General features: G+C 45.2%; 1 protein-coding gene and 1 long non-coding RNA gene across 6 annotated transcripts; one reads left to right on the top strand and one right to left on the bottom strand.

Moving 5' to 3' along the window:
- Positions 1-39,792: 39,792 nt before the first annotated feature.
- Positions 39,793-41,701, bottom strand: LOC137149869 (uncharacterized). The gene is made up of 2 exons (XR_010918854.1): positions 41,355-41,701; positions 39,793-39,947 (listed from the first exon to the last, which is right to left on the bottom strand). It is a non-coding gene; the product is annotated as an uncharacterized lncRNA (long non-coding RNA).
- Positions 41,702-43,555: 1,854 nt separating this feature from the next.
- Positions 43,556-58,599, top strand: CMTR2 (cap methyltransferase 2). 5 transcript variants are annotated; one of them, XM_067543486.1, is made up of 3 exons: positions 43,564-43,582; positions 48,297-48,446; positions 51,451-58,599. In XM_067543486.1, exons 2-3 carry the CDS (start codon positions 48,420-48,422, stop codon positions 53,767-53,769), a joined length of 2,346 nt encoding a protein of 781 aa, XP_067399587.1. In that variant the 5' UTR covers positions 43,564-43,582; positions 48,297-48,419; the 3' UTR covers positions 53,770-58,599. The 5 variants fall into 5 exon arrangements, with proteins under 5 accessions (XP_067399589.1, XP_067399587.1, XP_067399586.1 ...); XM_067543485.1 differs by lacking the exon at positions 43,564-43,582 and adding an exon at positions 47,568-47,815; XM_067543488.1 differs by lacking the exon at positions 48,297-48,446 and having other exon boundaries at positions 43,556-43,582.
- The last annotated feature ends 13,202 nt before the right edge of the window (positions 58,600-71,801 follow it).

The raw sequence follows: 71,801 nt of genomic DNA, 5'->3' as shown, positions 1-71,801 counted from the left end.
TGCATTTTCATGTTAGGTCACCTGGATAGCTTGCTGTTGCTTCTCTTTAGGATAGTGGCATTGCAAGAAGGTCTCTGCTGTTTTCCTCTTAGTTTAACTGCACTGCCTTGACTTCTTCTTGGGCACACTGAGCATCACTTGACCCTGTTGGCCCTGCCAGCTGTCTCATTTGTCAGAGTAGAGTCCTGCTAGCTCAGAGGTTGCTGAAGGATGCAAAAAATCACACTGACCTCTTGTACAGGGACTCTGCATTATTGCTGGCAGCATGGAGCCAACACACCCCCACACCTTCAAATGCACCAACTCAGCAGCCCCAAAGCACAAAAGTGGCCTAAAGGCCTCTCCTGAGCTGTGCCTCCAGACAGACGCAGCCCAGGTGTTCCATGGGGCTCAGGGCAAGCTCAGGCTCAGATTCACCAAGGAGGGCTCCCAAACACAAGCTGTGGAGGTGACACTGGCCAAGAGTGAAGAGATGATCGACTTCCAGAGATGCATTCCCAAAGGAGCAGCAGGGGGCTCCAGAGGGACAAAGGAATAGTAATTCACTCCCTCCCTCCCCCCCGTGTTCCTTCTATGGGAGGTGGATGGAAATATCCTGGGGAGCAAAAGTACAGAAACGTGGCCCCCACATTCCATGTCTTTCTCAGGAGAAGGGCAGAGAGGGTCCATGAGACTGGAGCACAGCAACAAGGAGGCACCCACCTTCCCAGGAGAACCGCGAGAGCTGGCGCATGGTCCTGTGGCTCTGGGAGGGGAGGGCTGGCACCTGCAGTGCAGTAGCATGACACCCACCTCTCACCTGTTTCTTTCCTTGATGAGATGTAAATAAGGCCAGAGAGTGGCCTGTCTGCTCTCCTCCCATGGAGGTTGCATATGTTCCCTTTCTGAGGACAGCTAAACTAGCATGTCTCAGGTAGCATGCCATGGGGGAGAGAGGCCTCCGGCCAATTTCTCAGTGACCAGGGAGACATCCCATCAAGAGAACTCTGACCATCAGAACAGCAAAGCATGGTAACCAGAGGGAAGACAGGGGGGGAATGTGTGCATGCACAAGGCATAAAGCTGTCCCCTAGGAGGATGGTGAGTCTGAGCAGATCCATTTGGATAGGGTGCTTGCTAGTCCTTACATAAGTGTTGCTGCTAACTTGCTGTGAAGAGCTCACTGTTAGAATTCTTGAGACCATCTGATTGCATTTGCCCTATGTAAGAAGGTTTTGTGGCCTTCCCGGGAGTCTGGACCCAAGGGAGGGCCCCAACGGCCTGGCTGGGCTGAGCCAGGCATAGCAGATAAGTCTGCCCGACAACAGACGGGCCGGGCTGTGATAGCACTGCCCGGCCAGCCCCATCAGCTACTGTGGGGTGGAGCCCTGACAGGAAGGACAGTATAAAGGACAGGCCCCAGAGCTCAGTCTGGGAGAGATTGTTGCTGGAGGTAGATGTGATGCCCTGGTGGTTGAGGCCTAGGCTGCAGCAGAGACTCTGACCACTCCTGGACCAGCCCGGGCCTGGAGACTAGGTAGGGCCTTCATGTAGCTGGAGCAGGCAACCCTGCTAGAGAGACTGGGCTGAACTACCAGAACCCTGGGGCTGGATTGAGCCCCTGAGCAACTGGGGTGGAAGATACCCTCTGAGGCCAGATGGGACCTGGAAGAGCTGCTGGCTGCTGAGCCCCCAGAGTCTGGACAGGAGCTGGATGAGCTGCCTGAGGCCGAGCCACTCCCTGAGCCCTGTGACCTAAAGGAGCTGCCCCCCACAGAGAAACTCCCTGCATTGCTGCCTATGGATGAGGAGGGCCTGGTGGGCCTACCCCAGATGGGGGGGCCACGGTGACCCTGAGGAGTCAGGTACCAGGGGATATGGGGAGGAAGTGGCCCAGGGACAGCCATAGACAGGGGCTGGGACGGGGCAAACCCCCGTCGGCGTGTTGTGGCGGGAGCCCTGCCAACTGAGCGGCAACGCCTTTGCCACTACTAGGGCCCTGGGCTGGGACGCAGTGGAGACGGGTTGGCCTGCGTCCCCCTTCCCTTGCCCCCCCAGGAGAGCAGCCTCCTCCTGACCGCTCCCGAGAGCAGACCCACTGCTCGCCCGCCCTGCCTGAGGGCCGGGACAATAAACTGCTTGCTCGCCCTGTCTAAGGGTTAGAGCAATAGACTGCTGGCTCGCCCGCCCTGTCTGAGAGCCGGGGTGATAGACTGTTTGCTGGACCACCCTGCTGGAGGACTGGGCTAAGCCCCATCAGAGAGCTAACTGTTCCCCCCCCCCTTTTTTTTTTGGAAGGCGCTGTGGCCTCTCCCAAAGTCTGGACCTGAGGGAGGGCCCCAGCGGCCAGGCCAGAGAGAGCGGCCTTGTAACACCCTGCAAGAACAAACAGATGAATCGAATTCTGATTCCAATGGAAAATCTGGATTTCAGAGTACCCTAGTCAGGTGAACCTTCCCCTTGGAAGCTCTGCACCCAAGTGTCTTTAGGACAAATTGCTCCCATCTCAGAGCTAGGAGGGCCTTTCACTTGTCTAGCAGATAGCTCAGCCAACCCCTGCCTTACAGAAGTGGGATTTAACTCTGTCAACTATCTCCTGCAGTGAGTATAAAGCACAGAGGTGGGCAGGAAGCTCTGCTTTCAGGTCTGCTACTTGGAAACTCAACCAATTTCAGCAACTTCCCAATTATGTCTCGAAGCAGCCCTGTAACTGAATGCTCCCTTGGACGGCATTGCCACAGAGACTATAAACATAGGACTGGCCCTATCAGAACTGACTAATGGTCCTTTCAGCCAATTGGCCTGTGTCTGAGGACAGTCAGCCCTAGATGCTCCAGGGGAACTCTCCTGAAACCCTTCTGCTGCAGATAGTTGTGCAATATTAGCCAGTGACAGGGATCTCTTCCTGACCCCAGGGATCATCAGTTTATTCTCACGATCAGGATTAACAGCCCTTCTCATTTTTATATTAGGCTGAATTGCAGATGCTGTTCATATAAGAGTTGAATCTTTTCTGAGTCCTGCTGTAGCTTCTGTAGCATCCTGAGGCAATGAGTTGTACAGATTAGACAACTAAATAAATATTTCCTTTTTTATCCATTGCCTTTTAATTTCAGTCATCACCTGCTTGTTCTTTCTTTAGGGGACAAGCTCTCAACTGGCCTTTGTACCACTCATCCTTTGATACCTCTGTACTGCCTCATTATTTTCTCCTCCAAACTAAGGCCCTGATTCTGCAAACACTTAGGCATGTGTTTGACTGGAAGCATGTGAATAGTTTCAGATGAGTGAAATTAACCATGCATGTAATTGTTTCTGGGAGCAGACAGCTGATCTTGCAAGCTACTCCCTGCAGCTAGACCCCTGCACTCCAAAAGAGCCTTGTTGAAGTCTCCACGCAGACTCACGGATCTGTCTGCATGGAGCAGCTTGCTAGGCCTATGGAGTAGTTTGGATGACATAAGCAAGCAGTATATAGGAGTATAGTGAAGTCTTTATTCAAGCAGCTTTCAAAATTATACAACTCTCTGCTATCTTGGCAATGTCCTCTCCTTGCTATCCCTTCCAAAATCTCCCTGGCAGGTGTCTTTGCATTTAACAATGTTTTGCATTTTTTTCAATTAGTATTAAATCCTAATGAAGTCCTAGGCCATGTCTATACTGATGGCGGCAAATTTGCCGCCTCCAGATCGATGTTTCTAGTTGATGCTGGTAAACCACCCCCTCAAGTAGCATAACGCTGCATCAACGGGAACAGCGCAGTGTAGACAGTGCGCAGAAGGGAAGCAGAGCAGTCAACGTGAGTTACGCAAGCTACTCTGCGTAGTTTGCATAACTCCCATCGACTGCTGTTGAATCTCCAGGTAAGAGTAGACCAGGGCCTAGAGGCTGATTCTCCTTTCCTAAATGAGAAGTAGCCCCTCTGAAGTCAGCGTAACTAAATTGTTATGAATGAGAGGAAGAGCAGACCTCTAACAGCCAGCTCCAATGGGAGTTAGTTTCCTAAATACCTTTGAGGGTCTGGGCCTAAATTTTTTAGATCTTCCTTGGAAGACATTTTTATGCAAGGAAAGCAAGGCATAGATTATATACAGAAGTTGGGTTCAGCAACAAATTATGCATGAGATTTTTTTTCTTCACCCAGATCCAATTAACATCAAATCAGGTTGTTGGTGGATTTTTTCATTTCCTGTCAGATTCAGAATTATAGGAAGATTTCAAGACCCAAACAAACAGGTGAAACCTGAGGTTTGTCACTTGTTCTAACACAACATGCCAGGGGGAAGAAAGGTGGCCATGGATACAGGAACCCAGATCCAAAGAGGCGGTTTTTCCCAAGTAAGTGGTTAAATAAAGATTAAAGGAATACAGAAAAGTTCATACGGGCACAGAACAAGAATTAATCACTGGCAAACAGCGGTAACAGGATGAAATCCTAATTAACCAAAGGAGGGGTAGTATTTAGAAAGAAACGCTCCCTCCCTCAGGTTCTTTTCCCCTTGTCCCATTTCTATTCACCAGGCAAAAGTGTGTATAGTCAGACAGACAGGATGTAAAGGGTGCAAATAATAAGTATTTATTATAGACAGACAAAGAGTAAAATAGCTCAGGGATTGAATTAAAGGAGTGGCCAAGGCCCACTGCCACCTAAACATAAAACAGTGGGTACATAAGTATCAATAAACTGAATACATCATCACTGCCTCTCTCTCTAGGAATGGCTCCATAGATAGCTCGAGAACGAAGTGGAATGTGTAGTCAGGAACATGGGATCAGGAACACAAGAACAAGGTAAGTCTTTTACCTGGTCTTCTTGCTTTATCCATAGATCTTCCACTGGACTGCTGCCACCATGAAGGATAGCACTGACATAAACGGTCCACAGTCTTAAATACAGTCCATTCCACCAATAGGATGCTTTAATTTTTCCCACCTTGAAGTGCGGTGTGCAAAGCTTAAGTCCTTTGCACCTGTCACTCTCCTAGGTGCACACAACACATAGATTTTTGCACCTGGCCCCTAAGTTTTATGCACTCAGCACTTAGAATTGCACATGGTAACCCTCCCCCAGCTGCAGGAAGCTCTCCACCCCACTCCCGCTTCCTGCCCCTATCACTCCCCAGCTGTGGGGGGGAAGGGGTCATTGTATGAGGAGCTATCCCTCCCATTTGTCCAGGGCACCGTTTTCCCTATGGCCAGCCCTACCTTCACCCCTCTCTGGTTGGAGCCCCACGGCCCCACCACAGCTAGAAAGAGTCTCTGGGCTGCAGGCCCCCTGTTTATCACCTGTGATAAACTGGCAGGCCCAGCTGTATTTGGGACTTGCAGGAACTTGCTTTTGGGAACTTGTGATCAGTGGCTGATTAAAGTGACTCAAAAAAGCTCATTGAAAACCTAGTATTATTTATCCACCCACAGGTATGTAGCATTTGGAGAAGTGAGTTAAAACAAAAAAAGTCTGCACACATCTGGTCTCACCTAAACATTATCCTTTGTGGGTTTTGGCAAGCTCCCCTTAGCCTAGACACCCCTAGTCCTAAGCTGGGAGAGATAGACAGCCCCCGCAGAACTCTGTTTCTTTCTGTGTCTTGCCTGAGCAGCTGCTGCCCACTCACCCTCTCCTTCCTCTCAAGCCAGGGGGGTTTGATCTTAGGCTTGGTCCTGGGAAGAATAAACCTGCAAGTCTGACTGCAGCCAGGCAGATGGCCATTGTTCAATTAATAGTGCCCTTATTGTTCCTTTAAGGCCCCTTGGTATATCTCTGCAGATATCATTTTCAGTCATTGTTTCATTTCATGCTTTTTTCTCCCTAACAGCATCCTTTGATTTGACTCCATGTGGTCAGACAGAATAATATCAAACAGGTAAACTGAGTCACATATGCTAGTCATAAAAAACAATACGTTCTCCACAGCTACAAATGTACATTCCCAGAAATGTCTGCAGTGAGAGCTCTGGTTTCCCCAGTACTGCTGCTATGGTACTTCATCAATTCTAATAACCAATGAGACCTGCCCTGGGGTAGTGCTATGCCAGGATATTGCTAAGGCTGGTGACACAGGCTTTCCTAATGCCATTTGGTGAGGTGTTCAATGTGAGTAGAAGTAGACAGGTGGGATAACTAACTTGTTTCTGCTAGGCTGTGTTCTGTGTTGCAGCACATGCTCCATAATGCTCAGTCCCCCAGGCAGTGCCCGTCCTTGCCCCAGAAAGCTGCACTAAAGTGACATGTTGTTTCTACTAGCTCTCATCACTATGAGGTGCAATTGTAACCTAGACCCACCCAGCATGGTGCTCTGTCAATTCTATTGTATTCTATACAAGTACTTACACCTCACTTATCTCAGTTGTAACTGGGTCACATAGAGTGGTTGATGATCCTACGGTAGCCTAACAAGTAGAGCTGTGTCTCCTTGATCAGGGACTAGTAGCTCTTATTTTAAGATTCAGAAGTCCCAGGTTTGATCCCTGCAGCTGATGGACACTCTCGCCTCCCCTGGGTTACACAGTGGAAGAGTCCTTAGTTTAGCAAAGACTCAAGTATTGGGTTCTGATTCCCACCAGATTGACTGCCATTATTAGACTGACTGCCGTTGAGGACTGGAGTGCACAATGTCTTTCAGCGTGTGCTATTGCCTTGCTCTGGTCTGTGACGTCAGCCTTCCCAAATAACCATGAATTAAAACAACCTGTCACAGTAGCTGGGCCTGAGTCTCATTTATGCTAAGGACCCTTTCTGCTGTGGCTGTGCAAAGGGGGCTTAAACTGGGTGCAGAGTGGTATAAAGAGGTCTTAGAGTAACTGAGAATCAGACTTTATGTTTGGAGGGTATCTGCTTAGCGCTGACTTGGGCTTGCTCCTGTGGAGTCCAGCCGCGCAGAGGTTCTCCGGGTAACTATTGTGCCCATTGAAATGTGCTGGGAAGCTTCATTTTTCCCTCTCAGGGGTTTCTCTTTTCTCATTTCTGCCTTTTGTCCTTTTCAAGGAATCTGAGCCTGCGTCTTCTCCCTGTGTCTCTTCGTCCTCCAGAAGAGAATGTTTACATAGTCGAGGAGTGGAAACTCACCAGTATCTGAGTTTACCTCAATAGCAGCCTCCCCAGCTCACATGCATATAGCACAGGCATAGGCATGTGCACACAGTGTGCCGGGTGTGCCCAGGCACACCCTAATGCAGGGGAGTCAAACCTTTGTTATCCGGCCCGCGAACCCTTTTGATGTGGGCCATTAGAGCTGCCACTGAAAGAGTAGCCGGCGCGCGCGATTTCTCGGCGGATCGCAATAGAAAGCGAGGTGCCGCTGAAAATGAAGTAGCCGCGGATGGGAGCACGCTGCAATCTGCCGCCGAAATTCCATTCATCGCGTGATTTCTCGGACATGGCGGGAAATTCAAATGTGGCCCACCGGTGGAATTGAGTTTGACACGCCTGGCCCTGAAGAAGATCCTGGGTGCACACCCTAATGAAAATTCCCTGGGTGCACACCCTAATGAAATGTGCTGCGCACGCCTATGAGTACAGGATTGGCCAATGAGAGGTCAGGGCAGTGAGAGTGAACATTGATGTTCTAAGTACCAGCCCCATCATCTGGCTGCTTTATGATGCTGCTAGACACCAGTCACCATCAGCCCTGGAGCCATTTCAGCTGCTGATGACCAGACCCTGCCATAAAGCTTTGGCCTGGTTTTCATGGCTTACTGCATGGAGTGCAGCTCTATGCTCTCTGAACTGCTTTCAGAAGAGGTTATTGCTGCACATTAGTTGGCAGGAAGTTTCCAGATCATATGTCTAGCACAATGCACCTGGGTCATTTGTAGGAATGAGAGAGAACTGAAACCAAAAGGGAGGAAAGCATAGACCCAGCTCAACTGCTGAGTCAGCACACATTGGGGAGGATCAATAAGCTGTTGCTGTCATAGAATCATAGAATATTAGGGTTGGAAGGGACCTCAGGAGGTCGTCTAATCCAACCTCCTGCTCAAAGCAGGACTAACCTCAGCTAAATCATCCCAGCCAGGGCTTTGTCAAGCCACAGCTTAAAAACCTCTAAGGACGGAGAATCGGCCACCTCCCTAGGTAACCCATTCCAGTGCTTCACCACCCTCCCAGTGAAAAACTTTTTCCTAATATCCAATCTAGACATCCCCCACTGCAACTTGTGACCATTGCTCCTTGTTCTGTCATCTACCACCATTGAGAACAGCCTAGCTCCATCCTCCCTGGAACCCTCTTTCAGGTAGTTAAAGGCTGCTATCAAATCCCACCTCTTTCTTCTCTTTTGCAGACTAAACAAGCCTAGTTCCCTGAGCCTCAGTTGTCACTCCGCTCTAGGAAGTCCTGCAGCTCAGACACTGAGGATGGGGAGTTCAACATTCAAGAGGTGCGGGGGGAGGTGGAACTGGGCTGAAAAAATTAGAGCAGCCACTTGACATCTTTATAATCAGCCTTTGGGATCTTTTGCCTCTCTGTTTACATGGGAAGCTCGTTGGGGCAAGGAGCCGCTTTGTGTTCTGTGTCTGTACAAAGCCTAGCACAGTGGGGTCCTGCGCCAGGATTAGCGTGTCCAGGCACTGCCACAATACAAATAAATAATAGTAATAATCTTTGTGACTCACTCAGTGTGGTGTTCTGTCTCCCTCAAGTGGTGGCCCCCCCGTCTCGAATCACCTTCCATGGCAATTTCCCTTCTGTCTCTGTGCTTTGAAAGGCTGGGTAAGGACAGTGTGTTAGTCAACCAGTTACTCCTCTAAGCCAGATACCTGCCTTGCTGCATGGATCAGTGTCATGGGGACTGGCTTGAGTGGGGGGGGCATTTAGTATATTGGGTGACGTCAGTATGGCAGAATCATAATAATCCATGTGGGATATGCCATGTCAGGTACTGTTAGAAAGGTTATAATGTGCTAAGTAAGATAATAATACTTATGTTCATGTGTAATATTTGAAATGGAAGTTATAGATGTATTTGAGATATCTGTATTTCAAATTGTTCTGCCTGGGCAACACCCCAGATAGGAAGGCTGCAGAACAATGGCCTGCATAATGGCCCATTAAGGCATTCCCAGGTGCAAGGGGCCCTGAGGGAGAAGCCAGCATCACCACTGAGTCACCAGAACCTGCTTATGTGACTCTCGACTCCATTGCAGGCAGCCTACATGATGAAGCATCAGGACTGTCCCATGTGACTATGGACCCCAGGCACACCGGAGGAGTCACCAGGATTGGCCCATGTGACTATGGACTCCATTTTGGATCTTGTGACTGCCCACAGGCCGCATGGCCGGAGGAGGGGGTTTATAAGATCAAGCCAGAGAAACCATTTTGTCTTTGTTCCTGTCCAGTCTGCAGACATACACCTATCTCTGGACCAATTCATCTTGCAACTGAACCGAAGGACTTAGACCCATCCAGGTACTGGATGTGAACCAGAGAGAATTACACAAGCCTGCAAATCCACATTTCTTCCAGAAACCTGAAGTATATGGACTTTTAATCATTTGTATATCTGTGATTTACTTTAACCCTTTAACATTTCTCTCGTAGTTTATTCCTTTCTTTTTACAATAAACCTTTAGTTTAGACACTAAAGGATTGGCTGACAGCATGGTATTTTAGGTAAGATCCAAACTTATATTGATCTGGTGCTGTGGCTGACCCTTTGGGGTCAGAGGGAACCTTTTTAGCAAAGAGCAGAGAGTTTAAGTAACTGGTCTCTTTGCTGGACCTAGTGCTGATTTGGGAGCCTGGAGCTGAAGTGCAGTGAAGGGGGCTGTGGGCATTTGTGGACTGGCTTCTTGATATCCAGTGTGGGGGAATCAGAAGCAGTTCGTGGCTGGTTGGGAAGCTGGGCTTCAGTGTCACCCACCAGCGTGGGGAGAATCTGCTCTCCTTTTCCACCCTGCCCTGATCTTGGCATTATCAGTTGGCAACCCTGGGAACGGGTCGTATCACAATCAGTCCCATCATGGCTCCTGCCCTCTGTGTCTATCCTTCTCCCTGCTGCCACAGTACAGCTTTTCATTGAGCCTGTTGTATTCATCACCTCAGGGAAATAACTGAGGCAGAGAGTTTCCATGAAAGGATTAGGCAAGAGGGAGAAAATGCGGTTGGGGATATATCCCAAGACTACAAGGCAGGAGATCCAGATTCTAACCCCACTGTGTGACTTTGTGCCCCAGTTTCCCCATCTGAAAACAAGGGTCTGGACTTTGCCTCAGTTTCCTCATACTTCTCCAGACTCTTTTGTGAAGCACTCTGAGCTGTCGCTGGCAGCAAAAGCAAGGTAGTACTGTAATGATGGGAACAACAACTGAGAGCTCAACTAGCCATGTCAGAAATTGCTGCAGGGCTGTGGAGCCCCGTGGGGTGGGAGGAAAGGATTCTCTCACAGGCCATGGTATTCTGTTGCCCTGTACAGGGGTGGCAGGAAAGGGAAGAGTCACCATTCTACAGAACATCCAATATCGCTCACTGCCTGAGCCCAAACTAAATGACCCAAAGATCTGGGGCTAAACATTGATGTAAGTGGGTGCAGCTCCATTGGTTTTCATTGCTTACACCAAGCATAAATTTAATCTCTGATCAGGCCATGCAACCTTCATGAGTACCTGCTTCTGGGAAGCAGTCACTGCGGTCCCTTCACTGGTACATGGGATCCAGAGTGCACTGCCACAGCCAGGGCTCCTAGGTTCCTCAGTCTCACTCCCACACAATGGCTGAGCAGCCATTGTACCTGCTATCACCTCTCAACCCAGACACACTACGTGCCCAGTGAGTGAACATGGAGTTGCTCTAAAACACCAAGGGTAGGTAGCAAACCTAGGGCCAAATCCTGAGATCCCCCCTCAGTGTCTACTTCCTCCTTACAGATGCCTTCTGAGGGCAGTGAGAGTTTTGCCTGTGCACAAACTGAAGAAGGATCTGAAGGATTTGGCTCAAAGGATTTACTTGCTGTAGTAAGAAGTGAGAGCTTAAGGCCTGTAAAACAGAAAAAATGGAAAAAGCCGAGTGAACAGAAGTATAAGGGGTCACTCAAGTTAACTGAAACTGGTACAGGAAAGTGCTGATACTGCAAGATTGTAAGACTGCCAAAATATTACTAAAATATGTAGCAGGTACCAAGATACTAACTCTCTGAAATGACACTTTTATGGATAGAAATGATACATGGAGTGGCGGTGCCCAAATCAGCCAATCAACGGAAAAAGGTGGTATTAGACTACGTCAGGAGGGTGGCAACTACCCACGTCAAAGGGGGCAGAACGAAAGTGTATGTAACAGTGTATAAAAGAGGGTGTCAGAGGGAATACCGGCATCCAGTCTAGGGGATAACGGAAAGTCCCGCCGTTGGGCCAAGACCATTGTAACGCCGCCTATGCGAAACTGACCCAGAGATACTCTGTAAGTCATTTCTCATTGTGCCGCACGCAATAAACCTGGCCTGGGTGCCTTCGTTGCTCAGCTAATCTGTGGTCGTGTCAACTCATTCGATCGTGAGAGCTGTCTCAGTTTCCTGATCAGAACTGGGACAGCATCTACACAGGGACACATGCACGCAGACTACACTGATAAACATCGGTGACCAACACACTGATTACCACACTTGCATAGTGCAATATTTAAAAATATATATATAAGTACCAAATAGCAATGCTGGGCCAGATTTGGTTCTCAGCAACCCCCGAGTAATCACTCAACTCCATGCATGGGACTGAGAGAGCAAATATAAGCCACCAATGGCCAAAACTGTGAGTGTCATAAGCCCACTACAGGTGTAATTAGTGCAGGTGTTCATCTCTGTGCTGACACCTCACAAGGTTCCACATCCACTAATTAGCCAGTCAATATGGTTGATTCCAAAGGCAGCACCACTGCCTGCTTTAATACCAGGCCTTTATTCTCCCTCCCTGACAGTAAAACACCAAGATCGCATTGCCGGGGAGATGGAGGGAGACCTCTCAATTGAGATGCAGTTTGGTAGAAAAGGAGAGCAGAGATGCAGGCCATTGCTCCTGAATTCCCCTACGTTCACTACTTGGCAGGGCTTCTGGTCAGATACCTGCAGCTGTTCTTTTCGCTCAGCAGAACCTGATTCCTTCTTCCAGCTCAAAATTTCCTTCCCATCCTCCACCACCTCATTTCTTCTTCTGCCTCTTTCTAAACTGATTTTGACATGTCAAAAAGGTCAGACCTGGCTGCTATTTGTACCAGCGAAGATGCTCGCCCTCTGGTTACAAGGCCTAGAATGATACAGCTCACTTCTGAAGGCTCAGGCTGGTTTCCATGGAAACAGATGCTGGGTTGCTGGGCCCTGGCAGGTATCCAATGGACAGTGGGGAGCTGCACTGTCCAATGACATAATGCAACATGACAAGGAGAGGAAAACCAGCTAAATCTAAACGTATTCCAATGCTGCATGTGCAGGCATTTGTGTGGAGGTCCAAATATAGCTGTCTCCATATAGGAGGGCGAATGGTGTGATGCAATGCTTAAAGCATCATGAGTTTGGGGGGACCACATTATTTGCTTGTAATAATGTGGTACTAATGTGCTTCATTGTAATGGTGCGCTTATTCTGTAAGGGTTAGGAAGGCAACCTGCATGTGTTAATTCCTTCTCACTCCAGAATCAGTATCAGTAGGACATGGGAAATAGCATCCTGAAGGCAATTTGGCCTTGGGGAAAAAACCTGTGCTACTGATTCTGTTTTTATGGCCCTCAACAGTGCAGGACAAGGCTGGCTGCAGAGTTGGCAGCCAGTTCCTCCCTAGGATCCATCTGGAAAAAGAGAGATTGCTGGGAAATGTAGTCTCCTGGGCAGCCATAACTAGTCCTAGCCTGGGGCAAAGCATGCTGGGACTGAAGGGCCTGTATAAAGCATATTCCAGGCAATCTGGGAGAACTGTAGGAGAAGTGGGTCATGCTGAGAGGTGTTTCTGGAAGTAAGCCTTCTTTGGTTTTGATTTCTGCTTTTTGTTTTTAATTTGGTTTTGTGTTTTATTTTATATAGGCTTTGAAGGGAGGGTCTCAGCCAATTTCATAGAATGGGGAATAAGCCCCTGGCAGGGAGAGAGGGTGCCTGTGTAAAAGATCTCCACACAGTAGCCACGTCATGGGCGAGTCAGTAGCGGGTTACACAGCAAGTCAGACGAGATGATCAGATGGTCCCATCTGTGCTTAAAAAAATCTATGAATCAAACAATGAAACCATGCTGCATTGTGATGCAGTCTGTGTGTGCTACATATCTTAAAATAACACTTCTCTGGAAACGTTTTGAGATTTATTTTTTTAAATAAGTTTGTTTCCCTCTGCTTGCAAAGTCAGTCTGCAGGCAGCCCCAGTTCAGCAAGGTACTTAAGCCTGTTAGATCAAGCTCTGTGTCCCAAAACGCCTCTTTTATGTAGCTAAATCAAATTAACTTAATTCAGCTCACAACTCTTACTTTTCTTCTGTCTGAGCTGTACTGTGTCACCTCTGTTGTTTCATGTATTCATCCTTGCAATGAAGGGTTTAAATTCTTAATCTGTATTAAATCCTTCCAATGAAGAATTAAATAGAGAGCTTACAAAAAAAATTTAAATGCAGGTTTCTGGTACAGAGAAAGAGATAAAAGGACTTCGGTCATTTGAAGGCAACGCTTGTGTCCTGTTACTGAGATGGAGATTTCAGTGGCTTTAAAAAAAACACACCAAATACTGCAAGATTCATGATAAAACCTTAAGTTGGCTGCACTGCATCCACCAACAGGGATCCCAGAGCCCCAGACAGAACTTCTTTAAAGTTGCCTTCACCCAACCAAATCTCAGGCACTTGTCTTTCATCTTCCATTCAAGCCCTCACTTGGTCAAATGCTTGTGCATGTCACAAAAATCAACCCCAGTGTGACCTGATTCAAGTCACTATTCAAAATTGCTAGCTAAATCTCTTAGTCTCTGCTAAGGTGATTCTGCAGATCAGGAGTGATGGCCTTTGGGAACCAGGACGGGACCAGCATGGACTATTGAATGTTGAACAGAAAGCCTAACCGTCATTAACTGTGGTAAGGCTGGCTCAAGCCTACAGGAGGCTGGTAGCATCTGGAAGCACAAAACAGATGTAAAACAGGATGTTCATAGCCAGTTAACAGCAGCAGGGAGGGATTATGCCTCAAAATTAGTCAAGCAGAGCTAGAAGCCTGCAGTGCTAAATTCACCCCCTACACCTGAAACTGACCACTTTTGAGGGCACCTTGCTCATGATATCCACACCATGCCTGGAAAGATTCTGTTTGTTAGTTAACTGGTGCTACAGAGCCATCAGGGGGAGCACCCAACATTTTCAGTTGGTCCCAGAAGAAGGATGAGATTCTAGCCAGTGAAATCTGAAGTCTGTGCCCATGTTAAGGCTAACCAAATTTTGGCCACAAATATCTTGGGCCAGATAAAATCATAGAAGATGAGAGTTGGAAGGGACCTAAGGAGGCCACCTAGTCCAACCCCCTGCTCAAAGCAGGACCAACCCCAACTAAATCATCCCACCCAGGGCTTTGTCAAGCCGCACCTTAAAAACTTCTCAGGATGGAGATTCCACCACCTCCCTAGGTAACCCATTCCAGTGCTTCACCACCCTCCTACTGGAAAAGTTTTTCCTAAGATCCAACCTAGCAATGCTCCTACTAATGCAGCCCAATATACCGTTAGCCTTCTTGGCAATAAGGCACACTGTTGACTCATATCCAGCTTCTTGTCCACTGTAACCCCCAGGTCCTTTTCTGCAAATCCTCAGCTCTGAGGCTTCTGCTGAGTTAGTCCACCTTGCTGGCCTCAGGACTGTGGGGGTAGATGGACTGCTGTTGATATGACTGAATGAATGGTCTTGTTCATCTGTAACATGTATGACTCCAGAACAGAAGATAGAAACACCTATATTTTATTATTTCACTCATTTGCATCATCATGTGCCACCATTCACACACACACACACACACCACGCAAATATGTACAGGACACTCATTGTAGAGCCAATCCTTTAAAGAACCTGAAATAATTTCCATTGACTCACTGAGCTGCAAACAAGGCACAACAGCAAAGGGCTAGAAATTCATATGGAATTACTAGCATACTTTCTCTAAAACTAGGTTTTTATTTGGGAAATATATATAGTTACATGGTGGTTATGTTTCTGTAGATTACATAGGAAACCTTGTTTATATGTAAATATCTTTCATTTATATATGTTTACACTTTTTCCATGCTGAATGTTCCCAAAGTGCTTGGAAATGTTAAAATATATTATCCACCCTTTTTGGGATAGGACATAGCAGATGTTTAACCTCATGCAGCAACACTGCACACCATTTTAGGACTGGAAGTGAAGAAGAGGATATTCAACTACAACTACAGGTGGTATTTAGCTAAGCAGAGCGTATTTACTCAAGCTGGAAATTGGCTAGGACATACACGATAACTTTTGTAAAAGTTCACAGATGATGTTCAAAGAACGTAAGCGCTTAAGACCTTCTCGTACATCTCATCTGTAAGCTCACACTGCCAATAGCATCCAGTGTCCCCTAGCATGATCTTCTCACCATCTTTTCAGTTGCCAACACAACAATGGGCTGCTTTGATGTTTCCCATCCAATTACTAACCTAGTCTGACGCTGATTAGTCTATGAAATCTGACAAGATCTCAGCCTTAGCTGCTGTGGCTGCATGCTAGCTACAATGAACTGAATGCATGACCTCTACTTTCAGTTAGATACTTCGTATTTACATAGTATTTATTTAATAAATATTAAGTACTATTACTTGGACAGAGAATTTGTCTGGTATCTTGCGCTCGGTAACTGGCAATTGTTAAAGTACTGTTCTTCTCTGAATAGTGATTAAGTAAAAATTACACCATCTTTCTCAGCAGAACTTCTTTTTAGTCAGTCACATCTGCTGACTTTAGTGACCAATTCTTTTTAACTGCTTTTTGCTCCCGTTAGCCCTGCAGAACTGACATCGTTATAGGAGAGGGAGCTGGAGTTGTCTGCCCTTTGGACGTCATTTGCGGAACTGGTTCCAGAGACTCAATCAGCTACCCCTGTGTAAACCAAGTAGAAAGCAATGGTGTTACCAGTGTCACTGAGGGGCCTAGTCTGAAAGGTCTTGGGTTGCATAAGAGTCACTGAGGTGGTAACTTGGCCTGCAGAACATTTATTACTGTTAATGCATGAGAAGGAAATAAGCTAGCTTGACCCTATTAGTAATCCCTACGAGTCAAGCCAAAAAGAGAATAGTGAGAGTAATAGTGCAAAATGTGTCTGCCTTGACTTTGTTCTGTTGCTGGTAGCAACATCAGCATCACTAGGATGTACTAGTTTAGACCATGTGACTCCAGCATGAAGTTTTTCAAAGTAAGTCGATATGCCATCAAGGCCTTTTGTGCCTGTTAACTAGTGGGAAAGGGGAAGACTACATATGCTAGCTTCATGACTAAGAAAATCTCCTTTCTGTGAAATTTCACGGAATGCTGTCAAGGGGAGATGGCATCATTGGCTAGGTAAGTAACTAGCCTTTCCATCTAGAAGACCAAACTGGAACCTCTCCCTGAGGATTTGGGTGGTTTGAGCTCAACATGAGTCTACCATATGATCTGAAACACACTGGGATACTAGAACGATGGGCACTATAGAAAACCCGAAGATAAATAGATGGCAAAGGTTAGCAAACAGTTGCAGGCAGCATCTTCTAACTCTTGTATCCAGTACTGCGCCTGATCTCTGGGGAATAATGAATCATGCTAATTTCCTTTCCCTTGATGAACATTTACCAGTCAGTTATAGCTCAGTGACATGCTGGTGAAAGGTGCAAGGGAAAGAGAGAGGGTTTGCTTATTTGTTCTTTACTCCTTGTTGGGTTTGATTTTCTTCAGGAAAGATGACCTATGAGACACAAGAATCTCCCTCCTGCCCCAGTGCTACCTCTGTAGCTTCACAGCCTTAGACTCTGGATCTTATTAGCATTCCAGTTTGTCCCTGCAGGGATTGGTAGCACTAAATATGAGAGGCGTGTTGATATAGGCAATGATCTTCTCACTGGCACAGGCTATCTGGGAGTTGCCTGGCCCAGGTGGAGCCAGCACAATTACCCAAAACAGACTCTTTGAGACTTCTACAAACAGCATTGAAGAGCAAGTGCCATAAAATAGGAGGGAGCCAGATCTAGGTTCCATTCTCAGCTCTGCCACTGACTCCCTGGGTGATCTTAGGCAAGTCACTTTCCTTTGCTCTGCCTCAGTTTCCTTCTCTCTAAAATAATAGAAATGTCAGGCTGGAAGGGACCTCGAGAGGTCATCTAATTCAGCTCCCTGACTTCCCTTGGAGCTTATTCCAGAGCTTAACTCTCCTTAGAGTTAGAAAGAGCTTCCTGGTATCTACCGTAAATTTCCCTTGCTGCAGATTAAGCTCATTATTTCTTGTCCCACCTTCTGTAGAGATGGAGAACAATTGGTCACTGTCCTCTTTGTAGCATCCCTAACATATTTGAAGACTGTTATCAGGTCCCCTTTTTCCCAAGACAAGACATGCCCAGTTTTCTAACCTTCCCTCATAGGTCAGCTTTTATAAACCTTTCATCATTTTTGTTGCTCTTCTCTGGACTCTGTCCAATTTGTCCACATCTTTCCGAAAGTGTGGTGGCCAGAATTGGCCACAGTACTACAGCTGAGACCTCAGCAGTGCTGAGTAAAATGGGAAAATTACCTCCCATATCTTACATACGATACACCTGTTAATATACCCCTGAATATTAGTGTTTTTCACAACAGTATTACATTGTTACTTGTATTCAATTTGTGATCAACTATAACACCCATATCCTTGCCAGCAGTACCACCACATAGCTAGTTATTCCCCATTTTGTAGTTGTGCATTTGATTTCTTTTCCTTCCACAATTGAAGTACTTTGCACTTGTCTGTATTGAATTTCATCGGGTTGATTTCAGATCAATTCTTCAATAGCTCAAGGTCATTTTGAAATCTAATCTAATGGGGATGATGATGGTTCAACATTGTAAACAGAGTCAAGACCCATGAGTGAGAAGTGCTCAATGATTATAAGAGGCCTGAGCAGCACATCGAATCTCAGCGAGCAAATCACATCTGAAAATTAGCAATCCAATGGAGAGCTTCCCTCTTGGACAGACAGATGATGCTGACTAAGAGAGGAAACACAAATCCCATTCTGAAGGCACGGGAAAGCATTTCCAGCATGGCTGAAAGATTAGTTTTAATCGGTATAATAAGCACTAGTGCTTGCTCCAGACAGATCTCATTTTCTGTCTAATCTAGCTGATGAATTTAGGGCCTGATCCCAAGCCCAGGGGGAGACTATCCATTGACTTCCACTGGCTTTGGCTGAGCATCAATTAGTGTAATCACTGGGGCACCATCATTAACTAGCAGTAATCCAGGCACTCTGGGGCTGAGTCAAGCCCTCAGCCTTTAGCATAGCGTAAAGGGCTAAGAGGGCAGTGGGCAGATGGAGAGTCATGGCAGGAGTGTGCCTTAATGTATTGTTAATTCGGAAGCAGGTGCGCATAAATAAAGAACTCTGTGTGTGTCTGTGCATGTTTGCTGAGTGCAGAGCAGTGTAAACAAGGAGTCAGAACTCAATAATGTGCTGTTGTCTGTGTTAGATAGGGGTGCGTAGCTGGCATTCACAGCAGGGCCTCCCTCTCCCCCGTTTCAGCTGGTCCTGCCTTCTGTCTGCGGATCTGCCTGCTCTGAGCAGGGTGCAGAGAGCCTGCTCTTGCCAAAGAGAAGATGATTCTAACAAACTTCAATGCAATGTTTGTTGTCCTGATCAGCTAAAGCACAGGGCCAGAGATCAAGAGATATGTCTAAAAGCAAGATGGTAGGAGGGGGATGCCACCACCTACTCTCCCCTAACGTACCCTGATGCACATTCAGCTTTAGAGTGCAGGAGATGAGCCTGACTCTGTACCACCCACTTGACAGCTGCAGAGATGGTGGCTTTGAGGCTGGAGGTCTTGGAGCAACTGTGTTCTCACCCATCTTGCCAACAAAGAAAATGACCAGTTTCTATAGGGCCATAGCACGGACCAAAGAGGTGGGCAGCACCTTGTCATGGCTGGCTTGTCACTACTTTGTTGGTGGTCAGGGAAATCCCAAAGACCTGGAGGCCATAGTGCCTGGCTATAATCACCTCTGGAATGATACTCATAGCTGCAACAGGAGAGGGAGGAAGCTGACTGAGAGATAGGGTCAAGGGCAGCATGTGCTGGGATTCAATCTATCCTACTAGCCCCTAAAGGCACAGGGCAGCCCTGTGTTTTGTAGTCTGAGGTTGGCACTTTTAAATATGGTTCATCCTCTTCTTCTGACCCCCTCAGCTTTCCTATCTGTGTGGGGAATGGGGCTGGCCAAGTAGCACTGTGGTTACCCTGCCACACTGTCCCATAAGTGACACATGTTCAGTCTTGCTGCCTGAGACCAAGTGCTTCCTGTCACTCTGCTTGTGACCATGCAGTGAGAAGTCCTTCACTCAGCCCTAGTCTTCCTTGGCTAAGGAGTGTCCCCAGGAGGTATGGTTTCCTTGGAGGAGTGACCTCACTTGCTACAGAAGGTCACAACAGGGCCTCTTAGCCCTTGACACCAACTGCATCTGAGGCATTGCAGGCTTCTGCAAGAGGGTGCTGGGCTGTCAGAATCTGTGTCGGTCATTAGAACCCATCCTCCTTGCAAAGGGTTTGTAGTACGGGGTCCGGTCCAGCCCCGCGCTAGTGGCCCTTCTTTGGGCCCTGGCTCAGGGGAAGGCCACTGCACCTTCCTGCAAGGGGAATGTTAGCTTTGGCTATGAGTCCATTGCCCCAGCCCTGAGGCAGGGCGGGCGAGCAAGCAGTGTCCTTGAGTCAGGGGTACAGGGGACAGTACTCACTCTCTGGGTGGCAAGGAGAAGGGGGAGAGGAAGGGGACGCAGGCCCACCCAATTCCACTGCGTCCCAGCCCAGGGCCCTAGCAGTGGCAAAGGCATTGCCACTAAGTCGGCGGGGCTCCTGCTGCAACATGCCAACAGGGCTTGCCCCTGTCTCAGCCACGGCTATGGCTACCCCTGGGCTACTTCGTCCCCGTATCCCCAGGTACCTGTATCTGTGCGATCCTCAGTGTCACTGGGGTAGACCGCCCATGGCAGGCTCGCCAGTCCCTCGGCATCCACAGGCGGCAAGACAGGAAGCTCCCCTGTGAGGGGCAGCTCCTCCAGGTCTCAGGGTATGGCTCGGCTTCAGGCAGCTCCTCCAGGTCAGGCCCAGCCTCGGGGGGGAATCTCCCAGCCCTCCGGCTCAGGGGGCTTAGTCCAGTCACTAGGGCCTACGGGCTCGGCCTGGTCCTGGTAGCCTGTAAGCCTTGGCCAGTGTAGAGGGTCCGGGGGCCCTATCCAACCCCTAGTGGGTGGTTGCTTGGGCTGCTCCCGGAGTCTTCACCCTGGGGGGCGCTCGCTCATGGCAGCGGCCTGGCCCGGTTCAGGTCTTGGCTATAGCCGGCAGGGCCGCACATCTGCCTCCAGCAGCAGCTTCTCTCCCTCTGAGCTGTGGAGCCTGCTTCTTATAGTCTCAGCCCTGGATGAGGCCCCACCCCTCTGATGCTGGATTGGTCATCCGGCAGGACCTATCCCTAGCCCGCCTTCCAGTTGCCGGGCAGACTGGGTGGCAGACTTTTCCTGTCCAACACCGTGCTTGTGGCCCTTCTTTGGGCCCCGGCTCGGAGGAAGGCCACTGCACCTTCCTACAAGGTTCATTAAGTGCTACTTGTTAAGCGCTGAGATCTTCAGAGGGAAGCTCTGTAAAAAGGGAAAGGATAAACTGCAACTTGCTCAGTCTCTGACTTCTTATGAAAACATGTAAAGCCTCCCCTTTCTCCCCTTAACTCCAGGGATTTACTGGAGCTAGTCAGGTGAATCTGACCCACTCAATTTTGTTTTTAAAAAGAACTTTGGGAGTGGGCTGCGTGTCTATTAGCACTAAGTCAGAAATATGTAGATCTGTGTTCTCTCAAAGAGAGCAATGGGCAGGATCAGAGACTGACCCTAGAGGAGAAGTCCTAGGGATAGTCAGGCATGGGCTGAGTTTATTCTTTAAGTTAACAATACAGACAAAGCCCGGTGATGGGGTAAGTCTGGGGAATGTCCAGTGTTAGAAGCAGGGTGGGAATGCTGCCCACTTACAGTCCTTCTGTACTTTTAACTTAGTCTGAATTACCCACAAACCCAGCCTGTGCATCTCACCTACTGCATCTGCTCCCAGGGTCTGGCACATGTGACACTCTACAACGGTCTCATAAGAGGGACCCACCAACATGCAGAATAAGCCCTGTTGGAAGAAGTCCCGGTAATCCAGCTTCTGCGCACTCTTCCAAGGCAGGCTAAGCAGATCTGTGCTGTACACTCCTGACATGCAGGAAAACCTCACTCCAATCATAGAATATTAGAGTTGGAAGGGACTTCAGGAGGTATCTAGTCCAACCTCCTCCTCAAAGCAGGACTAACCTCAGCTAAATAATGCCAGCCAGGGCTTTGTCAAGCCACAGATTAAAAACCTCTAAAGATGGAGATTCCACCACCTCCCTAGGTAACCCATTCCAGTGCTTCACCACCCTCCTAGTGAAAAAAACTTTCCTAATATCCAACCTAGACCTCCCCCACTGCAACTTGAGACCGCTGCTCCTTGTTCTGTCATCTGCCACCACTGAGAACAGTCTAGCTCCATCCTCCCTGGAACCCCCTTCAGGTAGTTAAAGGCTGCTATGCTGCAATGCTGCAGGGGAGAGAAAAGCACAGCCAGAGTGGCTAGCAGTAGACAGTGCTGCTGCTGCTCCCTCCATAACATAAAGGTTCAGCAGTGTTCACCTTTCAAAATGGAAGGCAGATGCCCAGGGTGGACTCCATCAATACAGAGCCTTAGGCATGATCTACAGGATTCGGCAGCAGTCGACGGGAGATACGCAAGCTATGTAGAGCTTCCACTTCACTGAGCTGACAGGAAATGCGCTCCTGTCTGCATAACGTTACTCTTTTTCTGGAGGTGGATTTATTAAATTGACTTCTGGATCAATTGAGCGGGTCTTCACTTCCGCTCAATCGATCCCAAAGATTCAGTGAAGACATACCCTTACTAATGACAGCCCTCTCAATTTGCCAGCTGGACTCAACTGGCAGGTTGTTCCTATGGCAGGAATGCTTCAGAGTGGCTTCCGTCTATCTGGGGGCCCCACCTGCCAGCTCCCAGCAGGAAGCACTGGTGGTTTATTCACCTCTGCCCCAACTATATGCTGTAACTTTTTAAAAGCTTGCATCATGTAGTTGTTGTTCACTGCACCTCAGGCCGTGGGCAGGGCTCCCTTTACAACGTGTTGGTCCCCAAGGCCATCCCCAGGGAGAAGCTCTGTGAAGGGTCTGATGGAGCATAGATTATTGTGCTTTTAAGGCAGTCTCTGAATTATGCAACTATTAGGACAGCTTTGCTCCAGGGATGCCCCTACTTTGCAACACAGAGAGTTATACTGGCAAAATTGCCAGCAGCTCCCAGGGAGCAACTAATTTGCATCTCCCCACCCTAAATAGAAGCACAGGATCGGAGTATTTGCTAGCATTTGATAGCTGGAGAGAAACTGCTGGGCATCTGAGTTCACCCCTGCACTGCATACTCTAGCCTCGTTTCGCATGCTGCATGCCTCAACTGATGGGGCTTCCACTGCTTGCTTTGAGAGGCTCTTAGGCAGACTAGCGGATCCCACTGGTGGGAAAACATTTCCAGATAAAGAGCATCTGGTTATAGCTTGGATTTCCAGCATGATAGGGTAAGGCTCACAACAAGTTAGCTCACCATGGTAGGTTCTTTTGTCATCCCCCAGCAGGTACAGGGAAAGGATGACTCTGGAGCACAACTTGGGACTCCAGGGACCGTGTTTCAAGCAATCCTGCTCTGGTCTGGGGATACTGACAGAACAGATGGCTGCAAAGCTGGGTCCTGCACTCATTTTCTGTCTCATAAATAAGAACCGAATCCCACTCCCACGGAAGGGAATGATCTTTGCCATTGACTCAGTGGGAGCAGGAGTCTACAGTCACTGGAGAACTGCCAACAACCACCTGTAACCATCTTTAAATTTGGTTCAACAGAAATTGTTCAGGCCCCCACAGTCTCATCTGGACTATGGCTCCAGCAGGCTTAGAATCTTTTCAACTGAACAGTTAGGCAGGGCTGTAATGTTTTATATTTGTTCTGCATCCAGCACACTGAGGCCCTGATCCTGATTAAGGTATCTGCATGCTAAAGTAACAAACAAAATATTAACCCTTCATATCCAATCTGGGACATGAGCATTGAGCAACAAGGAAATTGCTTCTTTAGTGCCTGGCATGTGGCCAGCTAGCCACAGGCCAATCCCTTTAATTTTATTACATCCAATCTTCCAATCCTTGCTTATATTCCCTCTTAACATCACTCTCCAGCGAGTTCTGGCCTGCTTTGTTGGGATAAATCCTCCCTGGACATTGGATAGCATTGGAACAGTGGAATTTTGTTCATCTAAGGCATGTCTACACTAGAAAAATAAGTCAACATGAAATATGTTGATTTACAGCCACGGCTATAATTCCAGTTGTGGCTGATGTCCACACTGCTCTCCTTGGGTCAGCGGAATGTGTGCTCACTAGGAACATGTCCACTGACCTACAGGGCAGTGTGGAGAGCTGAGATACCCATCCCTGCTGGGAGCCCACAGGGAGCTGCACCCCCAGTCCTAGCTGGGAGAGTGGCTGCAGCTGCCATGTCCTGCCTGGTCCCAGCTCGGAGCTGGGCGGCAGCCACCCACATCCAGACTCAGAGCCAGTAGCTGGGCTGCAGCCACCCTGGTCCTGGTCCGCAGCCGGGTGGTAGCTGCCCGCATCCCGCCCCAGAGATGGGCTCTAGCTGCCTTGTCCCAGAGAGCCAGGTTCCAGCTGCCCGCAACCTGTCTTGCAGCCAGGAGCCAGGTTCCAGCCGCCAGCTGCTGTGTCCCGCCTAGCTTGTAGCCAAGAGCCAGACTCCAGCTGCTGGTAGCTTGCCTGGTCCCAGGTCGCAGCTGGGAACCACTGCCTCAGGCTTGCAGCAGCGGGGGCTTCTCGCTTTGCTCCTAGCTGGGAGCGGGAACCAGCTGCCCTGGCTTTCTTGTCAATTTGACAAGAACGACAGCCTGTCCACCGCTGTAAGGGGCCGCAGTGTTTACACGGATACTGTGTCACCCTAGCTCTGCCGATAAAAGCCCTACACCTCTTGTTGAGGTGGTTTCATGTTGTCGCAAAAACAGAGCAGTTTTGTCGGCAGGGGGGTAACTGCAGTGTGTACATCAGCACTGTTTTGTCGACAAAAGCCGACTTTTGTCGACAAAACCCTCTAGTGTAGACCAGGCCTTAAACTCTGCAACATTTTGAAAATTAACAAAGACCTTCTACGTGTTCAGCTGCCCCTGGATGACCTATGGTCAGTGATACAAGAGTCTGATCTCCCTGAACACTGCAGACTTCACAAGAGAGTAATGAGACAGCTATTCTGCCTTTGAAAACAGTCCAATTTAAGTTGTTGTGTGGTTGGTTTTTTCCCCCTCGCGTTCCTCAGGGCTTATTTGAGTCCAAAACACCATCAACATTTCTCTGTCTGGCTTCTTTGCATTTGCCGATTTATTCTTTCAGCTCACACCAATACTTATAGGGATGTTCACTTGTGGATGGGTGTGACACTCTGTGTCTGAAAAGAACACCCCAGCAACCCACTATTCACCAATGGCATATAATTATGATATATTCTGTACAAAGTATGCTTTGTTTGATATTATTTTAAAAGTCTCAATCTGCTAAACATTATTATCCTGTTGAATTGTATATTTGTCCTAACCCACAATAACTAATTTGTTCAGATTAGATGCAATTATGAGAGTCCTTTTGCTGGTGTAGCTTATTTAATTCAAGGTAGTGGTATAATTTATGCTAGCAAAAGCACTCTTTTGCCTGTATAAGCTGCCTTTTGCACTCTTTTACCTGTATAATCTTCGGTAAGCAGGTACCAGCAAACCCTTCCGAATGTGGACAAGTCTTACTGTCCACATTCGTACCACCCTTCGGGTTCTGCAGCTTTGTATCTTTGCTGTCACTTTAGACTCTTCTTTCGTTTTCCGCTCTCCCCTCACCTCAAAGAATTGCTGAGACATTTGGAGACATTTTTATTCTCCTGGGTGTCTTGCATAGCGCAGCTACCTTGTATGGGATAGTAATCCACAGGGGGGAGGGGGTGTTCCAGGTCCCCCAGAGGATCTGAGTCTTACTGCTACAGCCAGGGAGCTTTAGCTCTGGAGGTCCCAGGCTCGATGTGACAGCTCTTATTCTGGCAGACACATGATGCCCTGACTGGGTGCTTCTGTGATGGTGAGGGTGCTGTCGGGAGGAGGCAGCATAGTTTAATGGTTTGGGCACCAAGAACTGCTCCTGTGTGATTATATGGCCTCTCTCAATCCCGTCTCTGTCTCTCCATCAGTCTGACTGGGGGGTGGAGAAGGCAGAACTGTCCCTATTGCATAAGATTCACTTGTTAGCGTGTGCGCAAAGTCTGGCAGCTGTGAAGTGCAATATACAATTTGTCACTGACAAACAGTTAGTTGTTTTCATGGACTGCCCCAGCCTGGCAGAAGAATGCACAGGTTGGTGGGGACTCCTTGAAGAGCCCTATGTCCCCAGTGACATTAGCTGTAATGCAGGCAGCAGCATGGGAACACTGCCATTAATTAGATCATTTAATTAACGGTGACTGGCAGAGGTGGCACAGATAAATAGGGGGAGCAGCAGCACTGCTATTGCCATCAGTGTAACTGAGCATGTCACTAGGAGGATGTGTCCTGGTTTAAAGGGTACACCTACACCTCGAGATGCTTTTAAAGTCGCTATAGGCTTCTCAGAGCACAAGCAATAACCACAGGCAGGTGCTGGAGGAAGGTGAGGCAGGTGGTACAGCAGGATAAGTTACTGCTGGGGCTTTTTCCCCCCTGGGTTCAGGATTCAAACCCTAGTTCCTGCTCAATATTTGTCAGAAGGCACAATTGGCTCAGTCTGCCCACAACTGCACTGGGAGAGGCCGGGTGCTACACATGTGGATAAAGGGGCACTGGCAAAGCTGGGGTCAGCACAGTAGTACTGGGGACAGTGGAGGCTAGGACTGAAGTGCATTGGCAGAGCTGTGCTGGGGCCCAAGCCAGGAACAGCAGGAGGTGTGGGGGACACTGGTAAAGTCGTGTGGGAAGTTTGCAAAGCACCTACTGGTTCCAGCCCCTGCTATTAATTCATTGAATATGATAAAAATGGTTCTTCCATTTGTTTTTCTGCCACTGCATCTGCCTGGCTGTCCCACTTCCTCAGAGCTGCCTGCTTACCTCTCATCATTTGGCCTGCACAAGGGGACCTGCAGTGTTTAATCTCTAATGAAAGAGGTGCCGGGACTCAAGCAATTTTTTTACATTCATAACTGATGCGGCAGGCCCAGAGGTGCTGGGGCTTAGCCCAGGCAAGCTCTGACGCAAATTAAGCCTTGGGGTTCTGTCCAAATCGCACAATGTTGATATGATCTCTAATGAACACGATGTCCCCCCACTTGCAAATGTTGGTTAAGTCCCCCAGCAGCATTTTTGATGATTAAGACGTCCACCCCAAGGAGGAAAAACAGCCAGGTGGAGAAGGTTACCTGCAAGACCAACAAAACAATTAGCCATCCATGTCATGAATTTCAGGATTCTTAGCTTTGATGGTTGGCCAATGGTCCAGGAGCACCATACACACTTAAATACATATACTACTTCTCAGGAAAGCCTTGGGTGGGATTAGAAGGCTGACTGATTTCCTATTCTTTCCTACTTTTTCCCCACATCCTTCTCAGAGGAACAGAGCAATGACAAAAATGGAAAGCAAGGTTGATATTACCATTAATAAGCTGGTCATTTTTCCAGAGCAATTAAAGATAATAGCAGCATACAAGATATCAGTCACTGTGATCAGAGGTACTAACAGTGTATAAAGTGCTAGGCATAGGAGGGAGAGCAAAGAAAACAGGATGGCAAAGGACAAAAGGGTCTGAATCTGCAAATTATGGGCTCTGCCAGGGAACCCTAGGGGAGGATTTTCATAAAATGCATCCCCTCTATCCCTAGCCCTCTGCTCTGGGGAAGCAAATTATCTCTGCCTAAACACTCCACACAGTTGAGTGTGCATTGCTTAAAAACATTCCCTTTGCACCGATTCATTTCTGTGGGTTATCACATTTATCCTGAAAGTGTCTGAAAAAAAATGGATCTTTCTTAATCAAAGATCTGTTACTGATGTATCTCTGACACAGCTGTTCACTTCAGTGATCAAAATAGGTACCTACTCTTATTTGCACGGCATGCTCAGAGCCATGTCTGCAATGGGAAAACAGCATAGGCGTGCGCAGCACATTTCATTAGGGTGTGCACCCAGGAAATTTTCATTAGGGTGTGCACCCAGGATCTTCTTCGGGGGCAGGTGTGTCAAACTCAATTCAACCAGTGGGCCACATTTGAATTTCCCGCCGCGTCCTAGTCTCCACCAAGAAATCACGCGATGAACGGGATTTCGGTGGCAGATCGCAGCGTGCTCCTGTCCACGGCAACATTGCACGGTTACTTCATTTTTGGTGACAGCTCGCTTTCTATTGCCATCCTCCAAGAAAACACGTGTGCCGGCTACTCTTTCGACGGCAGCTCTAATGGCCCACATCAAAAGGGTTCGCGGGCTGGATAACAAAGGTTTGACTCACCTGCATTAGGGTGTGCCTGGGCACACCTGGCACACCCCATGTGCATGCCTATGGAAAGCAGCTGGATTCTGTTTGGCCTAGCATGCTGTCCGGCAAAGTGTCAGCTAAGTCTTGGCTGCAGAATCTGTATTACAGCTGCTGGTGCAGGAGGCAGGGAGACCCCAGCTGAAGTTTCACCTCACAGGGCTGGCAAATCATCTTTTGTCTTATAAAAGGAGCACATTAAATATGGCATCGAGTATCAATAATCATGCAACACCCTTTGTAACTGTTCTGATGATAACTGTCTGAGTCAATGCAGTTTGATTGCTTTATTTGTCAGCAGCACAAGGCGTAAGATACACAGCTGAGCAATTCTGATTCCACCCATTAGAGGGCAGAATTGATGGCCACTGTGTATGTGAACATAACATACTCAGCAGAAGCTAGCAGACTAGCTCACGGTCAGCGCAGCATGCATGATTTAATACTCGCCTCTCTTCAATTAGGAGAAGACTAAGATCTAAGTCAATGCTCATTACAAAAGCTAATTTCCTGTAGCTGGGCATAAAAGGCTCCAGAAACCAACCACATCTGTATGTCTACCTGTGAAAGTATTTTACCTCCACCCAACAGAATGCTGGCCCATGGCATGATCACCCTGCTGAGGGATGTCATTCATAGAAGTGAAAACATCCCCCCGTGCACACACATGGCTTTCCAGTCAGCTCCCCAAACACTGAACTGCCAGCATGTCCTGGCACTGAAAGAGTTAAAGTGTGATTCTAGATGCAGGCCTTGAGACCCTCAATTTTTAGTGGGACAAAGGGGGTGACTGGTGACAATTACACAGCACAGCAGGGCCAAGCATTGAAAAGAGGCTTCTCCGTTTATATTTAGGTGTCTAAATAAGTGGCCTGGTTTTTATTTTTTTCTTCAGAAGTGCACAGGAACCAGCAGCTCCCATGGACTTCAGTGGAAGCTTCCCCATGCTGTCTCACACCTGTGCGTAACTGATGACCTGGTGGCATTAGCTGTAGATGCCAGATGGTAAAGCCACTCTCCAGGGGCCATTCGCCCTTGGTGTTTCAGCCAAGATGGCTAACAAGCCAATACCCTCAGCATGCTTGCTAGGCCAAGCCTAAAGTACTCTCGAGCCAGGTTAGCGGTTTTGCTATGTGGCTGGAATTCACACACAGGGGAGTTTTGCTACTGACGCTAATGGAACCAGAATTTCCTCCTCGATCTCTGGTCATGTTGTACAATTTTTGTGTGAACGTAGGGATGGTGAGAAATGGAGGCCATCTCTCTATCCTGAAAATCAGAATATCAAAAGCAGCATTTGTGCAGGCTCCCCCAGGCTGTTTTGCCCACATGCCTCGCCTTTGATTTGGTAGAACTATTTCTCGAGGTCAGAGCATAGCTCAGTTTGCAGGGCCCACTCCTGGCCCTCCCTGCAGAGACTACCAGTGATGATGCTGATGAGATTGAATCATCTGTAAATGGGGATCTTGTGTTTTAGACATCTGTCTGCCAGGCAATGTGCCAAGATATGTAGCACCAGTCATTCAAAGGGCATCAGGTGGTAACTAAATTCATACTGCTTGCCTAGGCTGAAAAACACATACTCCTTACATTTACAGTTTGGTTTCAAAGCCATTATGAACAATGAGACTAGCCCTAGGAGCTGGATTAAGATGATATGTGAGTTCTTCAGCTGTGTTTGCCTAGCACATAGGTGCTACTGCAATCAAATAATAAGATAACTCTGTCATTTGCATAATTACTCAACTGGGGAAGCCAAGAAGAATAATCCCCTCCACAGCAGATTACATGCTCTGGCCTATGTTATCCAGGAGTTCTGATTAGATCCATTGCCTCTTCTGGTCTTGAAATCTATTAATCCATTTCCATCCTGCAGCACTGGGGCATTTTTTTTTTAAGTCTGTAATGGTTGTTAAAGGGTTTTTTTTACACTAAAATGTCATTTCAGGGCTGTGATCTCGTAGTGAGGCTCTGAGATCTCACTTATGATTATACCACAGCTTTGAAATAAATCATTCTTCATCACTTCACAATGGGATTTTGCTATTCCTATTAACATACATCTAGAAATAGGTAATATTATAGTGGGATGGGATGGCTCCGGAAGTTGGCTTAATGCAATCCAGGACTTTTACCTCTGGTTTAGACTTCAGATTTGGCCCACTTGTATTGCTCATTGATTGGGAGCATCTGGGACTATTGGGTTGCCTAAATGAGAAACTGGTAGTTTCACTCCAGATCCTAGCAGATAGGTTTCTATAGCACATAACTGATCTCTGATAACTGACTGGACGACAGGTTGAGGTGTGGATTGGTGAACTTCTGATTCATAACGAAAAGAGGCCCCTCTTAGACCCCACTTCAACAAGGTACTTAAGCACACTCCTAACTTTAAACATGTGAGTAGTCCCTGTGACTCACACATTTAAGTACCTTGCTATATCTGGGCCTTAACTAGAGAAGCTTCAGCACATTGACAAAGAACCCTATGAGGGAAGCTTGCACTGCTGCCACCTGCGTTGTATCTGTCTTGCAGAGAAAGTCCTTCAGTGCCCACAGCTGTCAAGTCAGCTCTTTTCATGAGCATGAAACACATTTTAGAAATATGCATCCATAAAAGAATAATCCTGCTTTCAATTAGCAAAATTGAGAGATTTCCGGAAGTCAGTGTTGAGGTTGATCAGAGACTCTTTGAAAATTGGAGATGGTACTGATAATATTCCTTAATCATGACTATTCCTGTTATTCCAAATGGCTGAAATACATGTAATAGCTATTGGGTGGATGGCTGTGCAGTGGAGTGTGTGGCTAATGCAGGGTGAAATTCATTCCTATGCAGAGGGCCATAACAAGGCACACAAGTCAGCTGGATACACTGCTAAACTGCACTTCTGTGTCTCTTGGGTGGTTTTTTTATGTTTTTAAAAAAATCTTGCCCCTTAGGGAACAAACCTCATTCGGATTTGGATTCTGCTTTTTGCAGCTTTAAAGGACACATAAGGAGGCTTCCATAAAGAGCTGCTCCACACTCCCGCAAATTCTAAACCATTGACAAATGGGGTTTTGAAAGCTGATGTAGCATTGCATAACCTGTGGTAGGATGTTACCTTAATCTCTACATTGTTTGGATTTTTCTTCTCCTACTGACAAGCAGTATATTTATTTGTCTATATAATAGATGCTTTTTCCTTTATAATTGCTCAACTCCTGTTTGAGTCACTCACTGATGGCCCGATCCATAGTCCAGCCCAGGATATAGTCACTGACGGCCCAGACTATGTCCATGGTAGTGAATTGTGATGTCACAAATACTGGATTATGACATCAGCATAGGATCTGAGCAGAATAATTAAATATAAAATTTCCTGTTGTAAACTCCTTATCTAGAAATTTTTTTCCAAGGAACAATAATGAAATGAAAAAGAGAGTACATATCCAATATGATAGATGGAGCTGTGATAATCCTATCTTGGAATCTTCCTAGGTATGCCATGGACTCTTTCAACAGGCAAAAGTGACATCAGAGTTCCCTGTAAAAGTCTTCAGAGTGCTTTCAATATGTTAATGAATTAATCCTCACAAGTCCTCTGCTCGCTAAGCATGTTCCATGTTTTACATGTGAATAAAGAAACTGAGGCACAAAGAGCCTATGTACCCTACCCAAAGGAACACAAGATATCTGTAGCAAACCTAAGAACAGAATCTATATTGCCAAATTCCTGTCCTGTGACCTAATCACTAGAATTTGCACTTTATCATATCCAGGTTTTTGTAAAAAAAAAAAAGTGCACGCACATGGGCAAAAAGACAGCAGATGGCTATAGATATTATTTCCACCACTCCAGTATTTTCAGGAGCCTGGAATAGGTCTGAGACAATCAAGATTGAAGACTATGTGGTTGACTAAGGAGAATCCTAGAATATTAGGGTTGGAAGGGACCTCAGGAGGTCATCTTGTCCAACCCCCTGCTCAAAGCCCGACCAACCCCAACTAAATCATCCCAGCCAGGGCTTTGTCAATAAGTCATGCGTTCCAGCCCCCTAATCATTTTTGTTGCTCTCTGCTGCTCTCTCCAATTTGTCCACATCGTTTCTGTAGTGGAGGGCCCTCAGTCTGCTAGCAATGCTCCTACTAATGCAGTCCAATATGCCATTAGCCTTCTTGGCAATAAGGGCACACTGTTGACTCATATCCAGCTTCTTGTGCACTGTAACCCCCAGGTCTTTTTCTGCTGAAGTGCTCCCTGATCAGTTGGTCCCCAGCCTGCAGCAGTGCATGGGATTCTTCCGTCCTAAGTGCAGGACTCTGCAGTTGTTCTTGTTGAACCTCATCAGATTTCTTTTGGCCCAATCCTCCAATTTGTCTAGGTCACTCTGTATCCTATCCCTGCCCTCCAGCATATCTATCACTCCCCCCAGCTTAGTGTCATCTGCAAATTTGCTGAGGGTGCAATCCACCCCATCCTCCAAATAGTTAATGAAAATGTTGAATAAAACCAGCCCCAGGATCGACCCCTGGGGCACTCCACTTGTTACTGACTGCCAACTAGACATCGAGCCATTGATCACTACTTGTTGATCCCGATGATCTAGCCAGCTTTCTGTCTACCTTACAGTCCATTCATCCAACCCCTACTTCTGTAACTTGTTGATAAGAATACTGTGGGAGACCATAATCAAAAGCTTAGCGAAAGTCAAGGTATATCACTTCCACCGCTTTCCCCACATCCAGAGACGGAATAGTGTGTGGTTTCAGGGGAAAGGGTTTCCTTATAAGCAGGAGCAGTAACTTTTATTCACTGTGTAATATCTGAGAGTCAAATTCCTCTGTGACTTCAAGGGAATCACAGCAATGTTGAATGTGGACCCCTTCGTCTTTTACCCTCTTGCTTTGTTAGAGCTGTCCTTGGTGCTCCCTGGACTAATGATCACAAACCAGGAAGAAGTGATTATTTGGGGTGCCCAGCTTCTGACATTTGTCTTTATACTTGGTTCTCAGAGGGACTCGGGGGTCTGTGCAAGCGTTGTGACAGCATGAGTTAATACATACAGCACAGTGCCCTATATGCTGCCAGATCCCCAACAATGCACACCTAATAACAGCATCACTTTGGATTAAACCATAGAATCAGCTGAAAACACAATCCCCTTCATTGTAATCAGTCACCAACTGGAAAAATGCATCTGATGCAAAACACAGGATTGTCTGCAATGACAGATTTTTTATGGTTTGAAAACACACGTACCTCTGGCCTAGCTGAAAGCAAATCTGTCTAAATAATCCTATTATTTGCAATCCTATCCAAATCAACTGTTAGATTTCAGAAAGGATTTCACTAGCACACTGTCTTTGCATTGGCAATGTCTCTCTCTCTCTCTAATAATCCTTTCCAAGATCCCATATTTTCTGGCCCCTAATGTGTGAGTATAACCTTTTCCAAGGTTACTGCACTTTCCCATATTTCACAATCCAGGCACCTGACACAAGGCAGATGGCCAGATCCCTCTTTAATAATAAGATGTTTACTTCTATGGCTCTTGTGCCTGACATTTATTAAGTCCCTGGTTGGAAGAAAGAAAAAAATAAGGGTCATCTGCTACTGGAAACTGATGCAATCTTCCTAACCCCTTCCAGTGCTGATGCTCCTTACCTGTTGTCCTCTGCACCAGCTATCTCCTCTTTTTGTTTAACTGAAAACAGGATGGATGCTGGATATGAAGCTGCAAGCTCTGCTTGCGTGTATGTGGAAGGCCAAGCTTCAGTGGGATACTTAGCCTGCAGATGCTGTTGCTGTCTTTGGCAGAAAGTCAGGGAAGTGGCTTCTGGCTTCTCTCTGCTCTTCCCAGCTAAAGTCCCAGGTTGGGAGGACCAGGTGTAGGACACCTGCTGGAGGCTCTAGATCTTTGCAGAAAGTTTACACACAAACACACTAGCCCTGTAATACAAATTGCACGTAGCAAGTTCATACGTTTCACACACAAACGTAGGCCTGCCTGCCTGCCTGACAAAATAATAGCAGCCTGCAAATTTTGAATAGATTTTCACATATTTACAAAAAGTCAGACTCCAACCAACAGAAATGTTTGTCTTCCTGTTTAAAATGCTGCTGTGACAAAGCCCAAAGTAAGCGTGGCATGTGTTTGTTGGGCGCCTGCAGAGTTTGGGCACCTGGGGGAGACTTGCACCCTCAAAGGGAGCACTGCACTGTGACTTCCTGATTCTGGACTTACTGGAGTAAAGGCATGGTTATTATGTATTTACTACTTGCCCCCTTGTTTCGCATTAATCTGATTTTTTTCCAAAGCAAGATCAGATAGTGGTGAGTGCCTTCCAATTTGTTCTTGCCTAAGACAATCTCCTCCTTTTGCCTGGATTTACATGGCAAACAAGATTATTAGGAAGGGACCCTTTCTTATCTATCACAGTGATCTGTGATTTAGCAGCAACAAAAATTCACATAGTGTTAACTTGTAATGATGCTTTGGCTGGACAAACATCAGCCAAAAGCTTACCTCAGAAGACAAAATTAAATTAAAGATAAAGACGATTCAGTCTAACAATACCCCAGAGAGGAAGAAAAAATATTAAACTTCTGCTTCTGCGCAAGCAGTCCAAAGCATATCTACTTTAAAAAATACTGAATAGATGGCATAATCCTTAAAAAGGCTACTGAGCATCTTGCATCCTGTAACCATTTCACTTGTCTGCTAGTTTGTATGTCTCTCTGTGCAGCAAACTATATCTACAATTCAGATTTGAATGAGTGGAGTGTCATTAAAATCCCATGTTTCTGTGACTAGACACAATTTCAATAACTGTAAAATGTAATCACATGAAGGGATTTTATAATAATTTGCATTTCTATAGCACCTTCCATCTGAGGATCTCTAAGCACTTCACACTTCATTAAACCATGAATGAAAAATTTGAGGTAAATCTGCCTGCCTAATGCAATTTGTGTGGCCCATGTTCCCATGGTATCTGAATCCCTCACAACCTGTTCAAGTATACAAACCCCCCTTGAGGTAGGTCCCCACTTTACAGATAGAGAATTGAACTACAAAGTGATTTGTCCAAGGTCACAGATGGAATCTATGGCAGCGCGGAGAATTGGACTTGGATCTCCCAAGTCCTGGGCTAGCTTTCCAGCCACTGCACCATGCTTATTTCATTTCATGGGTGGGGAGGCTGAGACACAGAAAGATGAAGTGACTTGCCCAAGGACACACAATGAGTCTGATTAGAGATGGGAATAGTCCTGAGATCTCCTGGCTCCCAGTCTGAGTTTAGCTGAGGCTTCTACCTGGCAAATACAGTTGTAGTATGTGAATTAATTAAAAGGAAATAGAGAGGGGACTAGGTGGTAATGGACTTAACTCTGCTGTCACAATCCCATTGGAGAGCAGAGGATGAAGAGTGGGGAGCATATCACAATCAGATCAACTAAGCAATCCATCCCATTTTGAAACAGCCCAGCTGGAGCTCTTCCTTTTTCAATGTGACCCATGCAAACACACTCATTGGTCACTTGAGATTTCTCCGGCCCCTGATGCTCCCTGCGTTATTACGTATCATTCTCAATTTGCAGTTTGTATCCTTCATATCTTTATGGGCAACTGAAGTAGGACAAGTTCAAATGTAATGGTGCAATCCAGGGAGGAGTTGGCTGTGGGCTGCATTGCATAGGATAGGTTACAGCTACTGGGCGTTTTGCACCTTAAAGCAATTACACTTAGAAGATACCCTGCTCTTCCTATCCAAAACAAGCCAGATGAATTTGTGGTGAGAGAGAGGAAAAAAAATAGAGGGTGGAGGAGAGCATATAAAAGTGGGATTCAGCAGCTCTGGTGGGTTGGAGATCACAGAAAAACAGATGGAGGTTTTGAGTTATGTCTGTTTGTGTATCTATTTCCAAAATAACTTTTAAAATAAATAACCACCAAAAAAATCAGGAGGAAAAGGAAGAAATATTGTCTTACAGTCCTATCCTAGAAAACAGAAATCCTCAAGTAGTTATTGATGCTCATTGAGTGTTCTCTGGTAGATAAGTATCTTTCCATCTTCTACCAAGAACAAACATATAGTTCCTGTTATGGCATCAGATACATGTGTTGCACTTTCCTTGACTTCTACAGGAGCTGCTGCATATGCCCCTCCAGAACAAGAATGATTATAATTCAGGGGCTTTCCCACCATGTTCCAAAATAGTCTACAAATGTCATATAGGGTCCAAGTTTGCTCCCTTCCTATCACATGGTGTAATTCACAACAAATGAATAACAATCCAACACAAATTCCTGCCCAAGCTGTCTTACCAGCCTTATTTACTCCCAGACTTCTTCTGAGGACTGCACAATTGAACCCCTCTCTTTAGAAAAATCACTCCCACCTCCCTTGCACCCAGGAAGCAGTTTAACAAACACTGCCTGCAACACTGAGTCATCAAGACTGATTTAGCATCTCCCAGCAGGATCAATGCTCTCTAGTAGGCACATTCACAGTGCAGCACTGTTACAATGAGCTGCAATGTATATATTCGGTCTTTTCAAGATGTCCAATAACACTTCATCAGTGGTGCCTCAGTCAGGGTTCAGTGCCCCACTGTGCTAGGGATTGTCCAAACATAGAACAAAGAGATGGTCCCTGCCTCAAAGAGCTTACAGTCTAAATAAGATACATGGAGGTCCCTTGGCAAAGGATCCTCTGTTCTTTGCAAACAACTCTTGTCACAGACCTGACAAACTCATTACATCAAATATGTTGCTTATAAGGTATTTGTCCATAAAGTTTACCATGTAAGATCTCTATTGAAAGCTTGCAACTTAACAGTGTTCATAATCATGGTGTGATGTGTGTACAAGTAATATTTAAGGAATAATGTAACTATATTAACATTTATGTTCTTATGGTCTTAAGGTTAAAAGGAGCCACCAGGCAGTAATATTGCTTGGTTTCGGCCTTTCGTGCAGGAGAGTGTTGCCAACCCTCCCTGGTTAGCCGGTCATGTAAATTGTTTACCGTGGTCCCATCCCAGAACAGTCAATGGACACCCATCAAAAACAACCACAAACAATCAAAACCACTTGAAGGCAAAAAAGGAACATTATAACAATTGGGGGATCCTCCTGTCTATGAAGAAAAACAAAAGACTATTCCAGTGTAACACAAGGTGGGGAGAGGCACTCTGTATCCATTCACCGAGGAGACATTTTGTTGAGTGGGGTGTTTTTCATGAAAGTTTGGATTCTGGTTCCTGGGAAGCCAGCCAACTCTGCAACACACTGAACTTTGGGTGGGGGGACCTTCTTTATCAGATAGGAAGGGTAACTATTAATAAATATAGGCCCTAGTTTGTGTTTTATGATTTTATTTTGTATTGTAACTATCTGTTTTCATCACTCTGTCTCGTTTCTAGTGAAATCTCTATTCTTTCTTAAATAAACCTTCTCTTGTTTCATTACAAGTGCTGGGTGTGATACAGGAGCACTGGTTTAAGGTACAATTGGTAAACTGGGGTATACTGCTCCTCTGGGGGCAGAGGATCTTGGATTTCTGAGATTAGCCAGTGTCAGGGATTGGATATCACAGGGGAACACTTCAAGAGGACTGGGGTGCACCTCTTGTTAAGATGCAAGGCAAAGATAGGGCTGTCATAAGACCAGAGGAGAATGCTTGAGTGGTTGAAAGGCTGGTGGTGTTGACGAGCTAACACCCAGTTATCACACGCAAGCCTCCCTGATGCTGGGGGCAGAGGATTAACAAGGTCACTCAAAGTCCTGGGTACCTCAAGAGCCATTACAGATACTTTATATCAAAGTTCCTTTATACATATTAAGCACCATAATCCAATGTGATGCTTTATAACCTACTTGGTAACTTAAATCCATGCACTAAGCATACATATTGCTTTTATATACAGCTGCAAGATATTGCATGATGAATAATGAAGTGGAATTATTTAGGCAGGGCTGGCAAAATTGCTACTATTAATATTGCCCAACACTTCTCATTGTATGATCCTCTTTTTACTTGCTTATAAAACTTTGCCAAAATGTAATGATCAACCTGATTGCTTTCTACAAAGAGGTGACTGGCTCTGTGGATGTGGGGAAAGAGGTGGACGTGATATACCTTGACTTTAGCAAACCTTTTGATATGGTCTCTCACAGTATTCTTATCAGCAAGTTAAGGAAGTATGGGTTGGATGAATGGACTATAAAATGGATAGGGAACTGGCTAGAGCATAGGGGTCAACGAGTAGTGATCAATGGCTCCATGTCTAGCTGGCAGCCGGTCACAAGCGGAGTGCCCCAGGGGTCGGTCCTGGGGCCGGTTTTGTTCAGCATCTTCATCAAAGATCTGGAGGATGGGGTAGATTGCACCCTCAGCAAGTTTGCAGATGACACTAAGCTCGGGGGAGTGGTAGATACCCTGGAAGGTAGGGGTAGGATACAGAAGGACCTAAACAAACTGGAGGATTGGGCCAAAAGAAATCTGATGAGGTTCAACAAGGACAAGTGCAGAATCCTGCACCTAGGATGGAAGAATCCCATGCACTGCCACAGACTGGGGACCGACGAACAAGGCAGCAGTTCTGCAGAAAAGGACCTGGGGGTAACAGTGGATAAGAAGCTGGATATGAGTCAGCAGTGTGCCCTGGTTGTCAAGAAGGCTAATAGCATATTGGGCTGCATTAGTGGGAGCATTGCCAGCAGATCATGGGAAGTGATCATTCCCCTGTCTTCGGCATTGGTGAGGCCGCATTTGGAGTACTGTGTCCAGTTTTGGGCCCCCCACTACCACAAGGATGTGGAGAAGTTAGAGAGAGTCCAGCGGAGGGCAACAAAAATGATTAGGGGGCTGGAGCACAAGACTGATGAGGAGAGGCTGAGGGAACTAGGCTTGTTCAGTCTACAGAAGAGAAGAATGAAGGGGGATTTGATAGCAGCCTTTAACTACCTGAAAGGGGGTTCCAGGGAGGATGGAGCTAGGCTGTTCTCAGTGGTGGCAGATGACAGAACAAGGAGCAATGGTCTCAAATTGCAGGAGGGGGAGGTCTAGGTTGGACATTAGGAAAAAGTTTTTCACTAGGAGGGTGCTGAAGCACTGGAATGTGTTACCTAGGGAGGTGGTGGAATCTCCATCTTTAGAGGTTTTTAATCTGCAGCCTGACAAAGCGCTGGCTGGGATTATTTAGCTGAGGTTAATCCTGCTCTGAGCAGGGGATTGGACTAGATGACCTCCTGAGGTCCCTTCCAACTCTATGATTCTATGATTTCTGAAAATGAAACTAGGAAAAATTACATTGTTTTACCATGTTAAAAAAATGGGGTAACCTTTTCTTTGAAAAGCTCTAGTGTCCCCTGTGCTTCAGAGCAGGTACTTGTAATTTGGCAGGAAAGTGGCCTCTGTGCCAGGGATGTGTCTTTTGCTGTCCCAGTGAAAATCTGCCCAGATGTAGACTAATTATAAACCTTTGAAAAAATGGAGTTGGCACATACTCAGTAAAGACTTATTTGGTTTTGACAACTAAATCCACAAATATTCTGTCCCTTCTAGGCATGCACCAGCCCAGGGCTGAGCAGGACTTTTCCTGAAATTGTAGCTCTGGGTTGCTGCAGGCTGGACATCTGAACCAACAGCAGGGAATCCGTCACTCCTGTGCTTTCAATGACTCCCCTACTAGGCTCAGGCAGGAAACTACCTGATTCAAATGCAGAGAGGACAACAGCTAGATCTGCAAGGGGCCAAATTATTATGTATCATAATACATATGCACATGGGGACTAAATTAAGGCTGCACAGTCAACCTTAATTCTGACATGTCTAAACTTTTGAGTGTTTGAGTTTGCAAGCTTCCTAATGATATTTTAACATTGTTTTTTATTTATATATTAAGTATTCCCAGCAGAGTTAGATAACTTCAGTGAAAAACTTATTTAAAAAAAAATGTGCAACATTTTTTTGCCTTTTATTTTATGTGAATTCACATTCCCTTCCCTTCCAAAATTTTGGTGAAGCATGGGAAAACTCTGCAGAGGCTTTTACAGGAAAATGCACATGCATGAACTTTCGAGGAGCTGTCAGTGGTCTTTTGCAGGTCTTGAGGTCTAAAAGGAATATGAACACAACTCAGAGACAGGGATCCCTGAATTATATTTCCACATCTGCTAAAGACATGGTCCTTAATGCTTTAGGTATCAACTCTATAAATTGAAAGAAATCCCAGCTACATTTTTAGAAACATTTGATTAAGGAACACTCAAGGGCCCAATGGCCAGTCCAGACTCTTTTCCTCCTGCTTTCACACTTCCTCTCCCTACTTTGTCTGTGTTGTCCCCCTGTTAGTTGTAAACTATTGATTTATTTGATTTTATAGTTTAATAGTAAGGTTGCTAAAAATGGTGTTTACATACTGTTAAACTTTAAATTACAACAGTGTTGTTTTCTTTTTGTGAGGTTTATATTAAACAGTAAAAGTTAATTAAAAAAACTTTTAAAAAGTCATCTTTTATAAAGCACTTATACTGTTACAGCACTTTAGATGTTATTTAGTTAAGCCTCACAAAGCCCCCCCACTGCAAGAAAATATTTCCCCATCTGTAACACTGTGAGTAACTGAAGCACAAAGAAGTTAGCTGACCTGCCCAGGAGCACCCAGCAGGTCAGGAACAGAATTGAGATGTAGGTTTTCTGACTCCCAGGGCCATACCAAGCCACCAGCCCACTGTGTATCCACAGACTAGTCCACTGGTTGTCACAACAATTTTTTGGTGGCCTCAGAGTGCAGCCACCAACTCTTCTGGTGGCCACAGTGACAATTTTTCCTAATATACTCAGTTAACATTAGGAAAATCAAATAAACATGCACATAGACATGTCCAAATAATAAGTTCTGGCTTTTGATGCATCAGTTGTGTGGATCAGAATATTAGCAGAAGTTGAGTAGCTCTTTAAGTGGCAAAGCTGCCTCACTTGCCCCACTCACCTTTCAAGTGAAAAAGGTGAGTGGGGTGCAGGAAGAATTTCAGCTCCTGCCAGGTGGCTGCAGGGAGTTACTTGTTCTTCCCTGCAGAGCAGCCAATCTGGCTACATGGGCAGCAACTGCCCTGAGCCATCTGGCAGAGGCAGGGAGAGGGCTGCTTGGGTGGATGGGGGGAACTGCAGCTTAGGGAGGGGGCTGCTGGGGATCACTTGCACGGTTGCAGGGAGGGGGGAATGAGTGGGTGAATGCAATGACCCTGGAGGCAATGGAGAGGCTGGCAGGCAGGGGTGGGGGTGCCAGAAAAGCAAGGGTGGAAGTCGGGACCCAGAGGGATTGGCGTGGCCGGCAGGGAAAGGAGTGGGGGTGAGTGGATGAATGCAAGGAGTCAGACCCGCATGCAGAGACAATCAAGTGAGCGGCAGGGAGGGAGGAAAGAGGGATAGGAGGCGGGACCTTAGGCACTGGCGGGCAGCCAGGGGCTAGCAGGGAGGGTAGCAGACCCCGAGGCAGACACGCAGGGGGGGACACTTACCTTAGCACTGCAGTCCAGCGGTAGAAGGTGCTTCTGGGAGCCAAGGCGTGCAGCTTATTCACCCTGCTGGGGCTGCTCCCAACAAGTCCCGGCTTGTGGTCAGGTGAAACCTGGCTGGGCAGGGTGGATCCTTGCCCCTCCCTCCCCAGCTGCTCGTGGCCGCATTTGAGCATCCTTGGACTAGTCGCTTATGGCCTGGTGTTCAAAGCTATTTAGGCACTTGACGTTATAGATAGGCACCTGAGCCCGGGTCCTCTAGGGTATTTAGGTGCTTAACTCCCATTGAAATCAGCAGGAATTAGGTATCTTTGAAGATGTTGACCCTGGTGTGGTTCCCCAAAGGACCTAAACAGATTGAAACAACTGAGATTTAGGTGCCTAGCTCAACTGTAAATCCTAATACATGTCTAAATCCTAAGGCACCTAAATACCTTTTAACATCTGACCCTAACCTCATCCGTAAAATAGAGGAAGTTATTTGCCTACCTATATGGAGCCAAATTCTGCTTACCTTGCTTACATTGTCCTACTGAAGTCAGTGGAACTGTTGAACAAATGAGATGAACAGCATTTGTCCCCAATATATGCCTGTGAACATTGTAAATCCTGTACATTTTCCAGTGTCGTTTTGGGTGACTGTCAACATTTCCATTTTACAGATGGGGAAACAAACTTGCAAAACTAAATACATGAGTGGTAAAAACATGGTGGGTGTTGACACAAAACAGTATATATTTGTGCTGCTGACCCTTATACGTGAGTAAGTGAGGCTGAAACTGCTTACTCTAGATTGAAGCTATGAACTTTCTTCCCAGATTCAGCAGAGAAGGCACAGCATTTCAGTAAATATTCCTGCAAATCTGATATATTTTTAAAATCAGCATCCATATGGTTAGATTGAATTTATATGTATTTTCCTTATTTAAATATAAGAAATACTAAATCATTCATCTTAATTTAGGAAGGCTTTCCGAGTTTATTTAAAGAAGTGATGCTGTCCCTTTAAGTATACATCAGCTCTATTCAGGACTTTGAAAACCATGACTGCACTCATCATGTGCCATTTAACAGGGGACTAGGATAGAAGAGTTGCTGTATTTGTTTGAATACTCAGGAACAGACATGAAGCACCTACTTCAGCAAGCTTGCACCAAGTTGCCCAATTCTAAAGTTCTCATAGCCATGTGGGTAGGATCTAAACTGATACGTAAATGTCTGGTGACATTTTTAAAATTTGCAGTAATTTTAAGAAATTAGGCCTTCTGTTTGGCAGAAGCTCATAATCTGAATTTAAAAAACTAACAGTTTAAACATGAGTTCTGAGAAAGGGAAATATTTTACTCAGCTATAATAATGCTCTGTACCACTAAAGTCCCTTTTACCTGAGGATCTCAAAGTGCTTTACAGTCATTAATGAATTAAAATCTTAACGCATCTTGTGAGATGCACTTCATCATAGACCCAGCTTTCAGATGAGTAGACTGAAACAGAGAGGTTAAATGACAGTGACTGAGTGGCAGAGTGAGATGTAGAATCCAGGAGTCTTAATTATCATTCCTCTGCTCTAACCACTACATTACAATCAATTTCTAGATGCTGTTCAAACACTGATGAGCCAAATGGCTTGTAACAAACCACTCCAAGCTTCAGAAAATATTGTATATTGATTTGTACTAAGCAGTCCATTGGCCAGAGGGTTTGATCATTAGGAATCTTGGCTCTTCTTGAAAAAAAAGAAGGAATAATTAAAGCTCTTCTTTACTGTAGCTACTACCAAACTGCCAGACAAAACTAAGGGAAACCTTTTCCCCAGGTCTTTACTGCAAATCTTATACAAGAAAGGAGAGAGAAACTCTTCCTTCAGAGAGAAATATGTGCAATATATTCTGATTAACATTAATCCTCAGATGTTAAGAATGAGATAAGGTTTCAACACTAACATTATTGCTACTGCTTATTCTGTACAATCTAAATCAGACTATTTTAGGAGAAAAATGCTAAAACAACTAGAGAGCCAATTATATCCTCAGCTACCTGCCTGGTATCATTTTAATTTGCTCAGGCTTCTTCCATTTACATTAGTTGCATATGTAATTGATTGATTGGGTGATGATTTTGAAACAAACCAATCAAAGGAGACATGCTTTAATATATATATATATAGCTTATCTCCACATTTAAAGTTACCTTTTATTGGATAATGATGACCCTTTCTAGAAGGATAGTATGTGAGTATCTTTTTGTTACTAACTGTATCACAGAGCTAAATCTACTCATCTAGGAAAATAGTGTCTATTGTGGCTTGGAAATGAACTGTTTCTACCCTTTTCTGTCCAGGGATTCAGAGAGTAAGAGCTTGATGGCCGTGTATTGATGTTCTTTGTAGACAGCACAGTTTCTTGTCCCATAGTTTATTATATAAAATGAATTCCAGGTAATCCAGGATGCTCTGTACATAGCAGGAGCCTTTCCATTTGGACTGTAGGTAAAAGGGGTCCTTTTGGTCACAGTTGACAAAGGGTTAGAGTAAGAATACAAACTCCCCCAACCCACCCTGCTGACTTTTATTCTTGGAATATGGGGAAAGATTTGTTTTAAATGATTAAATCAGCTGTCCTTAATCAATATGGAAATGTCAGGGCTGCTCAGTGACTGTTTAGCTCCTAGCAAAATGCTCTCTGGCTGCATCTGTTCTGGGGTTCTTGGTGCTCTGCTACAACATTTGGTTTGCATTGATTGTCTTAAGTCCAGATGATGCCCTCCCATAGTGAAACCCATGGGAGGGCTAAAGCAAGGTGGAAAAATCCATTACTTTAAAACCAAGGAGTTTCTTCCAAATTATACAAGGCAGGTGGCTGTTGGTTCCCCATGGAGCTGGCACAGACCTAATTTGCTTAACCTATGGTTTAATGCTGAGCTCTCCAGAGAAATCCTGTGGCTCTTGGGGACTTGGCAGAAACTCATGCCCTTTAGTTCTCTCTCTGTCCACCATGGCAGTTGTTCTGTTGTGATCTAACTATCTATTCCAATCACTCCACTTGTGGGTTTGATAAGACTACCCCTGTAGGCACACCCTTAGCACCTACATTTTTTTGCAATAAATGTTCCCTAAGCACTTGTGTTCCTGCCTCTGAGCAGGCAAGCTACAACCTCACTCTAGCTACACAGGCACCTATCTCCCACATAAGATCCAGAGTAATCCATGACCAAGGGAAATACAAGCACTCCTTGGCCTAACTCGTGTGTAGGACCCACTCCAGTAGACTTTCTCAGAGGCTGCCTAGCTCCATGCAAGACAACCAGAGTGCAGATGAGAAGAAGATGACTCCCTTATAATCTTTACCTTGGCGGTTAGTGTTAGAGAGCAGGATGACCCAGGGGTGGACTGAGTATACAAAGACCCTTTATTGTGTACTCGTTCCCATCAACAGCTGGTGAGTGAGCCTTGCGGTGGCAGCCTTAGTCTATTTATTCATGAACAATATGTAAATACATACATAGCTTGCAATTTCCCCTGAGCCCTTAAATGGTGATATTAAATGCTATGCGGTGAATATAATTATGCTCACCCCTGATTGTTGTTTACAATTCAGCTGCATGGCGTGAGTTCCTTTACATTGAGACATACTAATACTTGCAGTAGCAATAGCTGTAAATTTCCTTTGCAAGCAGATCATTGAGGGGAAGGGGGCAGAAAGAGACCACCCCAGCCATATCCCATGTGTCTTCCACCAACAACCCCATTGCCATGATAGTTCTCATACTGGCCATTTGCCCAGCCCTAGCTTTACTTCCTCCTACAGTTAGGATACTCAGTGAGGATGTAGGAGATGCCCTAGTTCAAGTCCTCCTCCCCCCTGCCCACTCTGCCTAATAAGGAATTTAAACCGACATCTGCCACTTGAAGCAGGAGTTTCCCCACATCCCAGGTGAGTACCATAACCACTGGGCTAAAGGGCTTCTCCCTCACATCTCCTCACCACCCCCAGTTCCTTTGTATGAAGTTAGGCATTCTAAGCTCACCTACCGCATTGGGCCCTATGTGTGACATAGGCAGAGGAGCACCTATCAAAGGAACAGTCAGCTTAGATTCACCAAGGGCAAATCATGCCTGACCAACCTGATTGCCTTCTATGATGAGATGACTGGCTCTGTGAATGTGGGGAAAGCGGTGGATGTGATATAACTTGACTTTCACTAAGCTTTTGATACAGTCTCCTACAGGATTCTTGTCAGCAAGTTAAAGAAGTATGGGTTGATGACTAGACTATAAGATGGCTAAAAGCTGGCTAGATAATCAGGTTCAATGGGTAGTGATCAACGGCTCGATGTCTAGTTGGCAGCCGGTAACAAGTGAAGTGTCCCAGGGGTTGGTGCTGGGGCTGGTCTTGTTGAACATCTTCATTAATGATCTGGAGGATGGGGTGGATTGCACCCTCAGCAAGTTCACGGATGACAGTAAGATGGGGGGGAGGGGGGAGTGGTAGATAAATGGGAAGATTGAGCCAAAAGAAATCTGAGGTAGAACAAGGACAAGTGCAGAGTCCTGCACTTAGGACAGAAGAATCCCATGCATAGCTACAGACTGGGAACTGATTGGCTAGGCAGCAGTTCTGCAGAAAAACACCTGGAGGTTACAGTGGACAAGAAGCTGGATATGAATCAGCAATGTGCCCTTATTGCCAAGAAGGCTACCAGCATATTGGGTTGCATTAGTAGGAGAATGGCCAACAGATCACGGGAAGTGATTATTCAGCATTGGCTGATAAATTGGAGAGAGTCCAGCGAAGGGCAACAAAATGATTAGGGGGCTGGAGCACATGATTTATGAGGAGGGACTGAGGGAACTAGGCTTATTTATTCTACAGAAGAGAAGAGTAAGGGGAGATTGGGTAGCAGCCTTCAGCTACCTGAAGGGGTGGGGTTCCAGGGAGGATGGAGCTAGGTTGTTTTTAGTGGTGGCAGATGACAGGACAAGGAGCAATGGTCTCAAGTTGCAATAGGGGAGGTCTAGGTTGGATATTAGGAAAATCTTTTTCACTGGGAGTGTGGTGAAGCACTGGAATAGGCTACTTAGGGAGGTGGTGGAATTTCCATCCTCGGAGGGTTTTAAGTCCCAGCTTGATGAAGCCCCGGCTGGGATGATTTAGTTGGGGTTGGCCCTGCTTTGGGCAGGGGGTTGGACTAGTTGACCTCCTGAGGTCCCTTCCAAGCCTATAATGCTATGATTCCCACTATTTCATGAATTGCTAGCAGAGATAGGCACTTCCTTGCAGCCCAGAACTAGGAGCCAAACTCTGAGAAGGGTGGGGCCTAGCAATCAATGCAAACTTTCCTTTTAGCACCCTCCATCAATGGTGCCTGAGCCCTGATCTGAAGAATCACCTCTATTTTATGGCCTGCTCATTCCATGGCCTTTAGAGTGTTATTTTCAGTAATGGTGCCAATAGTTGTAGGGGATTTTCTGATGTGCTCACCTGTCCAGTGGGAACTGGATTGAGTCCACCAAACTCATTTTCCATGGAACAATGAGGAATTAATAAAATAGTTGCGCTTTTTACCAATTCTGACATTATCAGGATTTGAATAATTAATGGTAAGAAGTGCTATTAGCATCAGAGCTAATAGCATAAACAGCAAATGTGTGTTTACTGCACCAGTGTGTGATACCTGTTGACACCTGACTTCCATTGTGACAGTTGAGGAGAAAATAGGACCATGCTATATAATGCCAAGGAAATGCACTGGACTAGGGGAGCTTTCTAGGGAGAACATTAACTAAAGCTCTGCTGAAGATACTTCTAGTTGCACCCAAATGGGGAAAGATGGCCCGTAGATGCACCCTGAGGGGTGGTAGTGTGACTTTTGGGATGAGCGCACTGTGTGTGTGTGTGTGGGGGGGGGGGGCATGGTGGGTGGCAGTAGGTGCGGGGCCACCTAGGTAGGAGTGGGAGATCATGGTGGGAGGCAGCGGGGGGGAGGGGGGGCTGGAGTGGTAAAGGGCACACGGCAGCCCTGGTGTATAACAGTTGCTGTGAGGGAGGGAGAGAAGCTAAGACGCTTGGGTGGGGGCGGGGCAGCAGGCTCTCTGGCACAGAGGAGGTGGAAACCAGGGGACGGGCCGGCCTGTCCTAGCGTGGGATTGGTTCTGGGCCTAGCGTGTATGAGGCGGACGGGCTGAGGCACGGGGGTCTCGTGGCCGGCTGACCGGGGTTGCTCCTGGAGGGTGGGGCCGGCCCTGGCCACAGTGCGAGTGCGCAGGAGAGCGAGTCTCGCTACGGTGGGGCCCTGGTGGCCCCGGATATGACTGAGGCCAGGCTAGGCCCGGACCATCCGTCCCGCCCCCTGCGGCGCGAGCCCGCCCCGCCCCCTGACGGGCTGGGGCCTGGCTTCTTTCTTAGCGCGAGGCCGCGGCTCGTACTGGTTTAGGTCTCTCTCTGTCGGAGGCGCCGTAGCCCCGGGTAAGGAGCGCTCGGGCCCCACCGGCGGTGGCGTTTCCGGGGAGCGAGGGCTAGAACAGCTCGGGCCAGGCTCGACTTTCCTCAGCGGCACCAGCGGGGCGGGAGTCCCGGGACTGGGCCTAGGGCGGCTCCCTGACCCCGCGCGCCTTGCACCGCGGAGCGGAGCCCCAGTAATAGCGCTGGGCGGGGCGGGCCAGACTTGCCCCTGGGGGAAGAGGGCTCGCGGCGGCCTGCCCGGGGGGGAGGGACTAGGAAGCAATTCAGTGTTGATAAATGCGAAGCAGTGAACATGGGAACTGAATCCCAAGCCCACAGGGCCGAGCGAGCTGCTGCCCCTGAAAACCGAGCTCTGGGAGTCTTAGTAGATGGTTCCCTGAAACTGTCTGCGCGGTGTGCAGCAACCCTCAAAGAAAGCTAACCCTGTTAGGCGCCCTTAGGAGAGCGCTGGAAAATAAAACAGTAACTGGTCTCATGGCTCTAGGTAAACCCGCCGGGTGCACTCGCTCTGTGTACACTTGAATACTGTGTGTGCGGCTGGTCACCCCATCCCAAAAGAGATGCCTCCGAGTTGGAAAAGGTGCTGGGGAGGGCAACGCAAATAATAATGAGGATGGAACAACTTCCATATGAGGTGAGATTAGAAAGATGGGTACTGGTCCATTTAGAAAAGACAACTAAAAGGGGGGGGGGGGGGCATGAGAGACATCTATAAAATCACAAATGGTGTGGCAAAAATGAATAGGGAAGTGTTATGTGAAGGGGTAAACAACACAAGAACTATGGGGTCACTTAATGGATTTAATAGGCAGCAGGTTTAAAAGAAATAGAAGGAAGCACTTCACAAAGCACACAGTCAACCTGTGGAACTCTTTGTCATGGGATGTTGTGAAAGCTAAAAGTACAACTGGCTTAAAAAAAGAACTAGATAAATTGATGGAGGATAAGTCCATCAATGACTATTAGCCAAGATGGTCAGGGATGCAACCCCATGCTCTGGATGTCTCCTAAACCTCTGGCTGGCAGGCGCTGGGATTGAATGACAGGCAATGATCTCTCAAAATTGCCATTTGGTTCACTGACTCTGAAGCATCTAGCATCAACCATTGTCAGAAGACAGGATACCGGGCTAGATACCATTGGTCTGACTTAGTATGGATGTTGTGTTCTGGCAAGCTGCCTGGGGGCTCTGCACCATGGGGTGGATCTCTTTCACAGCCCTGAGGGATGTAGCTAGATCAAGTTAACTTTTAGGTGTAAACCAGGCTTAAGTGTTTTGTTATATATTGTATTTTTTTTTTTGTCTCCTGGGTCTGAAAAATGGCATGCATCAACTGTAAATTGCAATAATCAGCAAAGCTTTATTTTTTCCCCCATTCTTTCTACTTCACTGCAACCTAATTATGCTTAATATTTATAGGCTGTTCAACTACACATAAATAAATAAATGTATGTTAAGGAGATGCTGTCAACCACGTTAGGCCTATTTTCTTTCCTTTACAGACCTTTATGGTTGAAGGCAGGCTGGCTGATTCTACTTCTGTAGTGACATGGTTTGTGTTGGGTTTTAAAACTAATGTTGGGGTTATTCATGTGCTTAAACATTTGCAGGATTAGACTGACAAACAGTAGCTACCCTACTGGTTGTGATTTGTCTGACCGTGGGATCACTGGGAGAAGCTGCTTTTCATGATGTCTTTGACCCCTGTCACTGTAGTATCTGAGTCTCTCCTCACAAGAGTGCTGTAGGAAAGTGTTATCTCCATCTGTAAAATGGGGAAACCAAGGCACAGAGGGAAGATCTACATTGCAGCTGGGAGAAAACCACCCAGCCTGGTTAGAAAGACTTGTACTAGTGGGACTTGAGCTAGCACAGGGAAAAAAGCAATGTGGACATTGTGGCTGCAGAAGAGACTGCGGCTAGCAGCCCAAGCTCAGACTCAGTAAGTCTGGTGGGCTTGAGAACCCAAGCTGCTATGTCCACACTGTTTTTAGTGTGCTTGCTAGCATGAGTCTTTCTACTGGGGCAGTGAGGTGCTCTCAGCTACAGTATAGACATCTCCTGAGCCTCTCTGGGTATGTCTGTGCTGGAGTACATACCTAGGGGTTCAGACAGGATTGCACTAGAATGGCTAGTCTGTCCTGGTGCCTGTGCAGCTGCAGCTATGCTGTGACTTTTAGCGTGCTATCTCAGTCAAAGCTAATGCCCGTATGTCTGCCTGAACTGGAAATTACCCCTCCAGCTCCAGTGACCATCACAGGAAGTGTGTGGTAGACACGAGAGGTCTGTCGTGGACTGGGAAGTAAGTCCATATTGAACCTTTTTGCTTGATTTCCAGTAAACCCAGTGTCTTAACTGCAAAACCATGCTCCTTTTTCCCCAGGAAGAAGTACTTCCATTTTGATTGTTTCTTTGTTTGTTTTTAAAGCTGCTTGCTATTAATTTCGTCGGGTAACCCCTAATTCTTATGTTGTGTGAAGGGGTAAATAACATTTCTGTATTCCTTTTCTCCATACCATTCATGATTTTGCAGACCTATATCATATCCCCCTTTAGCTGTCTTTTCTAAGCTTAACAGTGCCTCTATTTTTAATATCTCCTCATGTGGAAGCTGTTCCATGCCCCTAATAATTTTTGCTGCTTTCTCGGTACCTCTTCCAATTCTAATACATCCTTTTTGAGATGGGATGCCCACCAGAACTACCTGCTGTATTAAAGGTGTGTGTGTGGGGAGGGGGGGGGTGTAGGTGAGGGCAATCTTAATTTGAAGTCTAGATAACAATCCAGTGAGCTTGTTAAGAAATTAAAGAACAAGCTTATTTTTGTCATGAGGGTGAAGTCCCTAGCTTCCATCTTTTGTGTTTGCCCATGTGCACTGGCCATAATTCTTGTTTTGGATAGTTACCATTTGCCCCTTTGTACTCTTGAACACTTTCAATTGCAATATAGTATTTTTCACTTCTTGTCCTAAACTGTTCTGTAGTGTTTCTGTTAAACTGCTGCATTTCTGTGATGGGTGAAATGATACACTACAGAGTCTCTCTTTGCTCCCAAACTGCTGGTCATTTTGTTTAAATAATGCTTCTTGAGTTAAAATGTTGGCTCTGAACAGAGAATCCAACTGTTGCCCTACTAGAAGTCTGAGCTGTCTCCTAAAGTTCTGTGGTGCATGCTGTAGCAGCTTTGTTCCTTCCCGCTGTTGCTCTAGCTTTGTGTCTCCTCTCTCCCCACAGCCATACTCTCAAACCAATTCTGCCATCTCTCTCCAAAATTTTACCTTTCTATACTAGTTAGATACCTTGTGTTAGTTAATTAGCACTTGGGGAATTTAAGGCTTAATCTGTTTTCTGATTAAATGTGTATACATTGAGTTAAAATGGAGGTTTCAGTCCAAAACTGTAACTTTTTTTTTATTCCACTCTTAGAATGACTCAGTAACATATTTTTCCATTCTCATTCTGGAGCACAAACTTTAAAACAAAACAAGCTGAAATATCTAACTTTTTTCTTAAACTTTACACATGTATTCTCTGTTCAGTTTTTAAACTTGTTCTGTGTTTTTCTTATGGTTGGGAAGGTGTCATAATTGGTTTGGATCACGTAACCCCCTTTTCTTTTTTTTTTTCCCCCTCCCCAGATTGTGGTCAGTCCAAGAATGAATGAATGTACAAAGCCTTATGTTGCGGAGGCCACAAATCTTGAAAAGTTCAGTCCTATGATTCTTGCTGAAATCGAGGCGCTCTTTGAGAAGAAGTTCTCATATACAAAACCACCAAATAATGAATGGCAGCTGCCAGATTCCAATTATGTGTTTACCTGCGATCACAAAGAATTCAATACACTCCTTGCTCTGAAGGACTCCATGAATGAAGTAAAAAACCAGCTGAGTGATAAGAAATTGGATGCATGGCATCAGCACACTTCCTTCACCAATAAAGCAGGGAAAATCACTTCTCATGTGAAGAAATCTGTGAATGCTGAGCTGTGTACCCAGGCTTGGTGCAAATTCCATGAGATTTTGTGCAGTTTTCCCCTTCTCCCGAAAGAAGCTCTTCAGAATGGAGAACTCAATTCTGTCCATCTCTGTGAAGCACCTGGTGCTTTTATATCTAGTCTCAATCACTACTTAAAATCCCATCACGTCCCCTGTGATTGGAACTGGGTAGCCAATACCCTAAATCCATATCATGAAGCTAATGACACCCTCGTGATGATTATGGATGACCGGCTTATTGCAAATACTTTGCCATGGTGGTACTTTGGCTCAGATAACACTGGGGATGTGATGACATTGAACCATCTAACTGGACTTCAGCACTTCATAAGTAATATGACCACTGTTCACTTGGTAACCGCTGATGGGAGTTTTGATTGCCAAGGAAATCCTGGTGAACAGGAAGCGCTTGTCTCACCTCTACATTACTGTGAAGCAGTCACTGCTTTAATGACCCTAGGCAGTGGTGGCTCCTTTGTTTTGAAGATGTTCACTCTATTTGAACATTGTTCTGCCAACCTGCTTTTTCTGTTAAATTGTTCCTTTGAGGAGGTCCATGTCTTTAAACCTGCCACTAGCAAAGCTGGGAACTCAGAAGTCTATGTAGTTTGTCTTCATTACATGGGCAGAGAGGCCATCCATCCTCTGCTGTCCAAGATGATGCAAAACTTTGGAACAGAAATGGTCGGCAAAGCACTCTTTCCCCAACATGTGATTCCAGAATCTTTCCTTAAAATGCATGAAGAATGCTGTGCGTTCTTTCACAAGTATCAAATAGAGACTATATCTGAGAATATCCAGCTCTTTGAGTGCATGGCGGAAGCAGAACAAGTAAAGCTGAACAACTTAAGGGACTGTGCTGTGGAATTTTTCATGCAAAGATTCCACCTGCAACACATTACAAGAAATAATTGGCTAGTGAAGAAATCTCATGTAGGCTGCAGCATGAATGCAAAATGGTTTGGACAGCGGAACAAATATTTTAGTACATACAATGAAAGAAAAATGCTGGAATCCCTGACATGGGAAGATAAGGTGGCCAAAGGCTACCTTAATCATTGGGCTGAAGAGCACACTTTAAGTAATGCTGGGGAAAGCTGCATTTTGGAAGGGTCATCTTGTAATCTTGAGTGTAATTTATGGTACATCTTGGAGGGAAAGAGGCTGCCAAGAGTAAAATGCTCTCCATTCTGTGATGGTGAAGTCTTGAAGACTCTAAATGAAGCCATCAAAGAATCATTAGCAAGCAGACTAAAAACTAGCTCCTTCTCCAGACTAACACAGTATCCATGTAATTCTTGCAGTGTTCTTACTGAGGCACTGATACTATCTAAGTTGTCCAGCCTTACCAAGTATCATCAGAAGGTACCAAATGAAGGATGCAGTGACCAAATAAAGTGTTTTGTAGTGGGCTTTCCATCTCTTTGTGACGTCAAAAGCCAGACCAGCATGGAAGTGAGGCTCCTGGAGTCAGCCAAACTCTTGACTTTCAGCTGTTCTTTGCTTCATGATGGAGAGCCAAAATATCAGCAGCAGCTTTTAGAGTGCGTTCTGTGTGCATTTAATCAGCTTCAGCTGGGAGATGCTTTGATTCTGCCTGTTCTTTCTTGTTTTACACGCTTCACAGCTGGCCTGATTTTTGTACTGCACAGCTGTTTCAGATGCATTACGTTTGCTTGCCCCATATCCTCTGAACCTCTCGGGACCAGTGCTGTTCTGTTGTGCATTGGCTATCAGGGTCTTCCAAATCCAGTTGTTGAGTACCTGCAGGATCTGAATAAACTAATAAACTCTTTGCTCAACTCAGACTCTCCTCAGCAGGTGTTACAGTTTGTCCCTATGGAGATGCTTTTAAAAGGCATGCTGCTGGAGTTTTTATGGGATTTGAATACTGCCATTGCAAAGAGACAGCTCCATTTGATAATACAAGTTGAGCATCAGCAAATGTTGAGTAATCTTTAATTTTAGTGATTCTAGAGTCGAACTGGTAGGTGCTGTTTCAGAGAAGATTCACTTCTCTGGCTGTGTAACTTTCTTTCTTTTTTTTTTTTTTTTTTTTTTTTTAAATTTTTCTTTTGCTAGTGTGAATATTACTCCATTTTAAAACGGTGGGGATTATTTTAATTTTGGTACCCAATTTTGGACTACCAGTTCTATAGTACTGCCCTCTGCCATTAGCTGTTGCCATACACGTCCTATAAGCCTGAGAGTTATTCTACATGGTGGGGAATTTGTGAGGCAAAATGAAGGACTGAGTTTCTGGAGAAAGGGGAGTTCTTCTGGGTCAGACCTTCGTGCCTTCATACAGTCTTGTCTCTCCCCATCTAGATCCTCTTCCTTCCGTATAGACATAACCAAAATATAATCATTGTGATGTTGAGAGTGCTGAATGGGGCTTAATTGATGCCACTGCTTATCAGCCAATAGAGGCTGCTGTTAAGTGACTTTTAGATGTACCCCCTTCATACTCTGTTAATTCCAGGGTATTGGGGAGCCAAGTGTGGTATTCAAACTTGGTAGCTGATAGCATTTCCAAACTAGCTAACCTTCCCTTTTGATTAAAAAGAGGCGGCCTATGCTATTGCCTCCAGAAAGAATTGGAGCCCTTTAAAAATATCTTTAGAGTTTGCTGAATACATCCCAATATCAAAATCTATATAAGATTTGGTTCAGAAATTAAATTTTATAAGCTGATGCCTTTGCTGATCTGAAGCCATGCTGGGTAAGGCCTACATTTTTCAGAAGTGATTGACTAATGACTTGGATGCCTCAACTTATATTGTCCAACTTTAGGCACTTAAAGGAGGTTGACTTTTCAGAGATCAGGTCTTCACCACTTTCTGCAAATTAAAAGGTATTGCAAGTTGAGCAACTGCTGGCAGCCAGCAGAATGTTAAGTGATGCCATTTATAATGGGCCACTGTGTAGGCCCGAGGTTAGATGTCAAGCAGAAGGGAAACTGATTTTCTTATCAGGAATTTTGTAATCACCGAATCCTACGTTACAAATACTTGCTTTTTAACAGTATATAGGAGAGAATCAAGACTCCTGGGTTCTATTCCCACCTATGAAATTGACTTGCTGTGTGGCCGTCACTTCACTTCCCTGTGCCTCCATTTCCCCATCAGTAAAATGGCCATAATACTGCTGAGTCTCTGGTGTGTTGAGGCTTCATTCCTAAAGCTTTTGAGAACCTTGGGTGATAGTGAGAGAATGAGCAAAATAGAAGTATCACCATCAGAAAGCAGTGTCTCCTCTCCCCATCTTCTTTGTAATTGTGGGATTTAGGGAGAGTTACCTTAACCTATTTGTAGCTTTCTATAGCCAACCCATCTCGAAAAGAACCTCCTCTGAAGCAGAAGCATCTACAATACTTCAAAATACATAAGTATGTTTACATTGTCAAAATGTATATTTGAGTATTAAAAAGTCAGAAGATCCCCCATATAGTTGGTTAACTCAAATCTAGACATCCTAACATTTTTTCTGGGTTTAAAGAGACATTTGTAATTTAAAAATCTGACCTCTATTTGATTTTTTTCTTTTTTTTTTCCTAAAACCTACTGTTGCTACAAGTAAATATCTGAGATGATTATACCTGAAAGACTCTTGTGAAAACCAGTATTTTCTGTATTTTGTCAGTTGCCTCCTTTATACCTTTGACAGTACTCTGTCAGTTTCACTTTATTCCCTCTATCATCTGTCCATAGTCTCCATTTGTGTGCAATGGGAGATGGGATTTTTTTGTTGGGTTTTTTTTTTTTAAGAGCATAAAAGCACAAAACTTGGCAGGAAGACTTGGAGACAGATGTATTTCATGAAAGTACTTTTAACTCTCTGGAATTGACTAGACTTCACATTGACAAGGTCCCTTGAGGCACCTGACTTCTTCCATACTTTCTGAAAGCTATCTTTCCAGAGTTCAGAAATTAAAATTAGGAGGCATAACTTGACTTGGGTTATCAAGAGTTCAGGAGCCAATGTGCTTCCAAAGTGCTTCTCTTGAAAATCTGGGCCTGAATGTGGGTGTTCAACGTTCTTAACCATTCTGCACTTAATTCCGAGCTATGGACCAGATTGTCACCTCCCTAGAGAGACATAAGGGGAGGAGGTATCAGATTGTCTTGTGGGGTGAAATCCTGGCACCACTGAAGTCACTGGGAATCTTGCCATTTACTTCAGTTGTGTCATGATTTCACCCATGGAGTCTCTGGGTGCCTAGATTTTGGCCTGCATTCTCCTGGCAGAATGAGTCACAAGGTTCATTTCCAAATGCAGAGGATTCCAAGAATGTTGGTACAAGGGCTTTTTGCCTCCACCATAGAGATGCAGCCTTTGTGCTATCTGACCCTTTCCCTGGTACAGAAATCTTGTAGTCACTGCTGCTCCTTACACCCTTCCTTAAAGGGGGGTTCTCTGTGTGGAGGGGTCTCTGTGAGAAAGTCCCAGTCTACATGTTTTATTTTTAAAATAAAATCACTGAAGTCCAAGCAAAGTCAGGAGATTCAAAGTTAGGACTGATGCTTTGTCCTTCTCTTGTGAATTTCATGGGTTGGTTGTGTCTTAACCATCTTAAAGACCAAAGACTCCTTAAAAGAACAGTAACAATTAAGTGTTTCCATTGTGATTTTTGTGGGAGTCATAAGAATGTGAGGGAAGAAGGTGTTTAACCTTTTTGGACAGAGATGAAAAGTCTGTTTGGTCATGCAGTCTAATTCTTTTACCAAGTCTTCTGTTTGATATAGAATGAGGCCTGATTAAGCATCTTAGCTGCTTTTTTTAAAAAACAAATGGCAAGTTTATTTTCTGCCTCCTACTATTCGAAGAGAAACTGGATGCTGGTCTTAATGTTTTAGAAGCTACAAGTTACATCAGTGAAAGTGAGGGGAGGGAGCAAGATGGATTTGGTTTATTTGGCTGCCTTAGTGTTTCAGATGTCCAGTTGTGAGTTCATACCTAAGTCATAGTGATTTGTGTGTGATATGGCTGGGCTGACTTGGTTTAATTTCTAAAGATTTTGTACTTGATTTTGATCTTGCCTAAGAGCCTATTTGACTATTGATATTTAAAAAGTTACACTGCTTTAGAATAAGTGTAGGTGAAATTTGAATCTAATATCTACCCAGTGAAAGGACTCTGTTTAGTTGAGTGCATTGAGGTTTGGAGACTCGCCACTTTTTATTTGTATTGTAAATTATTGTATTTAATGTCATTTGGACATACACAGGTACATGCATATCTAGATATAAGCCTGCCAGTGGTTTTCCAATTTGATTTTTATAAGGTATAATGAGATTTAGTGTATGAAATCTTGTCTTCTGTTAAAATTATACTAATTGCTGTCTAGTCAACTCAATTTAAGTTAGATCAGTCAAATTACTAGTAGTATAAATAGACAGTGGTAGAATTACTGTGTATTAGAAAAGCAAATTGGGACTTAAAGGAAAGGACTTTGGTATAAGCCATCTGGATAGCTGGCTGGATAGCTGGATAGGAACGGAGAAGACTTGTATTCTGGTTGTTAAACTTGGATCTTGAGCTAGGGTTTAGAATATTCTTAAATATTGATTCATTGGCGTGCACAATGTGACCATAACATTTTAGCCTACAGGGCAGGAAGTTTTCTTTTTACCTTTTTCAGGAACATTTCATTTGAGATCTCAGTCCTTGAATTTGGGATTTTCAGCATATTAATTTGGAAAAAAAACTTAGCATCATCATTGTTTCTCTTGCAATTTTGTTGCCACTAAAATATCTCAGCTTGGCTATCAAAGTAGGGTGACAAATTTTGTGCAAGGGAGGGCACTTGTTTTCTGGACAAGACAGCTTTGCAAATTTTCTACTTGCCTATGGAAAATAACTTTTTTTCTTTCTAATGGGCATGTGAAATATCATTTAGTGTTTGTTTGTTTTCCCCCACAAGATCTTGGGGGAAGGCTGTGAAAGGTGAGTGAAAAGACTTTTTTGTCCCTGGATTGCTAAAGTTTTGTTACAATATTGCAAGACGGAGATAAGGGGAAACATTTTCATGGTTGTCTTGTTTAAAAACTTGGTTTGGTTTCTTTTTTATACTTCAACTAAGCTGACAAAAAGTGCCATCTGGATGGGATGAAATGAACATATAGGCCCAAATGGAGTTGCATCTGTTTATGTCAGACGTTATGGTATTCAGCCATGATTGCCTATCACTAACTGTTTATTATGCAGTAATTTGGATTGCTGTGTAATCCTCGTCCAGTTACACAAATACTGGCAATTACAAAACGTATTCTGAGCTTTAAAAGGATACCAACTTTGTGTGGAAATTCTTGATGGTTCTAGAGATACCTGGCTTGTAACAAATCCTAAATTTTAAAAGATCCAGTTAATGTTACAATGACTGTCTCACTAAGCAGTGTTTCCGTCCATCTGTACAGACTGATTAAACTTGCTTTCTGGGGCCATTGCCTAGTGGATTTGCTCAGCCTTGCTTGATAAAGCTTCCATGAGAGGTAGGCTCTGGGATTTTACTGCCTTGAGTGATCATTTTGCACGTGTGTGTGCATGTGTTAATGCTGCTCGATATTTGCAATCCTACATCAGATTGGAAGGAGTTTTGCTTTTTAAATTAAGTAGGTGTTTCTGTTTGGGGGTGGAGTATTTGTGGATATAAAGATGAAGAAATGTTGGCAGAAGCTGGCTACTGCATTTTTCTGTTGACCTCTGTAAATTATGTGTAAAGAGACTTCTGATTTTTAAGGAGTGGGAGCAGTGAAACTTTGTTTTGAAAATAAAATCTTATTTTGCTCTGACCATTCATTTCTTGTTTCCTTGTTTAGACACCTATCTAAATATGAACAGAAATTAAACAGACTTGGGAGTCATCAAAAACATTCAATAAAAATGTTTTAATATTTTCAATTATTTCTGAGCCACTTATTTTCCTTTCCCAAGCCTGCCTATCTCATCTGTCTCGACACACTTGTACTATATTCATCACAATGGTATCAGAGCATCCTGGTTAGTGGTAGCCATTGAGTACACTTCTGGTATTTCACTTTTTTTTTTTTTTTTTTTTTTTTTTTCCATTTTACCTTCGTAGTTCACCGTTATGAAAACAAGTAAGCTTGAGATGCAGACATGGGCAGAGCTGTGTGTGGAATGCCTGCATAGAACCCGGCTCCTTTATGCCTAGCTTAACATCACTCTCTCTCTCCCATGTACAGTATTCTGTCCTTTGCTTTAAAAACAAGGATTTTGACTTGGGGATCTTCAGTCTCTCCTAGTGATAAAAAGCTTCTCATTTGTGACAAGCCTATTATGCTATACCATGCAGAGTGTTTTATTAACCAGAAACATTAGGCTAGAGTTTATCTTAAATGCTAGATTCCAGGGACTGGTATTGTACAGATGTAGCTGCATGCCTTTTCTCAAGTACAGCTCTGTTGTACTAACAAGTGTTCCAGCTGACTTCCTTTGTCTGCTTGGATGGCAGATCTGTCCTGGACTGCTTTCAAAACATGGAGAATGTTAAATTGTATGAATATTTAACTAATTTTTCCTCTGAATGTTCTATTAGTGAAGGAGGAAGGCAGTTCTTGTCTATAGAATCATAGAATCATAGAATATTAGAGTTGGAAGGGACCTCAGGAGGTCATCTAGTCCAACCCCCTGCTCAAAGCAGGACTAACCTCTGCTATATCATCCCAACCAGGGCTTTGTCAAGCCGCAGCTTAAAAACCTCTAAGGATGGAGATTCCACCACCTCCCTAGGTAACCCATTCCAGTGCTTCACCACCCTCCTAGTAAAAAACTTTTTCCTAATGTCCAACCTAGACCTCCTTCCCTGCAACTTGAGACCGTTGCTCCTTGTTCTGTCATCTGCCACCACTGAGAACAGCCTATCCCCATCCTCCCTAGAACCCCCTTTCAGGTAGTTAAAGGCCGCTATCAAATCCCCCTCACTCTTCTCTTTTGCAGACTAAACAAGCCCAGTTCCCTCAGCCTCTCCTCATTAGTTCTGTGCTCCAGCCCCTAATCATTTTTGTTGCCCTCCGCTGGACTCTCTCCAACTTGTCCACATCCTTTTTGTATTGGGGGGCCCAAAACTGGACACAATATTCTAAATGCGGCCTCACCAATGCCGAATAGAGGGGAATAATCACTTCCCGTGACCTGCTAGCAATGCCCCTCCTAATGCAGCCCAATATGCCATTGGCCTTCTTGACAACCAGGGCACACTGCTGACTCATATCCAGCTTTTTATCCACTGTTACCCCCAGGTCCTTTTCTGCAGAGCTGCTGCCCAGCTCGTCGGTCCCCAGTCTATAGCTGTGCATGGGATTCTTTCTTCCTAAGTGGAGGACTCTGCACTTTTCTTTGTTGAACCTCATTAGATTTCTTTTGGCCCAATCCTCCAGTTTGTTTAGGTCACTCTGTATCCTATCCCTACCTTGCAGGGTATCTACCACTCCCCCCAGCTTAGTGTCGTCCGCAAACTTGCTGAGGGTGCAATCTACCCCATCCTCCAGATCATTAATAAAGATGTTGAACAAAACCGGCCCCAGGACCGACCCCTGGGGAACTCCGCTTGTGACCGGTTGCCAGCTAGACATGGAGCCATTGATCACTACTCGTTGAGCCCTATGCTCTAGCCAGTTCACTATCCATTTTATAGTCCATTCATCCAACCCATACTTCTTTAACTTGCTGATAAGAATACTGTGAGAAACCGTATCAAAAGCTTTGCTAAAGTCAAGGTATATCACATCCACCGCCTTCCCCACATCCACAGAACCAGTCACCTCATCATAGAAAGCAATCAGGTTGGTCAGGCATGACTTTCCCTTGGTGAATCCGTGTTGACTGTTCCTGATCACCTTCCTCTCTTCCAAGTGCCTTAAAATGGATTCCTTAAGGACCTGCTCCATGATCTTTCCAGGGATTGAGGTGAGGCTGACCGGTCTGTAGTTCCCCGGATCCTCTTTCCTCCCTTTTTTGAAGATGGGCACTATATTAGCTTTTTTCCAGTCGTCAGGGACCTCCCCCTGTTGCCACGGGCTTTCAAAGATAATAGCCAATGGCTCGGAAATCACCTCAGCCAACTCCCTCAGCACCCTCGGGTGCATTGCATCCGGCCCCATGGACTTATGAATGTCCAATCCTTCTAAATAGTCTTGAACCTGTTATAGCTGTATAACAAATGACAAGAGAAACTTATAAACTGTTTTGATTCTTCAATTCTTTCTGCATAGGCAGATAATTACTGAGGAAATCCTTCAGCTGAAAGCAGTACATAGTAAAACACATGGAAAAGGTCTCCCTTGATTGGAATGAAGCTGAAGACAATAAACATTGGGTATTACCTTCAAAACATGCTTCGGGGGATGGCAAGGAATTTGGAAGCCAAAGGACTTGAAAAGGAGGAAATTGGCTTGGTAGAGTATATTAAGAAGACAGTCAGGTCAACTTTGGTCCAAAATGTTAAGCTTTGTAAACTCATCGCTACCTAGTTGCAGATGAATACAAATGTTGGCATGATTTTTTTGTTTAAACTGTTAAATATTCTTCTGCAGTATTTGCATTGCAAACATTGCAGTATTAAGTTAGCACCCGAGAACACTTTCAAATGGAGAGAACTAAAGAAAAGAGAAATAGACTCTGATATTTCCATTGACTGAGATGAGAGTTGCAAAACTTAAATGGCATAAATTGTGCATTCAATAAGATTTTTTTTGAATTTTCACTTTTAATAATCACTAGTCTATCTGTATATTTGAAAACATTAATTGTGTGATTTTTAACCTGCCAATGTCCCTTTAAACATAGTGATGCTTTTAGTATGGAAGGCTAAGCCAAACAGACTTGAAAATATGTTGTTAAACTGCCCATTGCCTGAAGTGAGTAATTCAGCAAATTATTTTGCACTAATGTGTGTGTATCAGCCACTCTGGACTCTGCTGAACTGGCTGGAACAATAGATGTTTACTGTAATGCAGCTCTTCATACTCTCAGAATTAGTGTGCATCATTAGTGGCATTTATATTTATTAGAAAAATACTCTTCCTGTGTAGGAGACTCCAATGCTTATGAAAATGCATCTTCAGATCATGTTATTAAATAAAGATTAACTAAGTGGTCTAAATTGGGGGAAGAAATTGATCTGAATGATCTCTGGTTTCATCTATGAATAAAAGTTTAGAAAATTATCTGTCTTGCTAAGAAATAAAAATGAGTGAACACATTATATGATAAATGAAAAGTCTCGGGGGGGGAGGGGGTGCATTTAGTTTTCTAGCAGTAGTGGTCTCTGTTTTGATACACAGGTTCTGGCAATGAGTTAATAATCTCAAACTAGCTGGAGGTGGGGGGAGCGCTACATCAGTGAAGTTTAATTTAACTCTGGAGAGCACTGAAGACTTGACATTCTTTCTGCTTCATACATTACTTGACAGCCCCATAGGCTGACAAGACCTTTTTTACTGTTAAGTTGAAATGTAATGAAAATCTGTCGTAGGTTACAACTAAACTGAGCTTGGTTGTGAGAGAGTCTCCAGTGGACTTTTGCCCGGATTGCAAAGCTCTTTCACAGAGCTGGCAGTCTACTCAGTGCAAGCCTGGAGGAGCAGAAATATTGCAGATCAGGAATGAGACTTGGAGCTCTGAGTGTGTGGAAGGGGAAAAACTAGTCTTGTACCAGCTTTTACTGGAGGAAATCCTGAATGCATGGTCACATTTTTGGGTAAATCTTCCCTCCATACCTATAGAGGGCTCCCCAGCAACGGAACTGGTACAGTTAAATTGTAGAGCTGAGGCAGGATTTGGGTAACATGCAGAGTGGGCAGCTGTGCATGATGCATCAATGACGTGAACTGGCTGATGGATCCACTGGTTGCACAGATCTTTCTTCCCTGCAGAGAGCTGCAGAACTCTTTGACCCTCAGGGCTGCACTAGCAACCCAGGGAACAGCTCTGTTGCTGCTGCACAGCCTGCTGGGAAGAATTCCAATGCAGTATATCCCCACTGCCTGGTTAGACTGGGCTTTGCCACGCTGTGGCCAGATCATCCCTATTGACCCACCTCACTCGTGTATTTTTAAGAAGCTTATTACTATTGGATCCAAGGGTCAGAGCCTAGATAACAGTGTGTTGTCAGTATCTCAAATATTTGCATGTAATTTTGTAATATTTTAGATTTTGTAAATTGTTTTGGATGGATATTTAAGTAAATGTGAACTTATCCCAGTTGGTGCATTTCTAATATTCTAGAGGAGAAATTAGGTACGCTGAGGATTTGTTCATTACAAGTTAACAATTGGACTCTGCTTTGAGCAGGAGGGAGAATTCCAAAGAAGCCAGCCTTCAGCTATTATGCCCAGTTACTGTGTATATACTTTCTGTAGATTGTGTAAAGTCAACCCAAATGTCACAGTTGCAGGGTAGCTGCAGCTGTATCCACCTCTGCTCTCTCAAGGGCACCTACTTAAGATTTCCAGTTGTCCCCTCTCTTGGATGCAGGCTTATGTCTCACTCACTCCTGACCAGGGGTTTGAAAGCTGCACAGCTCCCTGTGATACCATCAGCAAGCCAGTCTGCCTAAAGCCTATCCCCTGTCCATTGCATTCTCTCCACAGGCTCTGGCTAGCAGTTCACAAGTTACTACACAGCTCTTTCTACGCGAGCCCCTTTATTCTTAAGGTAAAAGCAGTACAGGAAAAAATAAAAACGATAAACCTAAACTGAACATACTAGGAGTCACCCATCAGTCTTATGTGACCCTAGTAAGCCAGAGTCTTTCTAACTCTTCTGCAGGAGTTGGGGGACCCCCTAGGACAGAAGATCCTGTTCATTTGCTGGTTCAGAAATAAAGCCCTGTGTCATTCCAAGCTCATCCTTTTTATACCAAACCCCATCTCTGTCGCCTAGTCTCTGGAAAGCCCAACTGGAACCAGGCTGTGCAAATGATTCCAGCCACTGGTACCTCTAGAGTTGTTCAGTCTCTGATTCACCGTGATTACCACCTACAGGTTGTGTGTTTATGGTTTTGGCTTTGTTTAGTTTTGTTGGGCTGGTTTTTGTTTTTTAGTTCCTGGAGGAGCATGGACTAGAACCCAAACATACATAAACCCTTCATGGACTTCATATACTGTGGTCCATAGAGATAGTACATGTGGCTACAGTATCTGTCACACCAAACACTTAACAATGGGCATTATAAAGGTTTAGACTATAAATTACCAAGTAACTATGATAAATACACAAAGTTAATGAGCTGATACCCACTTTAGATTTGTACTGCACTATTCATTATTTAAAAGTGCTAATGATGTGTGGTAATGCTGACAGCTAGGTCTGTGCTAAGCCATTATAATCTTTGTAGCATATAAACACTGTAGGACCCGATCCTTCAAATCTTGACTCATTCACACACAGAATTAGTCACATGGAAGGCAGTGGAACTGCTCCTCTGAGTAACAGTTTGCAGATTCAGGCCCACAGGTCTCCATTCTGTAGCTCTGTCCATCCAAGGATCTGTGCGTTCCAAATGTTAAGGAATTAAGCCCCACAGCTACTCTGTGAAGTAAGTATCCTCCCCATTTTCCAAATGGGAAATACTGAGAGGCTAAAGGCCCAATCCTGGTCCTTTTAAAGTCAGTGGCAAAACTTCTATTGACTTGAATTGGGAACAGGATTGGGTCCTAAAAGTGAAAACCATTCTACCTCCATACAGTCCAGTTATTCCCCTCTATGTTGGTGGAGCACAAAGGGACTAGGGAAGTGAGATCCACCGTTGGAGCCCATGAGCTGTACTGGTGCAGAGGTGGAATGGTACCCAAAGTTCCATTCAGTCACCTGCCTGGGTGTGAGGCCCTGCCTGAGCCAGTGAGTTAAGCACATGTGCAAGTGTTTTTCTCAGTAGCGAGGGACTTAACTCTGTGCTCCTAATTAGGACTACTTTTATTTGACTGTGACTTCAATCATTGCAATGTTTCCTGCAATCATGGGATGAGTGAGCAGCTTGCCAGAGGAAACTGCAATAGCAGCACCAGCCAGGAGCATCTACAACTCTGGAGGTAAATTATCGGTTTCCTTAGACATCAGCTGTCTTGAGAATAAATTGGTGGTTTTATTCTCCCGTCCCCCCCATCCAAAAAAAGGTACCTGTCATGCTGTCTGAATGAAGGGGGGCCCCTGAGGTGTATTCTGGAGCTCCGATTACTCCTTCCTACACCACTCGCATTGGGGGTGTGATGCTGGTTAGATGGGGGTGTGTGTGTGTGTGTGTGTGTGTGTGGAGGAGGGGGCAATTTGTCATATTTGGTTAACATCAGTGTATCAAAATAATAATAATTCATGCGAGATATGCCATGTCAGATACTGTCAGAGAGGTTATAATGTACTAAGTCAGATGACAATACTTATGTTCATGTGTTATATCTGTAATGGAAGTTATGGCCATATTTGATGTACCTGTATTTCAAATTGTGCTGGCTGGGATACACCCCAGACAGAGAGGCAGGCCAAGAGCCCATTTATTGGCCCATCAAAACTTTTACAGAAGCAAAGGGCCCAGGAAGAAATTAAAGGCATACCTGGAGAGTTACCAGGATTGGCCCATGTGACTCTGGACTCCATTTTAGCTCCTGTAAGTTTCCACAGGCCGCATAGCCAGAGACAGAGGGTATATAAGATCAAACCACAGAACCATTTTGTCTGTGTCTGCAGCTGTACAGGAACAAACCTACCTCTGGATCTAGTCACTTTGTAACTGAACCGAAGGACTTAGACCCATCCAGGTACTGGATGTGTACCAGAGGAACTGTATAAGCTTGCAACTCCACAATTCTCCTAGAAACCTGATGTATATGGACTTTTAATCATTTGTATGTATTTGATTTGCTTTGACTCTTTAACATTTCTCTTATGATTGATTTGATTTTCTTTTTCTTTTACAACAAACCCTTAGTTTTAGTTACTAAAGGATTGGCTGGCAGCGTGGTATTTTAGGTAAGATCCGAACTTGTATTGAACTGGTACTGTGGCTGACCCTTTGGGGTCAGAGGGAACCTTTTTAGTAAAGAGCATAGAGTTTAAATAATTGGTCTCTTTACTGGACCCAGTGCTGATTTGGGAGCCAGGAACTGGAATGCAGTAAAGGGGGCTGTGTGTATTTGTGTACTGGCTTTTGTAGGGATTCAGAAGTGCAGTTTGTGGCTGGTTGGGAAGTCTGGCTTCAGTACCACCCACCAGTGTTGGGAGAATCTGCTTTTCTTTTACAGCCTGCCCTGACCTTGGCATTTTCAGGTGGCTACCCTTGGCACGGGATGGGTCACAGTACCAAAGGATTTTAAAAGCTGTATTTTTGCTAGTAAATGCTATAAAATCTTTGTCTACAGCCCAGCAAAAGCCCAGAGCTTCGTGCTGCATGAGCATGAAAGATAGTTGTGCTCCCCAAAGAATGGCTTTGAATCTTGGGCAAAGGCTTGGAATGGGCTATTTTACCTGCCCTGGTTCATCCATTACTACTTACAGATATTGTAAGCGTCTCCCTGGGCAACTGGAGTGGGCAGAGCCTGGCTGCAGCACATTTGTTAGGCCCTCTTTTACATGCAGTTTCATAGAGCCCTGTGGTACAAAACCTTATATAGGTCCATTATGCACTAATTTTTTGTAACTGAACAAGTTTGAAATGACTCCTGTGGACTATGAGGAAATTTTTTTTTTCTTAATTCTACTAGGAAACTGAGACAGAAAGAGAGGTGCTAAGTTTGCATTTGAATGTCTTACTTGCTGCCTGGCATCAAGGCATGATGTCTGCCTGATGGCTATTGTTCAACAGCTGGATTTGGATAAAGTTACTCTGGTGAGTGGAAAGAACTCCTCTTATTCCAATTGTGTGTTAGTGCATATATTGCCCCTCAAGGATTTCCATGTCCTGCTGCTTTGCTCTACCAGTCAAAACATATTTTATGCCTTGCTGAGCACTACAGGGTCAATCTAGCTCCAAGAAAAATCAAGTCATGTTGCCTCCCCTATCCACCTCCCCCAAAGATCATGTGAAAAAGCCAAGCTCTTACAAATCACTAATGTTGGGGGCTGTAAAAGCTTCAGGAAGGCCACACTGTGCTGGAGTCTCTCTATCATCGATGAAAGATGTCCTGAGGGCCTGAACAGAGCAAAGCATTTTTTAAGCAGTAAATTGAGAAAATGGGACACGGGAATCTAGAAAATGTGTGCAATTTCATAACGTCACGCTTTTTCCACCAAAGGACTGGATTTAAGATTCAATTTGTCTTGTGCAGATCAGCTTTAATTGATAGAGCAGCTGTACAAACAATGTGTCAGGAAATGAATGGATGGGGAGGAAAAAAGGCAGCTGGTGCAGCTGGATGGAAATATTCGCTTTCTGGGCTGGTCTCTACTGCAGAGACTTGCTTCAGCGATAGGATCTGTGTGTGTTTGCTGCACTACTGGGGAATGCGCAGAGCAAAATTACATGGAAGGGTTGAAATTTAACTTTGATCCCATGGTACATGTGAAGTTAAAAGCATAAAGACTGTTAGTGTTGGGTCAAAACCTACAGCCTTTACTTCCACTGCCTGATCCTCAGCTGGTGTAAACCAGCGTTGATTTCAGTCGAGTGACTTTTCTATCAGATGAACAGCTGACCCAGGGACTTGCTTGATGTTTAAGTGCTTTCAGGGCCCATGGAAATCAGTAGGAGTTAATGAGTGGCTTTCTCAATGCAGACTTAATTGTAGGATTGCTGCTGCCATCTCCACAGCATCATTATAAATGTGCACAGTGCTGTACAAGTAAAATATGCTAAATGCAAACCAAGAACCCTGACTTTGGCCCCAAGGTAGGCAGCAATGACAGATACAGCAATGCTGTGTGTGACATGTAGATTGCTCACTAGCAATGCCTAATGGAAGAGGGGGATTTCCAGAAGAAATGTGAAGGCCCAGATTGAGAAGGCATGGCATTTGCTAGTTCAGAATCTATTCCTAATGTAGGGTAGAGGGCAGGAAACAAGGCAGGAGTTTGGTTGAGCGGTGTGAACTCCAGCTTGTGCTGACTACATGCTAGTTGGCTCCTCTGTGTTCGAGGATCTACACTAAACAAAGGGTTGTCGTGTTTCCAACTCATGGTGTGTTTTTTTTTTTTGTTTTGTTTTGTTTTGTTTTTTTTATGTTTTATTTTTTGGAAAAACCCTGGCTACTGGAGACCTGATTACATGAAAAGCTCAGCTGACTTTTTAAAAAAGTTTCTAGCTCTGTTGATTGCTGGGAAAAGTGTGACAAGATAAACATCTAAAGACTCAAAACCATAAACATCAAATAAAAGAACCAGATATGCTAATCTCATCATTTTGATTCATGATTGACTTGACTCATGATTTTTGAATATATGGGATTGGCAGTGCTAGATCCAGAGGAAAATGGAAAGTGGAATATCAGGCCAATGTGTTTTCCATGCAGTGAATTAGGCACCAGGGCAGAGAAAAGTAGGTTCCAAGTGTAGATCACGGTGGAGTACTTGCCTGGGGCAGTCTGTGTTCAAAGTCAACATGATTCTTCCGGCTGTGCCATTATTATTGAGAGCAGCATGGCCAGGGGCAGCATATGTATATCCTGAAAGGTGCACTAGGAAGATGTATTGCAGGAGCAGCATTGTTTATAAGAGAAACAAAGTTTCCGTTTCCCCAGAATGAGTTATGTAACCTTTGGGTGCTGGGTGTAATGTGGAAAGCTCCTGGGTATATTTCATAGAATCATAGAATATTAGAGTTGGAAGGGACCTCAGGAGATCATCTAGTCCAACCCCCTGCTCACAGCAGGACTAACCTCAGCTATATCATCCCAGCCAGGGCTTTGTCAGGCTGCAGATTAAAAACCTCTAAAGATGGAGATTCCACCACCTCCCTAGGTAACACATTCCAGTGCTTCAGCACCCTCCTAGTGAAAAAGTTTTTCCTAATGTCCAACCTAGACCTCCTGCCCTGCAACTTGAGGCCGTTGCTCCTTGTTCTGTCATCTGCCACCACTGAGAACAGCCTAGCCCCATCCTCCCTGGAACCCCCTTTCAGGTAGTTAAAGGCTGCTATCAAATCCCCCCTCATTCTTCTCTTTTGCAGACTAAACAAGCCCAGTTCCCTCAGCCTCTCCTCATAAGTCTTGTGCTCCAGCCCTCTAATCATTTTTGTTGCTCTCCGCTGTACTCTCTCCAACTTGTCCACATCCTTTTTGTAGTGGGGGGCCCAAAACTGGACACAATATTCTAAATGCGGCCTCACCAATGCTGAATAGAGGGGAATAATCACTTCCCGTGACTTGCTGGCAGTGCCCCTCCAATGCAGCCCAATATGCCTTCTTGACAACCAGGGCACACTGCTGACTCATATCCAGCTTTTTATCCACTGTTACCCCCAGGTCCTTTTCTGCAGAGCTGCTGCCTAGCTCCTCGGTCCCCAGTCTATAGCTGTGCATGGGACTCTTCCTTCCTAAGTGGAGGACTCTGCACTTTTCTTTGTTGAACCTCATCAGATTTCTTTTGGTCCAATCCTCCAGTTTGTTTAGGTCACTCTGTAGCCTATTCCTACCTTCCAGGGTATCTACCACTCCCCCCAGCTTAGTGTCATCCGCAAACTTGCTGAGGGTGCAATATACCCCATCCTCCAGATCATTAATAAAGATGTTGAACAAAACCGGCCCCAGGACCGACCCCTGGGGAACTCCGCTCGTGACCGGTTGCCAGCTAGACATGGAGCCATTGATCACTACTCGTTGAGCCCTATGCTATAGCCAGTTCTCTATCCATTTTATAGTCCATTCATCCAACCCATACTTCTTTAACTTGCTGATAAGAATACTGCGAGAGACAGTATCAAAAGCTTTGCTAAAGTCAAGGTATATCACATCCACCGCCTTCCCTACATCCACAGAGCCAGTCACCTCATCATAGAAAGCAATCAGGTTGGTCAGGCATGACTTTCCCTTGGTGAATCCATGTTGACTGTTCCTGATCACCTTCCTCTCTTCCAAGTGCCTTAAAATGGATTCCTTAAGGACCTGCTCCATGATTTTTCCAGGATTGAGGTGAGGCTGACCGGTCTGTAGTTCCCTGGATCCTCTTTCCTCCCTTTTTTGAAGATGGGCATTATATTTGCTTTTTTCCAGTCCTCAGGGAGCTCCCCCTGTTGCCATGAGCTTTCAAAGATAATAGCCAATGGCTCTGAAATCACCTCAACCAACTCCCTTAGCACCCTCAGGTGCATTGCATCCGGCCCCATGGACTTGTGTATGTCTAATCCTTCTAAATAGTCTTGGACCTGTTTTTTCAGCACTGCGGGATGTTCGCCTCCTTCCCATTCTGTCCCACCCAGTACAGCAGTCTGGGAGCTGATCTTGTCTGTGAAGACAGAGGCAAAAAAGGCATTGAGTACCTCAGCTTTCTCCACATCCTCCGTCACTAGGTTGCCTCCCTCATTCTCTAAGGGGCCCACGCTTTCCCTAATCTTCCTCTTGTTGGCAACATGCCTGTAGAAACCCTTCTTTTTCCCCTTCACGTCCCTTGCTAGCTGCAACTCCAATTGTGCTTTGGCCTTCTTGATTTCATTCCTGCATGTTCGAACAGTATTTTTATAATCCTCCCTAGTCATCTGACCAAGCTTCCACTTCTTGTAAGCTTCTTTTTTGCGTTTAAGTTCACCAAGGACATCTTTGTTAAGCCAAGCTGGACGCCTACCATATTTGCTATTCTTTCTGCACATCAGGATGGTTTGCTCCTGTGCCCTCAATAAGGTCTCTTTAAAATACAGCCAGCTCTCTTGGGTTCCTTTCCCCCTCATATTAGCCTCCCAGGGAATCCTGCCCATCAGTTCCCTGAGGGAGTCAAAGTCTGCTTTTCTGAAGTCCATGGTCCGTATCCTGCTGTTCTCCTTTCTTCCTTTTGTCAGGATCCTGAACTCGACCATCTCATGGTCACTGCTGCCTAGGTTGCTACCCACTTCTACTTCCCCTACCAAATCTTCCCTATTTGTGAGCAGCAGGTCAAGAGAAGCACGGCCCCTAGTTGGTTGCTCCAGCACTTGCACCAGGAAATTGTCTGCGACACTCTCCAAAAACTTCCTGGATTGTTTGTGCTCTGCCGTATTGCTCTTCCAGCAGATGTCAGGGTGATTGAAGTCCCCCATGAGAATCAGGTCCTGTGAACTAGAAACTTTCCCTAGTTGAGTAAAGAAAGCCTCATCTACCTCATCCTCCTGGTCTGGTGGTCTGTAACAGACACCCACCATGACATCACGCTTGTTGTTTACAATTGTTTACAATATTTACAATTTTCCGCCAGCACAATCAGAGTTGACTGCTCTGCATAGTATGTGAGCTGGGTATGGAAGTACCAAGTGTTTCCCCAATGCTTTGCCATAGTGGGCTGGGGAGAAGACCACTGGTTACATTGTATGTAATGCACAGCTTCCTAAATTCTCTTGGGATGGACTTCACCTGAGTAGGGAGGGAAATGCATTTCTAGGATGGAGGCTGGCACAATGATTAAGAGAGCTTTTAAATTAGGGAGTTGGGGGAGATGGTTGGGAGATGCCTAGGTAATCTCCACGCCTGATTTTAGCATTGAGAAGGAGGAAAATGAAGTAAGAAAGGACACAGCAGTGGGGAGCAGAATGGACATTAAGAGGAAGGGTAGTGTAGATACCAGTCTAATAGGCGATATTGGCAGAAGAATGACTGTCAAATCAGGTAAGGAACGTGAGCAAAGCCAAACAGCAAAAATTAAGATGTTTGTATGCCAATGTGAGGAGCCTGGGTAACAAAATTGAGGAACTAGAGCTACTGGTAGAGGAAATGAAACTAGATACTATAGGGATAACAGAAACATGGTGGAATAGTAGTCATGACTGGTATACAAGTATTGAAGGGTATGTGCTATTTAGGAAAGACAGATAAAAGGGCAAAGGCGGTGGAGTAGCATTGTGTATCAATGATGAGGGAGACTAT

Source organism: Emydura macquarii, unplaced genomic scaffold (genome assembly GCF_026122565.2).
Source record: "Emydura macquarii macquarii isolate MOO-44397 ecotype Brisbane River unplaced genomic scaffold, CSIRO-AGI_Emac_v2 contig_890, whole genome shotgun sequence".
Classification (NCBI taxonomy): Eukaryota; Metazoa; Chordata; order Testudines; family Chelidae; genus Emydura; species Emydura macquarii.
Note: the sequence above shows the minus strand (reverse complement) of the source record. Positions and strands in the feature narration are given on the sequence as shown.

What these genes read in the sequence shown, in the direction of transcription:
- CMTR2 (XM_067543486.1), top strand. Translation starts at nt 48,420, where the DNA reads ATGAGGATGGAACAACTTCCATATGAG. An exon ending in TGGAACAACTTCCATATGAG is followed by an intron (nt 48,447 to 51,450) that starts GTGAGATTAGAA and finishes CCCCCTCCCCAG; the next exon opens with ATTGTGGTCAGTCCAAGAAT.